A 72,089-nucleotide genomic window follows, 5' to 3' on the forward strand; every position below is an offset into this window, starting at 1 on the left:
GTTGGCGATCCAACTAAATCACGAGACATTGACAGTTATACGTTGCGTGTTCACGAGTTGGGAAACCATCCGCTTTGTTTGTGTTAACGTCAGACCAAAAAACAAAAAATGTGGTTTACCAAAGAGCACTACAATGAAACGGATAATTTGCGGACACGTATAACGCTTCGATTCAGTATTTACTTTGGATTTGTAGCGATATCAAAGAGTAACTTTCATTTACTTAGGGAAGTTCAACTAAATAACACTTCATTTTAGTAGGTAATCGAAATGTATTTATTACTGTTGTGAAATGAAATAAATATTTTCCTTTTCAAATATATAATAAAAATTTTTTTTTTCTTTATCTTTTAATCACCAAACGAAATGTTACATAAAACGAATCTGGTGGCGAAACGGAGTTCGCCGGGTCTGCTAGTTTCCAATAATATTATCTTTAGCCGTTTTCTCTAATATTGACAAATTTTTGTATACTAAAGAGAATTTTAATTCTACAAAACAAGTAATAGTTTTAAAACAAACTAAAAAGTAGAAAATAAATAATAGTTTAAAAAAAACTAAAAAACACGCTTTTTATAGAAAACCGAACTAAAAAAAGGAAAATAAATTTTAATGAATTTAAATTAAGAAAATAATGTTAAAAATTTCAATGAATATAAATTAATAATAGTGTGAATACAAAAAAAAATATTTAAAAAAAGCGTGGGGTGCTTTTTAAGATATTATCGAAATGAAAATCACTCTACTCATATCTGTCAATAAAATATTTATAACTATTGACACCATGCACCCCACGCTTTTTTAAATATTTTTTTTTGTATTCACACTATTATTAATTTATATTCATTGAAATTTTTAACATTATTTTCTTAATTTAAATTCATTAAAATTTATTTTCCTTTTTTTAATTCGGTTTTCTATAAAAAGCGTGTTTTTTAGTTTTTTTTAAACTATTATTTTGCCGTGGAATTGAAGGTAGTGCCCATAGTAACAATTTTAGTACAAACAAAAACCTTCACAACGGCATATGCTATAACTCTGTTGGACAATGAGCCCAATTTGTCTCATGGTCCTTTATACCTAAAAAACAGCATAATACAAGTACAAACCAGACACTATACTAGAAAATAATCACTACCGTATATGTATACAACATGTAACGTAATTAACGCACACCCTCAAACACCCTAATTAGAATATTATGTTACAATCATAATACATATACTGAATTTTTAATTTAACATGTATATGCATTGTTATTTACTAAATTAGTTATACCAATTCTTGGAGAACTTTTTGGTCATACTACTACGCACGCAAATATCGCGCCGCGCGCCGCTCGACTCGACACAACATAACGAAACTACGGAAAAAGCCGACAATACACGAAGTCTTATTACTTTGAGTTACGGTCTATTTGAATTTGTTTTGACTGTACAGGGACAATAAGACAATAATTTCCGTAGTTTTAATTATTTTTGGGATAAAAAATTAACTATATTAAAAATGATATAAATCAATTCAGTAAACGATTCTGAACAAACTAATTTCAGGATGTGCGTTAATTAAGTTACATGTTGTATTGGGACAGAACTATTATTACTGATAAAACCATCCACTTTAATAGACCGGACATCACATTTTTTGATAAAGACAACAGAACTGCTTACCTAATCGACATAGCTGTACCAAATACACACAACATTCAATCCACAATAGCCGACAAACTAAATAAATACCAGGACTTAGCCATTGAGCTTAAACGCCAACGCAAGCACAAACCATCCATATAGTCCCAATAGTCATATCTGCAACTGGAGTTATCCCCAAGAGCCTGACATGCAGCCTTGATATCCTACAAGTCCCACAGCATACACTCCACACAGTCCAGAAAGCCGTGATATTAAACACATGCCGCATAACTAGGAAATTCTTAACAACATCGTCCGTTTCAAAAACATATTCCATTAGGTAACCCCCTAACCACGCTTGGCCACGACCCGTGTGGTTAGATTTACAATACCCCTTCAAAGGGAGACAAAAAAGAACACTAACGAAATAATAATAATAATACTAGCCGTATAACTTATATAATTACTAAGTGAGCGACTGACTGTAAGTGACGAAAAATCAACAGAATAGTATCTTACAAACATTAATTTGAGTTACTTAAAATACAAAATGAGCAGCTTCATAATATTTGAGCGACTTAATATTTGTTTGAGTGTCAACGTTACGTCCTGCATTTTTTTCAATATTTGGCAAATGTATTTTTTATACTGAGCGGCATTTTATCTTAAATGAAGTGTTTCGAATACAAAATGTGTGAAATAAATTACATTAGACACATTTCCTAGGAAATCTCTACATTTCCTAAATAGTAATCGGAAATGTATAATTAAGATATCAAGGGGTAAGCGGGGGATAGCGGAGCGAGGGAAGGGGATTGAAACGAAGCATGCAAGCAGGCATGCAGCATGGAAGCACGTAGCACAGCGGTCCGGATTTTCAAAAAGGTGGACATAGGATCGAAAATGCATATTTAACTCAACAAATGTATAGGAAATTTAACACTGATTAATACTTATTATTACAACTTTTCAAAAAAACTGCTCCTTCACCTAAAAAAAAAATATCGAAAATAAAAATGTATGGGAGAAAATCTATTTTATTTTTTTTCTCCGTTCAGTATCAAAGTATAGCAACCAAATCTTATATTCTGGTAAGTACCTATTGTTCTTAATATGACAAAATATAAATTGCTTGCGTATCCCTGCGGCCTTGGCGCCTACGATGCTTCAAAGTTTACAATTTTAAAGTTGAATTATCTTAACATTATTAAAGAGATTTTCTGAGTTTTTCTATTGAAATTAATACAGAATCTCATTTTTAATAAAAAAAAGCCCCCCGCGCGCACCAACCATGTATTAGGTTCGCCCCCTACTACTTGGGACTTAAATATACTACTGGCGAAATGACAGTATACTTTTGTGTAGTATACAACTTTGCCGAACCCTTCGGGGAATACCTATAAAGCGTGATGTTATGACAAAATAAGCATATTTGTTATATTACAAGAAATATATTACATTTTTTATATAACAATCATCATTTTCCGAGCCTTTTCCCAACTATGTTGGGGTCGGCTTCCAGTCTTAACGAATGTAGCACAGTACCAGTATCTAGACACACGGCAGTGTGTCCGCCAAGTTCGAGCAAAAAAAGCGACACACCGGCCGTGGGTTATATTACACGAACCATTTCGGGCCAAATTCGACCCCCCTGTAACTCAAAATCTATTTTATTTACGCATATCAAATTTCTAGTATCTGTTGAGACCCCCTCACTCATCTAAAATACAAAATTTCATTAATATACCTATTGTAGGTCTTGAGATATTGACGTCAGAAAATCGCTATTTTTACTATACACTCACTGACTGATTCACTTATTCACTGATTCACTGACTCACTCATCAAAAACCTAGACCACTTCCAATGGTCGTATTGACTTGAAATTTGCCATGGAGGTAGGTCTTTGTGTCAAGGTAAAGGAAAAAATCTGAAAATGGCCAAGTGTGAGTCGGTTTCAAAATAATGAAGGTGTAAAATACCCAGTGTAAATTTATACCCCTAAGGAACTAAAACGAACTAAATTTATCTATATTTATATAATATATCTTTGAATGGTCGTACCGATCTGAAATTCGTTACAAAGGTTTGTATTTAGTCAAAGTAAAAATCTGAAAACGGCCAAGTGTGAGTCACTTTCGAAAATAACGAATGTGTAACTTTGATCCACGAACATAATATATGATAACATGTCATGTCAGTCAGTTGGTAAATCTAGTCCATTTAGTTAATCTAGTTCATTTCTTTGTAAGAAGCATAGTGCATATTTAAAAATCTGAAAGATAGTATAAATGAGACATTTACTTAACTAACTTAATCATAAGAAAAAAATAAAATAAACAGCCTTACAAAAATAAATGAAATCCCACCCAAAACAAAAATGTGAAAGACTGCCAAGTTCGATAATATGGGAATGCTTCGCCTATAAAAGAATTGAGATCTGAATAAGTACCAAGTTCCATACACATACCTCAGTTAAAAATAGTTACTTTTTAATGATGATTACTTGGCAAGTTTTAATAGAAAATTAAATACTTGATTCATTGCGTTTAGTAGGTTTATAACAAGGTGTATGAAAACTTGCCAAGTAACATCATTAAAAAGTAACTATTTTTTCAGATCTCAATTCTTTTATAGGCGAAGCATTCCCATATTATCGAACTTGGCAGTCTTTCACATTTTTGTTTTGGGTGGGATTTGTTTTACAAGGAGCGACTGCCCTAATTGACCTCCTCAATCCAGTTACTCGGACAACACAATACCCCTTGGTAAGACTGGTGTCAGACTTACTGGCTTCTGACTACCCGTAACGACTGCCAAAGATGTTCAATAACAGCTGGGACCTACAGTTTAACGTGCTTGCATGATTGATATTGCTTGTATGATATTCACGAACTCTTCGAAACTCTTTATTTCTTGCTTCGCCCGCTTCTTCGGAAAGAATGCTAATTGGTAGGAGGCCAAAGTGATGACAAATGTCTGCACCGTGTATGAGTAGCTTGTGTAAATGCACAAAGATCTCAGCTGTTTCTCTGCAATAAGTCCTGAATCTTTCAATATCTATAGCACATCCTGATGAAATCGTTTGAAGAATAACCGCAAATGCTTTAGTAGGCCTTTGTCAATTTTAGTTATTTCGGCAGATTTATCATAATCTCTAAAAAACCTTCTGGCTGTGTTTCCGTCGTTTGTGGTTCTAAAGCCTTGCTTCACAAAATCCAAAAGTATTATCATTTGCTGTACGAATTCTTCTTGAGTCAAATGTTTCTTCGCAGCTTTTAGTTGCTTGTTAGCACCTCGTGCAGTCCACAACTCAAAGTCCATGTTGTAAGATATGTGTAGAAAATACTCCATACAACGAATCCACATATGAAGAGTAGAAAGTCCATATTTATAAACATCTTCTCGAACAGGTCTTAAAATACTTCTGACAGCTTGTTCATCTCGGTCGGCCTTGCTAAAGGCAAATATTGCAGGCAGATGCACGAAGTATCCGTTATAATAGTGGCCACTTTTCCGTCGATCATTGTCATATGAAGCTCGTGACTAATCTCAAGCTCTGCCCATTTTGTAGAATCGATGTTATTAGGGTTCCTTAGTTCCGTACCTAAAGGGTAAAACGGGACCCTATTGTTTTCGCTCCTCTATCCGTCCGTCCGTCTGTCACCAGGCTGTATCTCATGAAACGTGATAGTTAGAGAGTTGAAATTTTCACAGATGATGTTCTCGCTGTTGCCGCTATAACAACAAATGAAACCTAGAATCAAATAAATATTTTGGGGGACTCCCATACAACAAACGTGATTGTTTTGCTAATTTTTGCTCGATTTCGATAAATACATATACAGTCATGGTCAACTATGACTCGAAGTGAAACAAATAGTTATGGTACTGACATGAGCTTAAGAACGGTATAAAATGTAATGTAATTATTATTAAAACAAACATTACATTATGTTCTTTAAATTAAGGACAAAAAATAATTACTTTCTTTAATACTTTAGATATACCGCTCTATGGGAACTGAACACTAACTTTTGTAGCGGATACTTGGCTGGTCAGCTAATTAAAGACAGTAGAAGCTAAGTTAAGGAAAAAAAACGAAAGATAAAAATAGTCGCCATTCTTTTTTCTTAAAGTGAGTAAAATATTTATGAGAACTCAAATTAGGTAATAATTTAGGTTTCCTTCATTCAAATTTTTCATTTTAGTCCAATCAATACGACTAAAACAAAAATTCTGGTAAGTAAAATGTTTTAGGCTTTTTTAAATAAAGTGTTGTCATGCGGATTCATTCATACCACTTGAAATGTAATAAGGGCATGGTAATAAGTTTATCATTAAAGATGCCTTGTTAATGGCACTAAAAAAGTCAAGGTTTGAGAGCAACTGAAAACCGACGCCAAGGAAAACTTGTCCGCAAACAGACTTTACAGTGGTGTTATAAGAAGATAGTGAACCATTTACATGATTCGGTACTGGTTCTTTTGGGAGTCTTCTGATGCTAAAAGGACAACAAATGTGTCTGCAGAACTTTTAGACTTTAACCGGGTCGGGAAAAGTTGTAGGGCATGGGTATCTGAAGGTGTTACTTTTGCGAAAGCACCGCGAGTCCATACTGTAGTTGGCGTTTTCTATCAAAGGTGAAAGTTGCTCTGAACAAGTATTGAAAAATGATTTTTTTATGTCATAAAACAAAGGAATTTGATGAATTCTAAAAACATAAATTGATTTTACTCACCTCCAAAACATATGATGGAACCAAAGTACACCAAGAAAGTTTTCAAAAGTAGGAGGCGAAAATGTTATAGTGTGGGGCTGCTCGCCACTGTTTAGTGTAAGACCCTTCAGAAAGGTATTATTAAAAACAGGCGAATTCAAGAACTATAATATTTCAGAAACAAGCATATTATTATAAGCTAAGCATAAATTACCGGCCATTAGGACTTTCCAAATTAGAAAAGTTCTGAAAAACACTGCAAGAGTAGTAAAAATAACTCTTTGATTGGGCAACTTATGACGGTTTTGGTTTGGCCTATCGCAAATCCAATGAAACAAAAACTAGTAATGGGCGACAAATCCCATGGCAATAAGTCGTACATGGAATGCCGATCAATTTTTCACAGATTTTAATTAAGCATGGAAGAAAATTTCCTTAGCGACTTCTACAAAACTGACCGCTTGCTCGTTCAGGGATGTCGTACTGTTATTGAGGTAAAAGGAAATAAACCAAATATTATTACTTATTCGAATGTTTAATTTTAGAGTAGGGAATGTTGTTGTGGAAAGGTAACTCCAATAATATTAATAATTTGTATTTCTTCCTCTGAGCAAATGGAGTGTCTTTAATTAGATGGCCAGTCCTTGTTATGGATCATACCGCCCGAGATTCGGATAAAGCGAAAAAAAACTAGCTGCGGGGGATTATTGAATATAGTCATTAGTTTTAACATTTCACAATGCCCAATTTACACAATCGACAACAAACGAAATAAACAAACAAAATGGCGAAAGCCGGAGCGGCGCGGGGGCACATTACGTTCTACCAATCAGCGCGCAAGATGCATTCCGTTCTGCGCCAGTTGACAATTTGACAATTTCTCATCGATAGACTAAAATATAGCGAAAAATAATGCGTTAAATTGCAATCAGTTGTTACGGTTCACAATAATTCGACCGTTTACAATTTCTCGAGATAGATTGTAATCTAACGATGTTTGTAATCTTACGGTGACATATATACATGAATGGAATATTATTTTGAATGGTACGGGACCCTTCGTGCGCGGGTCCGACACGCACTTGGCTTTTAATTATTTCTTCCTTCAATGCAGCTTCTTCTTGCTTGATGTATTCTGCTGTCTCTTTACAAAACTCGAACTTAATGGGCCTGCTATAATGTGTTAAAGAAGGTGCTGGGTTTTCCCATATGCTGCTATTATTTGAAACTAATTTAAGAGGGACAAGACTTGACATGAAAACCAATGAATCACTGAAGTCTACATCTTCACTTCTTTGTGAACTTCGTTACGGGTAGTCAGAAGCCAGTAAGTCTGACACCAGTCTAACCAAGGGGTATTGTGTTGTCCGAGTAACTGGGTTGAGGAGGTCAATTATGGCAGTCACGCATTAAAGGTAATCCCCGAAGGGTTCGGCAAAGTTGTATACTACACAAAAGTATACTGTCATTTCGCCAGTAGTATATTTAAGTCCCAAATAGTAGGGGCGAGTCTAAAACACGGTTGGTGCGCGCGGGGGGCTTTTTTTTATTAAAAATGATATTCTGTATTAATTTCAATAGAAAAACTTAGAAAACCTCGTTAATAATGTTAAGATAATTCAACTTTAAAATTGTAAACTTTGAAGCATCGTAGGCGCCAAGGCCGCAGGGATACGCAAGCAATTTATATTTTGTCATATTAAGGACAATAGGTACTTACCAGAATATAAGATTTGGTTGCTATACTTTGATACCGAACGGAGAAAAAAAAATAGATTTTCTCCCATATATTTTTAGGGTTCCGTACCTCGAAAGGAAAAAACGGAACCCTTATAGGATCACTTTGTTGTCCGTCTGTCTCTCTTAAGAACGCGTGGACGTATTAAGCTGAAATTCAACATGAAATACTCGAATCTATTGCCCCCATAAGCTGTGAAAATATCAAACTTCTAAGCCAAGCCAATAAAAAGATACAACCGATTATGTCGATATTTTCAACAAATTTTCGACACTCGCAAAGGAATCAAAACCTACAGGGTACTTCCCGTAAACTCAGAATCTTGAAATTTGGCATGAAGCATTGCTATATAAAATTGCGAAAATCACATTTATTAGTCATTTAATGTACTTACTACCTTATTTCTCACGAACGAATAAAGGTACCAAATTGAAATTTATACCAAATACCTAGGTCTATTGTCCCTTTAAGCAATGAAAAAATCAAACTTCTAAGTTAAAGCGATCAAAAGATACAGCAGTTTTACCGACACCTTAGATAATTTCCGTCACACGCTAGGGAATCAAAACATAATCAAAACATATGTTTAATATTTTAATGTATGTATCCTAAAATACACCAATCCTTAGGTGGCAGGAGAGTGACCACCAACAATTGCATTCCCAAAGAGGGTTGACGTCAGGCAGGCGGCCGGTCGTAAAAACACAATGCCAAATCATATAGCAATATGTCGAATGTTGAAGAGATGAGCGATAGGGCTAGGGCGCACCCCTCAGGCGACGCGCAGGGGCAGCACCCGGCCCCTGTGGGAAGTGGACAAGGGTTTTTGCACCAACCTGGGCGGGTGCAATGTAAGAAGCGAGTCCGGGAAGTAAGATTGAGGTATGCAAGTTGGAATGTAGGAACGATGACTGGAAGAGCCAGAGAGTTAGCGGATGTATTAAAGAGAAGACGAATAAATGTGGCATGTTTGCAAGAGACTAAATGGAAGGGCACGAAAGCTAGAGAAATTGGGGAAGGATACAAGTTTTATTATTGTGGAAGTGATGGGAAAAGGAATGGGGTAGGCATTGTGTTAGATAAGAACTTGAAAGAAAGTGTGATAGATGTAAAGAGAGTGAATGATAGAATAATAGTTGTTAAAATAATGTATGAAAGTTTGATAATAAATGTTATAAGTGTGTATGCTCCTCAAGTCGGTTGTGATGACAGGGTGAAAGAACAATTTTGGACGGATTTCGATGCAGTAATGATGAATGTGCCGACGAATGAACAGGTATTTGTGGGAGGAGACTTTAATGGCCATGTTGGCAGAATGAGAGGGAATTATGAAAGAGTGCATGGAGGGTGGGGGTTCGGTTGCCAGAACGACGAGGGTGAAGCCCTGCTACAGGCTGCTACTGCGTTTGACCTAGCAGTGGTAAATACGTGGTTTCAAAAGAACATCGAACATCTGATCACCTATAAAAGCGGTCACCACGTGACACAAATAGATTACTTTTTGGTCAGACGCAGTAGTTTAAAGAACATCAAAGACTGCAAGGTAATACCAGGCGAAGCCGTAGTCTCGCAGCACCGACCCCTAATTATGGATGTGATTTTAACTTCCCGGCCAAAAGCCAAAGAGAGACGGCCCCCCAAAATCAAATGGCATCTGTTGGGGAAGGCTGAGTTGGCCCAGGAATTAAGAAGAGTAGTGGTTGATAAGATGATTGAAATGGGAGAAATGAATGAAAAGAATGTGAATGAATGCTGGAGTGGAATGGCGACGTGTATAAGGAAAGCGGCAAGAAGCATTCTAGGAGAATCAAAAGGGAATGGAGTGATAGAGAAGGAAACTTGGTGGTGGGTGGAAGAAGTGCAGAGTGTATTAAAGGAAAAGAAGACGAAATTCAAGGAATGGCAGCGGACGGAAGACAATGATGATAGTGAAAAAGCACGAAAAAAGGCTGAATATGATGAATGTAAGAAGAAAGCAAAGAAGATTGTGGCTGTTTCAAGGGCAAAAGCGCACGAGAGGATGTATGACTCCCTAGATAGCCCAGCTGGTCAAAATGACTTTTACCGATTGGTTAAATCTAGGGAGAAAATGACAAGAGATGTATGCCAGATAAGGTGTGTAAAGAATGGAGACGGAACGGTCCTTTCGAATGATGTGATTCAAGGTAGGTGGAAGGAATATTTTGAAAGACTGATGAATGAAGAAAATGAGTGGAGCGGTGTGCTCCATCATAAAGCGGTGAACGAGGGCCTTGTAAGAAATGTATGTGAGGATGAGGTCAGATTAGCAGTGAATGGAATGAAAAATGGAAAAGCGATAGGGCCAGATGGAATACCAGTGGAAGTGTGGAAATTATTAAAGATGGATGGATGGAAATGGCTGGCTTTATTCTTCAATAAGTTGTTGCAAGAGGAAACTATACCAGACGAGTGGTGCAATAGTTTCCTGGTGCCCATTTTTAAGAACAAGGGTGATGTGTTGAATTGCAACAACTATAGAGGAATAAAGCTAATGTCACATACTATGAAAGTGTGGGAGAAAGTTATTGAAAGGAGGCTGAGAGAAGAGAGTGATATCGCACGAAATCAATTCGGTTTTATGCCTGGTCGGAGTACAACGGACGCTATATTCTGTATTCGCCAATTGTGCGAAAAGTACAGGGGTGCACACAAAAACTTGCATATGGTGTTCGTTGACCTCGAGAAGGCATATGACCGGGTGCCTCGTGAGGTTTTGTGGTGGGCCCTTGAGGAGAAAGGTATACCAGGGAAGTATGTGCAGTTGATCCGAGCGATGTACGGCAGATGCCGTACAGAAGTCCGGTCCGCAGCGGGCACTACCGCCAGCTTCAGTGTAGGTGTTGGCTTACACCAGGGATCGGCCCTCAGCCCGTATCTCTTCCTGCTTGTAATGGACGCGCTTACGGCAGATATACGGGAGGAGGCACCCTGGTGTATGCTTTTCGCCGATGACATTGTTCTGGTGGGGGAGAGTGGGCCAGAGGTCCAGAGTAGATTGGAGGCATGGCGGCTGAGACTGGAGACAGTGGGTTTAAAGGTGAGCAGGAGTAAAACCGAATACCTTCATTGTGATTTTGGCGGTATTTCGGGACTAACTTTAGCCGGCATGCCCCTACCAGTTTGCTCCGACTTCCGGTACCTTGGTTCACTCGTCCAAAGTGACGGTGAGGTGAACAGGGACGTTACGCATCGGATCAATACTGGATGGATGAAGTGGCGACAGGTAACTAGCGCTATTTGTGACCCGCGGATGCCCCTCAAACTGAAGGGCAAAATTTACAAATCCGTCATTAGACCTGTCGTCCTGTATGGATCGGAGTGTTGGGCATTGAAAAAGAGGGACGAGAAGAGAGTGCATGTAACAGAAATGAGAATGCTGAGATGGATGTGTGGTGTTACAAGAATGGATAAAGTGAGGAATGATTACATTAGAGGAAGTCTGAAAGTAGCGCCAGTTACAGAAAAGATGAGAAGTAGAAGATTGTCGTGGTATGGACATGTAATGAGGAGGGATGATACGCATGCAACAAAGTGTGTGCTAAGTATGAATGTAGATGGATGGAGAGGAAGAGGAAGACCTAAGAAAAGATGGATGGATTGCCTGAAAGATGATATGAATAGGAAGGGAGTACGTGTGACAGGGGAAAATGGAAGAAAATGACATATTGCGCCGACCCCAAGTAATATTTGGGAACAGGGCAGGAGAAAGAAAGAAAGAAAGAAAGCTAGGGAATCAAAACCTACAAGGTACTTCCCGTGAACTCAGAATCTTGAAATTCGGCACGAAGCAACGTTATATAGTACAGATAAAGGGAAAATTGCGAAAATGATAAATTTGAAGTTACATAAAATATTAAAATATTATTTTTGCTTACATGACATAAAATATTTTTTTAATAATTATGAACTTACTACCTACCCTTTTCCACATGAACGCGTAGAGATATTAAAGTTTTGAATAAAAAGTGAAATTCATATCTAACACTTCTTAAATATAATTGCCTCTAAACTGTGAAAAATTTTAAATCATTCAAAGGTCATTGGGCACCTTAGTATGAAAACCATACCCACGGCGAATACGAACGAAATATAGCACAGTATAATGATAAAGGCTCTGATTTACTATGGCATTAGTCGCATCAATGTGAACCATGGGAATCTAGAGCAAATCAGGTGTAAACATCAAATATTTTCCTCATTTCAATGGGGAATTTAAACGACCACGTTTGACGGATTTGAGAAATCATTTCTTTAAAAAACGGTGAGTATACTTTTTCACTACGAAAGAGTATACTCACAGTTTATTTCCATTGTCATCAGGTCAGGATCTGATGATGGAAATCCTGAGAAATCGAGGGCAACTATCAGAAATTGTAGGCATGCATAGGATTAAAACTTGATTCTCAGATGTATGTCTGGTGATACTATCAAACAGTGAAGGTTTAGAGCTTACTTGATGATGGAGACGTGAGAAAGTCGAGAGAACTCCTTAACGGTATGTTTTAGTTACGTCGTGTTGGCTTATAATTTTCGTATTGACGAGAATATGCATATAAACAGTTTTCTTGTTGTTTTTAGAAGTTGTTTTTTTTTTGTAAAAAGTTTTTATTTTTCACTTTTGTGAAAAGTTCTCTTCAATACGAATAATATAAGCCCAAACACGACGTAACTAAAACATACCGCTCAGGAGTTCCCTCGACTCTCTGTAGTCTCCATAATCAAATCAGCTCCAAGCCTTCAATGTTTACCAGTACTCTCAAAAATACACTCACATGTCTAGTTATGACTCGATGCGTGCCTACAATATTCAAGAGTTGCCCTCGATTTCTCAGGGTTTCCAGATTCTCATCAGATTCTGGTCATCCGAATTGGCATTTTCCTTCTTTATGAAGTCTTTAATATTTTTCAAACGATCCTGGACATTCGTCTCCATGGAATTTTAATAAAATATTTATATTCAAAGAAACGTCATACCATTCTCCACGATTTAAAACTACTTTGATTCATGTCCGCCACTTTTTACAAAGCGGGTCAGATATGCCCAATGACCTTTAAGACATAATTAGTTATTTTCAATCAAATTTCTGAATGATTACTATAAAATGCTGTATATAAATAACTTTAATAAAATAACTTTTACAAGTTACTGGTCAACTATTTTAGTTATATTATAAAATAAAAAATATTAACTATTTTGACTCTCACGAAATTACCATAACTATGATTGTTCTAAACTGAACGGTTGGCGCGAGATTCACTTTTTATCTGGGGGCACGGCAGTGCCCCAGCCAAGTCTCGAGCAAAACGGGCACGGCCGTACCATCTTTTCTCGAAGCGATTCGCGGCTGTTTCGCCCCCCCTATATCTTCGACGTGGACAGGGCTAGGAGTTTAGGTTTTCGGTGAATCATAGTAGGCATTAGAACAAGCTTAAGTTCGAAATTACATGCCAATTGAATTAATAGTTTAGGAGTTACGGTCGATCAAAGTTACACCATTTTGTCACTCACTGACTCACTGACAGATCATCAAAAATCTAAGGTACTTCTAGCAGACGTAGAAACTTCAAATTTTGCACCAAGATAGGTCATTAGCCACATATAAAGGAAAAATTATAAAAACATTAAAAAATAATATGCCATAGAAAACAATTTTATATTTGCGGTTTGGCAAGAACATTATGTATGGATTTTGACTGCATTGTTAACTTTGTTCGTTGTTTAAGTACCTATTCAATTGGATGAATACATACATAGGATAGAAAAGAATAATATAAATGTAATACATAGACTATCATTAATACAAATTAATACATAAAGTTCATAATTCATTAAATTAATAAAGCTGAAACTCCATTGTATTGCGATAAATATTGTATGCGCGCTCGATAGATGGCGTTGTACTTGTCTGAATCGCGCTATGGTTTCGTTACAAAGCGCAGTCTAAGTAGTACTTCAAAATAATTCAATAATTTTCATTTGATAGCGCCATCTGTCTATGAAAAACCATTTCGAAACTAAAAAATATTGTAGTGATAATTGATATTCGGAGAACTTTACTTACGTGTTATTTAGTTTAGTTTAGTTATAGTTTGTAAGTTAGTAGATATATATTTATTTAGTTAGTTATTTGTTAGTTGGTTTAGTTTGTTAGTTATTTATTATACATATACATATGCATATATATATACGTTTAAGCCCTATTAATATATTGTTATAGTAGTAATTGTAAATTGGACGTAGTTATGCAGAAACGTTCCAACCCACTGTACGCGTAAATGCTTATATCTCAAATTCAACTTGAATTTGAGATATAAGCATTTACGCGTTTCAGTTGTATTCTTTTTTATTCTAACTAGTAAACGTACTAGAGGTTTTATTGTTGAATTATATTGAGTTTAGATAACCATATGCTAAATTTTAGGCTGTTCAGTCACAATAACTCGATTTCGGGTGACTTGTGGGTTGGAACGTTTCTGCATAACTACGTCCATAATATAGTGTAATGGAACGTGAAATATTGTACATAAATGGCGACCTTTGTCCACACAGAGGCATCTCTATTCCTGGAGATGGGTCGTGTTTATTTCATTCGTTGTCATACTGCATGTATGGGAGTTTTCACTCGTCAAACGATATTAGTCGTGCTGTCGTCCATTATGTAGTGGAGAATTGGGATGATATTATGCAAGTCTATGCATATAATGACTTGTAATGACATAGTTAGAATGACTTGTCTACCTTAGAAGTAACGAAGCCTCAGAGAAGAAACAAAAGAGATAGAGATAGAGAATGGGTTCTAAGCAAAGCAGTAGCTGAAGTCCAAGAAATTATGAGGTCACCTAAAAAAAAAGAAAGAAATACACTTACAAGAAATAAATGAGATCCTACCAAAAACATTAAGTGTAAAAAAATGCCAAGTCTCTCGACGCAGTCTTTCCATCGTAAAAAGTTTTGAGATCTCATAGAAGCCAAGTCCTAGTCAAAATATTTTGTAGTTATAAATCAACATTTAGTAATTGTATCAATAGTTTTCTTTATATTATAATTATAGTGACTTGGCAATGAGCACAAGAAGAAACAAATAAAACGGCATATTTGGAGGAGTTGAAAGTTACACACACCGCATGCGTAAACATTAATATCACAAAATTAATTTTCTTTTGGTTTATCCGTGTCGTCCCAACCGAATTTCGGCAACGGCAGTCAGTCTTAGTGTACTCTCGATTCATTTACTTTCATAAAGCGATGGCCCGTAAGGTATTCTTAATTATTGTATTGGAGCATGTAGTCGGTAGTGACCATCATGATTCACACATAACAAATAATCTGATCACTGGTCTCGTCAGTAACATTTGCACATAATTCCAGGCAGCAAGCAGCTTTTAATTTGTGCTCATTGCCAAGTCACTATAATTATAATATAAAGAAAACTATTGATACAATTACTAAATGTTGATTTATAACTACAAAATATTTTGACTAGGACTTGGCTTCTATGAGATCTCAAAACTTTTTACGATGGAAAGACTGCGTCGAGAGACTTGGCATTTTTTTACACTTAATGTTTTTGGTGGGTCTAGATATACAGGATTTGTACGGAACCCTCGGTGCGCGAGTCCGACTCGCACTTGGCCGGTTTTTTATTTTCGATATTTATTTTTTTTTAGGTGAAGGAGCAGTTTTTTTGAAAAGTTGCAGTAATAAGTATTAATCAGTGTTAAATTTCCTATACATTTGTTGAGTTAAATATGCATTTTCGATCCTATGTCCACCTTTTTGAAAATCCGGACCAATGTGGCGGCGGTCCCATGCGAGCTTATCGTCGTAGATGGTTTTCACGCTCACCACCGCAGCTTCGGCTTGCTGGCCGTCACAGCCGGCCAGCCTCAGCCGCGTCGGCGGGCGTTAAAACTACCTGCGCCTCAGCTCGCAGGCCGCCTCGCCCCTCCGCGCCTACGCGGTTTTGAATTGCACTCTAGGGGTAGGGCAGACAAGACTACGTGGAGTCGGTTTTGCAGTGATTCGTTTTCGTCACTAACTTAAATTTTTAATACAATGTTTTTTAATTGAAGATTATAAATGGCAATATGCTAAATAAAATTAATCCAAATGAAATTCTACCATCAAAAAAAAAACGAGCCAAGAAAAACGAGATCAACGTTTTTCTTGGCTCGTTTTTTGGTTCGTGGTGAAGCGTCGATGTCCTTTTTCAATGCAAATATTCATTCAATAATAAATTAAATACATAAGTTATTTTTTCCCGCAACTTAAAACTTTATTTCGATCATTTTCATATTTATAATAACCCAATTGAGTTTCTGGTGATGATATCCGAACGACAATACTAGCTACCGCAGCGCCCATTGGTTCGTATCTAGACACACGGCAGTGTGTCCGCCAAGTTCGAGCAAAAAAGGCGACACACCGGCCGTGGGTTATATTACACGAACCATTTCGGGCCAAATTCGACCCCCCTGTAACTCAAAATCTATTTTATTTACGCATATCAAATTTCTAGTATCTGTTGAGACCCCCTCACTTATCTAAAATACAAAATTTCATTAATATACCTATTGTAGGTCTTGAGATATTGACGTCAGAAAATCGCTATTTTTACTATACACTGATTCACTTATTCACTTATTCTCTTATTCACTTATTCACTGATTCACTGACTCACTCATCAAAAACCTAGACCACTTCCAATGGTCGTATTGACTTGAAATTTGGCATGGAGGTAGGTCTTTATGTCAAGGTAAAGGGAAAAATCTGAAAATGGCCAAGTGTGAGTCGGTTTCAAAATAATGAAGGTGTTTTATACCCGGTGTAAATTTATACCCCTAAGGAACTAAAACGAACTAAATTTATCTATATTTATATAATATATCTTCGAATGGTACAAAGGTTTGTATTTAGTCAAAGTAAAGTAAAAATCTGAAAACGGCCAAGTGTGAATCACTTTCGAAAATAACGAATGTGTAACTTTGATCCACGAACATAATATAATATATTGTAGGATATTAGTTAGGAGGGAAGGGGGTTGTCTATAAAAGGCCGTGCTTTGACAGCACAGCTCTCTTTCTGCTGCCAACTGTTGTCGAGGTAGGGTGTTACTCTGTCCGATTACTGTGTGACTATTTTGTAATTAATGCATTTTCATTGTAATTAGTGTAGTCTGGTGTTCTATTTTTGTGTATTGTGTACAAATTGTTGTATCGCTTGTGAATTTCTTTTGTTAAGATTTATTGATTAGTAGGTAGTATTAAAAATTGTTTTTAAAAAATCACTTCTGGTCTTATTTTCCTAGATCAGAAGTGGGATAGTTCTTACTTAGCCCACTTATTTTTTTTAGCTTAGAGAGTTATTGGTTTACAGTTCGCGTGATTTTATTTTAAAGCAGGGTAGTTTGCATATAGGTTAGCATTGTTGGATTGTTTTACAGCCGTTCTTTGTTCTCGTACCTTGGTTTTGGTTAGTGGTATATTTGTGTTAGTTCTATTCATTTGATTTTGGTAGTGTTTCTTTCATTATGTCGAATCGTGAACGTGAGCTTAGTGTAAATCGCTGCGGCAGCCGTAGCCCTAGTCGTGGTCATCGGAACAGTAGGCTTCGTGAGGGGTCGCCTGATGAAAATCTACGGTTGAGACTCGAGATGGAAGTGATGTTGTCACGTCTTAGGGCATTGGAGGAAAGGTATCGGTCTTCACCTAAGCCAGGACGTTCGGGCGATTGTGATACGAGGGTGTCGGAGATTGCTGATCATCACAGGTCACCATCGCGGCGTGACCGAGTGTCACCGTCGTCCAAACGAGTTCTGTCACAATCACCTGAGCGTAGGGAATCACGTGTGCATCGCAGGTCACCGCGTGCGCCGCCGTCGAGCCGTAGTCGTAGATTAGCGTCGCCTACTTTTTGTGAAAGTCGACACCAACGTGCTTATTCCAGATCACCGCTACGTAACTCGGAACCTATTTCTAGCAGAGCACCGGAGCATTCTACGGTTACTGATCGTATTGTTGACGCGATCCGTTCAATTAATTACGCAGAGAGATCGAATCAACATTTTTATATTTCAAGTTTTGATCCGAATCTACATAATATCGATGATTGGTGTGCGGAGGTAGACCGTGCGAAATCTATTAATAACTGGAGTGATTATGAGTGTCTTTCTCGTATCGGTAATTGCCTGAAAGGGGAAGCTCGATCATGGCTAAACGAGTGGGTATCTAACGATCGCACGTGGAGCAATTTTAAAAAGGAATTTAGGCCGTTATGTCCAAAGACACCCGATATTGCGAATATACTGGCTGATGTTATAAATACGAACTGTGATAAGTACCCTACATATGCGGATTATGCACGTCGTTCTTTACTTCGTTTGCGTATAGTGCGGGGACTTAGTGACGAATTGATTGTGGCGATTATTATACGCGGTATTACTGATCCTAATATCAGAGCGGCTGCAACAAATGCCAAATTGTTGCCTGATAATTTAATCGAATTTTTCTCTATTTACACTAAACCGCCTAGTACTAAGAATCATTTTTCACGTCCAATTCAGAACAACAGTGTTAAAGGTAACTTTGCTACAGATTCTTTACGAAAGCGGAGCAGTAGTGATGTTAAGTGTTTTTCATGTGGTCAGTTAGGTCATAGGCAGGCTTTTTGTAATAAACGACCTAAAGTTGATCAGGGTACGAGAAGTACGTCGGGTGCTTCGTCTACAAAGACTGTTTTCACTCCGAATAGGCCTGAACCTTGTTCTTTTTGCAAGAAACTGGGTCACAGAGTTGACACTTGTTTTGCCAAACAAAGATCCGAACCAACAAACAAGAACACGGTTAATTGTTGTAATATTTTAGTAACTTCAACTAATAGTGATGTAGTAGCAGCTATTATACAAGACGTACCGGTAGATGTCTTAATCGATAGTGGTTCCAGTATCTCTTTAATGTCGTCATCTTTACTAAAACATTTTAAGTGCTCAGTAAAACCCGCTTTTAGGATTTTAAAAGGATTAGGTAGTCAAGAAGTCGAAAGTACCTCCTATGTTACATTGCCTGTTGAGTTTGATGGATTGACTCTTGATGTAGACTTATTCATAGTATCGTCCCAGTACATGAACATTCCTGTAATTGTAGGTACAGACATTTTGAATAGAGAAGGTGTTAAATATGTGCGAACTAAGGATTATCAATCGCTAACAAGGGATGATAGTTGTTTGAATAGGGTAATGACGATTGAAACTCAGGCTTCAATTCCAATTAATACACCCCTTGTTGACAGTCGTTTACAAGAGTTGCTCAAAATTATTAATGACTTTTCACATTTTTTTATTTCCGGTACTGCAACTTCAACTGTCAATACAGGGTGTATGTCAATCAAACTTAATTCCAACACACCCGTTAACTATCGCCCTTACCGACTTTCATACGCTGAGACTCTCCGTGTTCGTGATATAATCAAAGACCTTTTGGATAAGGGCATAATCGAGGAATCAGATTCCGAGTATGCGAGTCCTATCCTACTCGTCAAAAAGAAAGACGGGTCGGATAGGATGTGTGTAGACTTTCGTAAGCTCAATGATGTTACAATTAAGGATCGGTTTCCACTACCTCGAATAGATGATCACATAGATCGTTTGGGGCGCAATAAATACTTCAGTAGCCTTGATATGGCCACTGGATTTCACCAGATACCTTTGGACCAGGAGTCGGTACCGCTTACGGGATTCGTCACGCCTGAGGGCCATTATCAATATTTGAAAATGCCTTATGGTTTGGCGAATGCCCCGGTTGTTTATCAGCGAATTATCACGAAAACACTTCGCGAGTTCATCGAATCTGGTGACATCCTAGTGTACATCGACGACGTCCTAATATTAAGTAAAACGATAGATCAGGGTCTCATTTTATTGCGCAAGGTTCTTGATACTTTGACAAAAGCTGGCTTTTCTATTAATTTGAAGAAATGCTCGTTTTTGGCGACTGAGATCGAGTATTTGGGTCGGACAATTAGTGAAAATCAGGTTAGGCCGAGTCATGATAAGGTGAGAGCTTTGATTGACTCAGCCCAACCGCAAAACATTAAACAAGTCCGGCAGTTCATGGGCTTAGCCAGCTATTTTAGACGGTATATAGCTGACTTTGCCCAGAAAACTGCATGTATTGCTGCATTAACTAAAAAGGGTGTTCCTTTTAATTGGGGTTTAGAACAACAGGCAGCTCGAAAGTAGTAGAATGTCTGACGAGCGAGCCAGTATTGGCGATCTATGACCCTTCGTTACCAATAGAGGTCCACACAGACGCGAGCTCTATTGGTTATGGAGCTGTTCTGATCCAGGTACATGAGGGTAATCGCAAGCGAGTGGTATCATACTTCAGCAAGCTTACCCAAGGGGCTGAAAGTAAATACCACTCGTATGAGCTGGAGACACTTGCCGTCGTTAAAGCTCTCCAAAATTTTAGGCATTATCTTGTGGGGTGCCACTTCACTGTAGTCACTGATTGCAACGCGCTAAAACTTACTCAGCGCAAGAAGGATTTGTTGCCTAGAGTGGCTCGGTGGTGGATGTACCTCCAAGATTTTGACTTCTGCCTTGACTACCGTAAGGGTTCTCTTTTGTCCCATGCCGATTATCTTAGTCGGAACCCGGTAAATGTGATTTCCATTCCGAAACCTTTGAACTGGGCTCAAGTTGCTCAGGCTTCGGATGAAGAGACGCGGTCTCTCATACAGAGCTTGTCAGATGGCCAGTTAGACTCTTCGCGTTACATTCTTAAGAATGACATCCTTTATTATAAGTCCACACCTACTGGTGAAAACCCAAAGCTCCTCTGCTTTATCCCCAAAGGTCACAGGCTTAGCCTTCTCCGCATCTTTCATGATGAACATGACCATCCATGTGTAGATAAAACTGTCGACCTTATCACAAAACATTTCTGGTTCCCAGGGTTAAGAGCTTTTGTAGTGAAGTACATAACACATTGTTTGGTGTGCCTTTCCCACAAGAAAGTTGCCCGTGCTCCTCTTCAACCCATTCACTCCTGGGAAAAACCAGACGTCCCGTTTGAAACGATCCATATGGATGCACTAGGCCCCTTACCCGAAGCCGATGGCTATCGTTATGTTCTAATCGCCGTTGATGCGTTTTCCAAATTCACCTTATTATACCCAATGTATCGCCAAGATGCTGGCGAATTAAAACATCATTTCACGAACTTAATTTCACTGTTTGGTACACCTAAATTGTTAGTAGCAGATAGGGGTAGAATGTTCCAGAGTGTTGAATTCCTCAATTGGGTTAGGGATATGGGGTGCGATACACATCTGATAACACCAGAGATGCATCAATCCAACGGACAGGTGGAACGATACTGTCGGACTGTACTTAACATGGTACGTATCGAGTGCAATTACAGGCAACAGAGGTGGCCAACCGTCCTGTGGAAGTTGCAGTTGGTTCTCAATATGACCAAACACAGAACCACTCAGCTGTCGGCGCTTAATCTGCTGGTAGGTATCGATGCGGCAACTCCACTCATTCGAAGTTTGGTACGGGATGTAGCTATAGAAGGTTCCAGTCCAAACAGAGAGGCTCTTCGCGAGATGAGTCGGCAAAGGGCGTCTGAACGCCTCCGTTCAAATCAAGAGGGTCAAGATAGCTACGTCAACCAAGGTCGTAAGTTGCCTCGTACTTTCGAACTAAATTCATTAGTTTTTGTTAGAAAACAGGCGCAGTCAACTGGGAAGCTGGACTCCTGCATGCGAGGGCCATATCGTGTGGTGAAAGTACTCCCACATGGTCGTTATGAGCTTCGACTCTTGGCTGGATCGTATGGGAAGTCGACACAAGCGGCTGCGGAGTATATGATTCCGTGGCAAGGAGAGTGGACTCCCGATTTGTGCGCTGATTTTTTTTGTGGTGAGTTATCCGAATTATTTCAATACTTGATATTTGTTCAAACTGTTTTTATTATATTTTTGTAAACTTTAAGTAAGTGAGAATGATAATTTACCTAGGGGTGAAATATTTTCTGAGAGAGTAAACATGCCAAGGGAAGTCTTATCTTGCAGTTGGTATAGCTTGCCGAGTGAGATATGCTATCCTGACTGACGGATACGCTTCAAGTGGAGTAGGGTTTCATATTATTGGATGCTGTCCTGGAGTGTGCTCGGATATGCGATCCTAGTATATGAGACATGCTTTGGGTGTTTTTGTTTTATTTTTGTGGTTCGGACTTATGGTCCTGGAGCTATGTATAGTACTTACACGCTTGATCATGTCACAGGGTTGACTGACGAGTCGTGGTGTGAAACTTGTTTCAGTGGTAAACATTGTATGTGTGTTATTGATAGTTTGGGTAAAGACACGCTCATATGTGGAACCAAATCACATACGCAAAGTTATGTCTCACGCAAGTACGCGTAGATCTCTAACGAGTCGTGAGGTGGCACTCCCCCGACGGGTTTTGCCCCAGGTGATTGGTACGGATATTAGTTTGTTTTATACCATTGTTTGAGTAGTTAACATTGTTTGTGAGTCATTGATAGTTTGGGTAAAAACACGCTTATATGTGGAACCAAATCACACACGCAAAGTTATGTCTCACGCAAGTACGCGTAGATCTCTAGCGAGTCGTGAGGTGGCACTCCCCCGACGGGTGATGCCCCAGGTGATTGGTACGGATATTAGTTTGTTTTATACCGTTGTGCTAGTGTTGAGCTAGGCGAGTTTAGTTTACATAACGCCGAATGTGCACTTAGGTACACTTATATGATATGTGTCGTAAAGTAGCGTTATGTGGGCACATAGTTGTCCTGTTGTGTTTATTATTGAAAATAGTACTGTGCCGTTGTTTTCGTTTTTACAGAAGCAGACGATGAGAATGAGAAGTCCACCACTCCGAGTGTCGGCCAGCCTCCTGGAGTTGAGGTGCCTGGTGACATGATGGAGCCACAGCCCAGCACGTCCGGGAAACAGAGAAGCGAAGACAGGCCTGCTCTGCTGGCGTCGCTCAGCGTTTCCTCGGATCAAGAATCAGGAGCATCAATGCCAACTCTAGAGACTGATCTCCAGAGTTAGAAGATGGAGCCCGAGGACGGCCTCCCGTCAGGAAAGGCCGTGTAGGATATTAGTTAGGAGGGAAGGGGGTTGTCTATAAAAGGCCGTGCTTTGACAGCACAGCTCTCTTTCTGCTGCCAACTGTTGTCGAGGTAGGGTGTTACTCTGTCCGATTACTGTGTGACTATTTTGTAATTAATGCATTTTCATTGTAATTAGTGTAGTCTGGTGTTCTATTTTTGTGTATTGTGTACAAATTGTTGTATCGCTTGTGAATTTCTTTTGTTAAGATTTATTGATTAGTAGGTAGTATTAAAAATTGTTTTTAAAAAATCACTTCTGGTCTTATTTTCCTAGAATATGATAACATGTCATGTCAGTCAGTTGGTAAATCTAGTCATAGTTAATCTAGTTCATTTCTTTGTAAGAAACATAGTGCATATTAAAAAATCTAAAAGATAGTATAAATGAGACATTTCTTTAACTAACTTCATCATAAGAAAAAAATAAAATAAACAACCTTACAAAAATAAATGAAATCCCACCCAAAAAAAAAAAATGTGAAAGACTGCCAAGTTCGATAATATGGGAATGCTTCGCCTATAAAAGAAGTGAAATCTGAATAAGTACCAAGTTCCATACACATACCTCAGTTAAAAATAGTTACTTTTTAATGATGATTACTTGGCAAGTTTTAATAGAAAATTAAATACTTGATTCATTGCGTTTAGTAGGTTTAAAACAAGGTGTATGAAAACTTGCCAAGTAACATCATTAAAAAGTAACTATTTTAACTGAGGTATGTGTATGGAACTTGGTACTTATTCAGATCTCACTTCTTTTATAGGCGAAGCATTCCCATATTATCGAACTTGGCAGTCTTTCACATTTTTGTTTTGGGTGGGATCGAGTGTTCTAGAAGATACTCGCATCAAGCCTGCAGTTGCGTCTGGCCACCGCCAAGGACGGACGTAGTACTTCTCCCGCCGCCATTCGCATTGTGTCGAATACATACCGCTCCGCGTCATTATTTCCCTATATGTGATTTCCTGAAGATTCTCGTGTAATAATTGAACCTATGCTAGAAGACATTGCGGACTTATAGTGCAGTGCTTATTTCACGAGTTTTAACCAGTCCACCGGTGGATGAACCTAGATTTAGCTCGCCGGCCGGCAGCAATTACCGCGACCATGCGCCCTGGAACGAGGCATCTTCACATCTCGCTGGTTGTAAGTGAGGTCCCTGGATTCACAAGGTACGTGGGCTTTATTGCTGCAAATAGTTGTAGTGGGTATTGGTGTCTAACGGAATATCATCAGCAGGGATTTAATTGAATTACGATTTGAGCTTCACCGCCATATTGTTTTGTCCCGCATTCGATTTTCAACATTTGAAATCACCGCCCCCGCATTTCTCTTTCTTTCTTCCTTCAACCCTTTAAATTTCTCCCAATTACATTAATTAATTTTTATTATTTTCCCCTGATGAGGCTATTTACACGCCTCACCAGCTCGTTTTTGGAAAAATGAGGCCGAATTAGTAAATTAGATGACAATGTATAAATATAAGAAGGACAAGTTACAATAATTGATGATCTTTTATTGAAGCTTTCTAGTAGATGGCGTTGTAAAAAAGACGAATTAGTTTATTAGAGGCTATGTCATTTCCTCGTTGCTTAGTTATAAAATTAGAAGTTTAATGATGTGTCCAATAAATAATTTTGTGGCTACACTTATTATTTCCCCTTCTTAAATGCCTACTATTAAGTGACATCAAAAAAATTAGTAATTTATTAGTAGTAATTTATTTAGAACTGTCAACTGTCAACACGCGCGAAAGTGCTGTTGGAGATTTTAGTGAAAACTAGTATAAAACTGTACAAATCTTTATAGAATAGTGATAAAAACATTATTTAGTCAGTGTTTTCGATGTGACATTGTTAGTGAAAGAAAAGTGATAGTGATTAAAGCAGAAAACTTTATCTAAAAACCCAGAGTGACAATCAAATTTCCAAATTTTTCTTTAACCACCCTCATATTTTTTAATAATTTTAATTATTTGTCTTTGACATTTGAAATAAATATTTCATCTGACATATGGAAAAGGATTCTTGCCGCAGGTTGTTATTGGTTAGCACGTGTGCCTAGAATTTTCAGTTTTTTCAAGTGTTTTAGTGACCTTTTGTGACTTATTGTTGTGTTTGTGTGTTGTCCTTGTGTTCGTTACCAGTGTTGTACTGTTGTTTCGGTAAATAACTAGTTTTAATTAGCGATGGATCGCAATAAACCTCCCGATCCCGATCCTCCCGACATCTCTGCATACGCTCCTCTTTCCCCTAACTACCCATTATCCCAATTCGCCGATGTTGCTTGCAGCATCGCGGATTCCCAGAACTTATCTGCCTCGAATGCCAGGAAACGCTCCGGAGATGATGCAAACATTGTCGTGTCAACCCCACCACCGAAACAACAAAGGAATTTAGTTGGCCGCAGCAGGTACTCTGCTACAGATAAGGCACCGTTCATTGTCCACGTGTCTCGTTTGGAACCCCAGCCTAATGCCGGTACTTCTCTGCATCCGGTTACCTTTGGAATATTTCTCCAAAAACAGAGCATAGTTAACATTGTCCGTGATGGAGTTAAAAAAGTTGGCAGGAACCGTGTTTCTGTGGAATTTAAATCCCCTCAGGATGCAAATGCATTCCTTATTAATAACATTCTTCCCAAGAACAGCTTTGTGGCCTCCATCCCTACGTTTAATATAACCCGCATGGGTGTTGTTACCGGTGTTCCTACTGATTTAACTGAAGAGGAAGCCCAAAGATACCTACAAGTCCCCTCAGGTTGCGGTGAAATTCTCAAAGTTCGTCGTATAAATAGGAAAGTGGTAATTGATGGAGTGACCGAATTTAAATCCACAGAAACATGTGTCCTTACCTTTGACGGTCAGGTGTTACCGCCAAGGGTGTTTTGCTGCTACACTTCCCTCCCAGTCCAACAATACGTTTATCCCACCATCCAGTGCCGTAAGTGCTGCAGGTTTGGTCATGTGGAACTAGTGTGCCGGTCTAAACCCCGCTGCAGTAAATGCGGCCATGATCACCCTGGTGATGGTTGCAGCATTTCTGAGGCGGAGGCATTCTGTGTGCTTTGCTCGGGGAATCATTTTGCAAATAGCAAATCATGCCCGGAGCTGGGCAGACAGAAGGCCATTAAGACTGTTATGGCTGAGAAGTCCCTCTCTTATGCTGAGGCCAGCAAGACTGTCCCACTCGCTTCTCGCAACTATGCGAATGCTACAAAAGCAGTTCCCACCTCCACTCAGTCATACCGCAAAACCGTTTTCCTCAAGCCGAAGACCCATGCCCCTCTATCTCCCTCTTATGATAAAGCTGCTCATCAGCAAATTATTAACTCCCCTGCACCTTCACAGCCTGACGGCTGCGCTCTAAATAATCCATTCACCGGCAATAATGCTTCATCAATTATAGAAATTCTTATTAAACTCTTAACTACTATTGTATCCACTAATAATGCTGAAATACCGTCCAACGTTGCCTATCAACTAGTAAATCTCCTTTCAAAAATTAAAAATGGCGTCCCGTCAAATATTCCTGCAATGGAATGTGAGGAGCGTGTGGCATAAGAAACACGACCTCATATTCCTTCTTAATAAATTCAAGCCTTTGGCTTGCTCAATTGCTGAGACTTGGCTCACCCCGAGTCTCAGTTTTAATATACCACATTTTAATGTTCTCAGATGTGACAGATCTGATGGCTATGGAGGGTCGGCTCTCCTCGTTAATAATCGTGTTCCACTGTCGACCTTGGCACTTTCTGCTCTGGATGGTGATATGAATATAGTCGCAGGTAGAGTAGAAGGTATCACAGTTTTATCTGTCTATATCTCCCACCCACAGCACAGGTTCTTAGCTACTATTAGAGATATTCTGAACAACATTGTAGGACCCGTGCTTGTCATGGGTGATTTTAACTGTCACCATTTTAGATGGGGTTCCAATCGCTGTGATTCCTTTGGGGAAGGTTTGGTAGAAATCTTAGATGACCTTGACCTTTGCATCCTAAATGATGGTAGTCCTACTCGTAGATCCCTTCCCGGACAGCAAAAGAGTTGTGTAGATCTCACATTCTGTTCCGTAGAGTTGGCGGCATCAATTCATTGGCAATGTACTACCCTTACGCATGGTAGCGACCATTACCCCATTGTTATAACTTTTCTTAATAAAACTTATTTAGAGAAAACTTCTCCTCCACTATTGAAGTACAACTTGTCCAAACCCGATTGGTCGAGGTTTGCATCTTTACTGGAGGAGAAAATTAGTATGCTTCCAAATTTAACTTCAAGTTTCCAAGATTTTAATGGTCACTGCCATGCTAAGAACTGCTACGATGGCTTTATCTCGGCCATAATTTCAAGCGCAGACTCTATCTTTCCGTTGCGCAACTGTGCCAGAAACAAGATCCCATCACCCCCGTGGTGGGATCAAGAATGCACATCGGCTGTTAAAGAAAGGAAAGAGGCCGAAAAACAGTACAATGATGCGATGAATAGCGACAATCTTATACGGTACAGACGAGTGTTGGCTCAGTCTCGGCGGCTTCTTCACAAGAAGAAACGTCGAGGTTGGGTTAAGTTCTGCACTTCTCTGTCCCCTTCCACTCCCATATCAGCAGTATGGAAGAGCATTCATCGTTTTAGGCGAGGCTGCTCCCCATCTATCTCTTCCCCCATCACGCGAGAAACTGCTGAATCCTTTTTCGACAAAATTGCTCCAGCCTATGTTCCTTCTTCCTCAGAACTTCTGCTCCCGCCTGTTAATATTTTGAATGACCCCCTGGATGAACCTTTTTCATTGGAGGAACTTGATGCGGTATTACATCATGTTAGGGATACCGCCCCTGGCATGGACGGCATACCGTATTCATTTGCAGTTCACTTCGGTTCTGATGCTAAACAATATTTTTTAGGAATTATAAATTATTGTTACCAATTTGGTTGGGTTCCTGACCAGTGGAAAATTCAGATAGTCATTCCTCTTTTGAAGCCCGGCAAGACTGCTGATGATCCGAACGGCCTTAGACCAATTGCGTTGTCCTCAGTTTTGGCCAAGTTACTTGAACATTTAATTAAAAACAGACTTGAGTGGTTGGTAGAATCGAGGGATTTACTGCCGAGTAATCAGTTTGGCTTCAGAAAGGGGCTGAGTACCATGGACAGTGTGGCAATTCTGGTTACCGATATCCGTACAGCCTTTTCCAAAAATGAATCCGCTGTAGCCACATTCCTTGACATATCTTCCGCATACGACAGCGTCCTTCTTCCAGTTCTCAGGCAAAAATTGCTACAGCTGAGGATTCCGGGTAAGATGGTACAATGTATATGCGCACTCCTCATGTCTCGCTTTTTGATGCTCAGAGTGCAGGGAGAGGTATTTGAGGTGAGACAGACGTGGAAGGGCCTTCCTCAAGGTTCAGTTTTAAGCCCTCTACTGTACAACCTGTACACAGCAGACATCGGCTCCTGCCTCAATTCTGACTGTCAACTTCTACAATACGCCGACGATCTAGTGTTGTATGTAATCAATCCTTCAATTGCGGACGCTGCCTCATCTCTCTGTCTCTCCCTGGACTCTCTGCACACATGGCTTTTGGACCATGGCCTCCAATTATCTGCCCCAAAAAGCTCGGTAGTGATTTTCTCCCGAAAACTGCTGATCCCTCAGGTTTCCGTTAACATCCAAGGACAAGGCATCCCCATAGCGAAAAAAGCTAAATTTTTAGGCGTTTACTTAGACTCCAAACTATCCGGCATTCATCACATAAATTATTTAATTAAGAGATGCGAAAGAGCAATTTCCATTCTAAAAGCTCTCGCAGGTGTCTGGTGGGGGGCCCATCCCTTCACCATGAAATTAGTCTATAATGCTTTAGTCCGCAGTATCCTGGACTATGGGTCACACCTGGTGATTCCAGGTAACAAAGGTGCCTTGGCCGGTTTAGATAGGATCCAGTCTCAATGCCTTCGAATCATCTCAGGTTGCATGAAGTCGTCGCCTATTAACGCCTTACAGGTCGAATGCGCTGAACCCCCCCTAGCCCTAAGACGGCAGTATCTCGCTTCCCGATTCCTATCCAGGGTTATTCCCAAGTCATCCCACCCTCTCATCCCAAAACTCAGAGAACTTGACACCCTATGTCACAGTTCAAAATATTGGGAACATAAAGAACTCCCCCTTTTCCTAAAAGCATTCCGATTTTTCCAAAATTTAGAATCCCCTATTACATCACATCCCAGACTTCCCTTATTTAATTACTCATATGAAGTTCTTTGCTTTACTCCTAAAATATTTTATAACATTGGGATATCTAAAAACTCCCCATCGGCAAATTCGGCCTTTAATGCGGTTTTGGGTGAACGATGGACTGGGTTTCAAAGGTTCTTCACGGATGCTTCCAAATTTAATAGTGGTTATACTGGGGCCGCGGTTTATTATCAGAACTCGAAAATCATTCTTAAATTTAGATGTCCAAAGGAGTCTTCTATATTTACAGGCGAGTGCGTGGCATTATTGGAAGCTTGTCGCTTTATAGAGTCCCATGAGATCAACTTTGGAGTTATCTTTACTGATTCCCTTAGTTGTCTCCAAGCCCTATCCCAGAATTCCTTTCGAACTAAACTCCATTGTCCTATTGTCCTGGAAATTAAAAATTCCCTTTACTCCTGCGCTAGGCAAGAAAAAGTAGTCCACCTAGTTTGGATTCCCAGTCACTGCGGTATAAAGGGAAATGAATGTGCCGACGCCTTGGCCAAAGACGCATGCACATCTGAGTCAGCTGACCTTGCACACTTCTCCCTTCAAGGGCATGACCTACTAAACCTCCCTAAATTGAGTCTTGACACCTCGTGGCAGGAATGGTGGAATATCTCCAGCAAAAAGAAAGGCAGCTCCTATTACGCTATCCAACCGGTTGTAAAACCAAAACCGTGGTTCTCCCGTTTTAAAAAATACCCCAAACAGGTTATTTCAGTCCTGTGCAGAATACGGATAGGTCATTGTTGCACTCCGGTCTTTTTGCGCAAAATTCGGGTGCAGGATTCGTCCCTCTGCGAGTGCGGACTAGATGAGGGTACCCTGGACCATATATTTTTTAACTGCCCTAATAACTCCTCTTTCGATTTATATGGTCGTCTCCAAAAACTCAAAATTCCTCTCCCTATTAATTTCCGTTCCCTCTTATCACACTCCTGTCCAGAACTGCTCCAGTTGCTGTTAATGTCTATTCATCGAAACAACATTAAACTATAAACTGTGGCCTATTTTAGGCTACAGTTAGGTTGTGGTATATTTTATATGTTATATGTGACTAACATTTTGTTGTTATTTTTATGTATGTAAATGTATTTCTGTTTGTTTCAGTGTCGTCCTACTAACAAGTTAAAGTTACACAAGATCGGCTACAACAGCATCTTAAATTCCTTTTGTTTTTTTTTTGTTTTTTAAATCACAAGCACGACTTGCTTCTCATTTCACTTGTCATTGGCAGAATCGTCGACATTGACATCGACACGGATTGCCATAAATAAAAATAGAATAGAATAGACATATGGAAAAGTGTTGCAATAGTGATAATAAATAAAATTCTACTATGAGCTCGGAAAATGTTGGAAATTTAGTGGAAGCTGGGAATCACGCACCAAATGAAACAAGCGCCGACTGCGTAGTTGGGTGAATTTCAACAGGTCCAATAAAATCTTCATTTCCGTGGATTTTTTATACTTCAACTTTAGAACAAGAAAAATTAGTGTTTACTAAAGTTTTTGATAAGATATGTATTCTTACTTAATATCTAGTAGATAGCTTAAAAAACTAACGAGATATACAAGACTAAAATTTTCATACCACGGCGGTGAAACTTGCATGCACGGCAATGAAACATGCGTCCATGGCAATGAAAACTATTCCTGCAGCCATCGTTTTGACATATCTTTCTCTTTCTTTTCTTAAATACTCCTCTAGTAAAACAACCTAAGTGAACCTGAACCTGAAGTGGTGTGTAAGTTTATCATTTTGTGAGGTGAACGTGGAAATATCTTTTTGTAGTTGACTATATAGTACAAAATGTTTTTTTTCTTAATCATGCCGTGGCGATGAAAACATAAGTCACGGTAATGAAACATGCGGCCACGGCAATGAAACGAAATTGTTTTACAAGGCATGGCAATGAAAATTGTTTCATTGCTGTGTATTTTTTTTCATTTCCATAGCAAATTTTGACCACGGAAACCACGGGAATGAGAGCACGGCAATGAATATCAAGGCAAAAACATCAAAAAACTAAAAATCTGTTAATAATTCACAGTAATTAACACGTCACAAATAAACATAAGATAGATGGCATTGTACCGAATGATCAATTAAGAGGACAAACTTATTCAAACAGAAGTAAGACCTATCCACGGCGATGAAAGAAAAAATGACCAGTGATAAAAAAATTGCATACTTGCATTTATGGCGCGAAAACGCAGGCACGTGCACACGTCATTCCACGTCGAACACTTGACGTCTACTAATATGCAACATTTAGCGCACAGCGGGAGGGACGCAAACCGTTAGAAAAGGCAATATTCTCAAATATGTTTAGGACATGGTGATGAATGGTAGTTCTGGGACAAACTATTTTTTATTTACCATTTGTTGTATTGTTTAAATATTTGAACAAATGTAGTCCGTAACAATACTTTAACTATTCACGAATCAAATAAAAGTAGGTTTTAATTTAAATAACTAATACATTTTTATCAATAAGGTCTAGTACACATCAAGGTGACGTGTGGACAAACACGGCAATGAAAGATTTTGAGGTTTAATTTTTTTTTTTGGAGAACCAATTAATCCTATTAACAAAATATTTAGTGCTACACATAGATTACTATTTCATCTACTTAGAAAAAAATATTAGAATATTATAACAATGATTTTTAGTACCGATTTCATCGACGCCACGCAATTTTTGGTCCCGGGAAATTCACCCAGTTATGAGTAACCAGCCACCTATAATAGCGAATGCTACTGGAAAACGATATGTCCAGCAAGCTTTTCACCCTAGCTTATTTATGAATAGACCAAGGAGTCCTTCCCTTAGAAGATCAGCTAGTAACAACTAACGCTACTCCCCTGACAGAGGAACACAATATGCAAACATCAAGCAATAGCACACCCTGCCCACCGGAATGGCGAAGAGTACCAACAACTAGAGGCAACAAGCGGAAAAAGTTGTCACAAACCCCATCTCCTGAAGCAATTGAAACTAACAATAGGAATAACCTTAGGAATAGCCTTCAGATTGATCAGGTAGATAATGAGCCTGAAAACAAAGAGAAACGCCCAAACAAACCTCCACCCATTATAACGGGTGATTTTTAAGAGGTATAGGATTTGATTTACAAAAAAAAAACACAAAAAATCTGAAAAAATTATTAGACTTACATAATCTAATAACTCTTTTCTACTTACTGCCAAGCTATCACCATAAATTAATATAACAGTTGAACCTGGGATAAGCTTAGACAACTTAATGTTTTGAACTAAGTGACTAAAACTGGCACCAGGTACTCAGTGATTTAAAACATATCGCAGTCGAACGTGAATCGTATGTTGCTTAAGTAAAATTAAAAAAAAACCCCAACCCAAAAAAAGTACGCAATAATTATGACAAAAGGTTAAAAACGCTAAACGCTATAAAAAGCAAAAAATAACTTTTAACACTACGTAAACTAAATTTTGTCGTGTCGGGGGACCGCTCTAATTCAAAAAGTCGTGGTGGCCTAGTGGGCAAAGAACCAACCTCTCGAGTATGAGGGCGCGGGTTCGATTCCAGGTCAGGCAAGTACCAATGCAACTTTTCTATAAAGCACTGGTACTCAGCTGAATCCGGTTAGACTGGAAGCCGACCCCAACATAGTTTGGGAAAAGGCTCGGAGGATGATGGGGGACCGCTCTAATTCATTACTTTAGATACGTGATACTTTTTTAAACGAATGTTGTAATTAGGTAGGTATCATTTGATTTATGTAAGTATTTATGAAGGTAAAAAGCGGTCCCCCGACACGTCAAAATTTAGTTTACGTAGTGTTAAAAGTTATTTTTTGCTTTTTATAGGGTTTAGCGTTTTTATTAACCTTTTGTCATAATTATTGCGTACTTTTTTTGGGTCGGGGTTTTTTTTTTTAATTTATAATTTAATTTTATTTCATGCTTTTTAAAGGAGCTCCTTAATTTTTCCTTCTTTCATTTAATTTATTTTATCTTAAGATGGGGTCGCTGTATGCGATCTCCGCCAATGGAAGCTGTTTAACAATCCTCATGACAAACTGGCTCTGGGAGAATTGCACAGATTGAGAAACAATAAAGATTCACCTTTGGACATTCTAGATTTTCAGCAAAAATATAAATCGGTTTATCCGTTTAATTCCGGCATTCCAGGGTTTCATCCGCCACATCCCATTTCCAGCATCAGGTTCTCGTCAATCAGAAACATGAAGAGAACTCGTCAAGACAAATTCAACGAGCCCAAACTCGATGGGTTTACTAAAAGGCAGTTCAGGGTTACGTCTCCTACCTTCGTGCCCTAACAGCAGACCAGCTCAGTGGTTCCAAAAGACATTTGTGTTTCAAATTTCAGATCCCACATATACTTGCAAGTAAACTGAGCGTGTAACATTCCTATCACATCTAGCAAACGAGCTGATGACCTTGAAGACCTGAACCGATTTCCACCAAACATAGCTAAGAACACTCCCGAATGACATACCTTTTAAACAAAAAAAAAACCGCATTACAATCGGATCATCCGTTTGGGAGCTACGATGCCACATACACACACACACACACACACACACACACACACACACACACAGACACGTCAAACTTATAACACCCCGTCGTTTTTGCGTCGGGGGTTAAAAATTAGGAGAATCGGGCCCCAGGCCTTGTCCCGCGTGCGCGAGTGCGACGCCGCCTAGTGCGGTCTCGCTCGCGCGCCGCTGTGTCTATGCTGGGACGTAGCTGTCGAAGGTCGGTCGATCGCTAGTTGCTAATGAGATTCACTACTAATAAAATAAATGTGTTTGACCACATGTGTGTCGACGTCAGCCGATCGCACGCCGGCTCCGGATTGTTTGTTTATAATTTGGTAAATAATGACTGTGCAGTGTTAAAAATATGGTTAATGTGTTTATTGAACAATTATAAACTCGCACAAATGGAGTACAGTGTTAATTCAATGGATTTCTTTAGTTATTAAACATTATAAATTGCTAGCGAACATTGAGTGACAATAATTGTAGTGGTCAGTGGCGCGCGAGCCGCGAGCGCGCACCGTTCTCTTTCACTCCTTAAGCGAGTACGTCTATCCATCTCGGTCGCGCGGTGATTTAGCGAATTTGAAGAATGAATTGTTTTGTGTGCAACAACAAAGTTGAACTCGGGCAGCTGCTTAAATGCACAAAATGTAAGGTGGGATACCACTACTCTTGTGTAAATATTACCTCGGCCCAGTACTCGGATAAACAGTCTCAATTAAAGAGCAAGTATAAGTGCGATTCATGCTTAAATATAACACAACGCGTCCGGGTAACAGATGATACGCCGGTACGAGGCATGAACACTAGATCAAGTTCAATGGAAAAGCAACAATTTAGTCAATCTATGGAGAATAATAGCAACATGGAGGGAATCTCGTTAGTCATACAAAAGACAATTCAAGATAATATGTCAGGTTTTCTAGAAATGGTTAAGGAAATTATTGCCACTAATATAAATGCTTTGGAAACTAAACTTATTCACGAGATCAAGACTACGGTTTCGGATTTAGTACATGAAAACAGTCAACTGAGACGAGACCTGTAGCCCAAGCACGAATATTTGCGAAAAGTTATTCGTATCGAAATCGAGTAACATTTGTATGAGAATTGTACAGCGCCCCTATCGGGCGTAAAAGGAAACAAAACATGGCAGCACGAACATTCTTTTGACGTACGGTAACGTAAACTCTCGAAGGCTGGCTATCGAGTATGGTCGAAACATTATTCACTTGAAAATAGTCGGTGAGAAAGGTTTCGAGAAGTGTAAAAATAAAGTTTTAACCATGTTTATGTTTGTTTAGAGTTAGTTTTGTGAATAAAATTATTGTTAAGTTATTGGAACAATTAGTAATAGCTTCAATATAATTTAAAATGCAAAGACCGCCACTGTATGAACGTAGTACCGCATATTATTTTTTAGCGGCTTTACTAGAATATTATGGATATCAATCACGAGAAACAGGGTAAGTAATTAAATCATATTTTATTTATTTGCGAACCTATAGAATTAATGTGTTTGAAAAAAAAAATGTTATTTATATGTTTATTTTTAATCATTGTAGAGAAATTACGCGCAGAGCAAAACTTAGGAATAGAATTTACCCACTGGACATAAATGAAACCGAATTTAAAAATATAGAAATAGCATTGCACTTAAAATACTTCACACTAAAGTTTATGCCACTCAAACTTATTAAAACTGTTTACTCACGCTTCCATGAATTCAACCATCATTTCATATTGCGTGCGTCTGACTGGTTCTCATAATATTTATTATATTGAAAGCACTTAATTATTTGTAGCAAAAAAAAAAACAGAAATACTTTTGTTGTGGACGTGTAGCAAAACATAAACAAATTTGGCGCCCTTACGCGCGTCGGATGTCAAGTGGGTGCGTTCGGTACCCGTCATTTTTAAAAAATAAAATCTCTGTAACTATGTTATATTGCTAGAGATAATGCCATTTTATAATGTCTAATAATTAACTTTGGGTCTCTTTTTTATATTACATTCAGTTTTTATTATAATTTAATAATAATAAAACGTTTAATCAAAGGTAAAAAAAATATTAACAACTAGAGTTAGTTTTCGAACGCACCATTCATTCAACAATCGTTCATTTTGCTCACTGTGGCGCGTCCCTATTTACATTTGCATGACGTCACCTTGGAATTCGAATCGAGTGTTCGATAGTGCTTCGAATGTGGTTCGTGCTGCCTACTATCGACAAACTCCGTTTTCGAATCGAGGCCTCGATACATTGTCGATTCGAATACGTTAGATATTCGTGCTTGGCCCACTGAATACTGCCAGTAAGAAATGTGTCACTTTAGAAGATGAAATTAAAGTTCTTAAATCGGAAAGGAGAAATAACACGCACCAGGAGGTAAATACTAGTAGTTCCGAAATAAAGTTGCCCGCGAAATCTGTGCCTAAGAGTCAAAATATACCGCAAGAGATTATAAAAGTTGTCAACATGAACTCATCGCCGGCGCTGCTGTCGCAGCCATTCCAGAGCGCGGCTCGCGCACGCGCAGACGACGGCAACGCTGTGTTGGTCGCGGCGGCCGCGGCACCCGTGCGCCCCGCGCCCCTGCAGTCGCAGCCGTTGGAAGCTACCTATGCGAGTGTGGCCAAGAGCGCAGCGGGAGCGGAAACTTACAGTAGTTGGACGGAAGTAAAAAGAAAAAATCCGATTAAGAGAGGAGGAAACAGTATGGTTGTATCTATAAAAGCAATAGAACGTAAGAAATACTTGCACGTCTGGAGGTTAGACAAAGCAACAACTGAGGAGAATTTATTAGAGTATATTAAGAAACTAATAGGAGAGGACTCGGAAATAACTATCGAGAAACTAAAACCGAAAACTGAAAGAGATTATGCCTCATTTAAAATAGGCTTAATAGAAAGTAAATTTAATAAACTATGTGATTCGGAGGTATGGCCATTAAACACGGAATTCAGTGAATGGATCTTTTTTCGACGCCCAACCTCAAATTCAGGCCAAGCACAAGCAAATATCTAGAAGAACTTTGAACATCTTTTACCAAAATGTGAGGGGACTTAGAACAAAGACCTCAAAATTTTTATCACTATTGGAATCTTCAGCTTCAGATTTATTTGCGATCACTGAAACTGGCTGTAATGAGTCCATTTACGACGCCGAATTAATATTACCAGGATACCGAATATTGCGATGTGACAGAACAGATGGACGCAAACAAGGCGGAGTGCTCCTCGTGGCCACACCGAGGTTTGAACTGCGACAGGTACCTACACCACATAGTATTGATATAGGCAAATGTCAATTCGAATTAATTTGTGCTACTGTTTATAAGCAAAATAGGTTTCTTTTTACTTGTTGTGTAGTGTATATTCCACCGCAAACTAATGAGGACGAGTACATGTTAATGTTTAGGATATTAGAAACAATATGTAATAAATACAATAATAATGTGATAATATTAGGAGATTTTAATTTGTTTTCGTGCAATAATAATATAAGTAACTGTTATGAATATTTTATAGCTTATTGTGAAGTGGTTCAATGTAACGTGTGCGTTCGCGCAGCGGAATGTTGTTGAATTTAAAGATTTTAATTATGCAGATAATTAGTGTAAGACGTCCTATAATTGTGTATGGTAAATAAAAATTTGTGTATGCAGCCATTGTGGAGAAATTCACCAAAAACAGATTCCGCTGGGCGAACGTTGGCGAACGTTGTCCTGGCGGAACTTTTTTTAATCCATAGACTTTAGAAGAAAAGAGATGTGTCCGAAAATTAGTGTGTATTTGTGTATAATTGATTATGTATGAATGAAATCAGTGCATGCATAAACTTCGGAGAAATTCAAGTTTCCGCTACGCGAACGTTTAGCCATTAGCTAGTTTTCATATAAAGCGCTTACATAGAGAGCTGTAGATTTTTACATACGTTGTTTTTAATTTGTTTATATTTGTTTAAAAAACAGATTCAGAAAAAGTCGTAGGTTTTAAAAGATAAAAATATAAACGTAAAATACACTTATTAGGTCTTAGTTCTTAAAGTATGCAGTTTGGGGTCTAGATTTTCACGTTTACACAAACCTTGTAAGTGTGTCCAACATGTTGCCAAGTATCAATGATGTTCCGTTAGTAATTAAAAAGTTATAGGATATTTTACCATGAACAGATCACTGTTTACAAAGCAGTCGAATATCACGACGTTCTAAAGGAATTGCATGGTAAAATGTATGCCAATAATTAGTTTAATCGTTCAACTATTCACTTGCAAAATTTCATGTCATTAAATTCAGTAATTAAAGAAAGACAATTATAATACTGACGGAGCATCGAAACCAAAGACTATAAAACCACTTGACTGCGCATACAGTGCCCCGACGCTCGCCAAAAGTTAGCGATTTTGCGCGTACTATAAGGCTACGATCAGTACGATCCTTTAGTAGCGACCAAGTCTATGACCTCCGAACACGCTAAATTATTGAGGATTTTATTTAGTAAAAAACAAAAAAAATGCCTACATGCGCGATGAAATGGTGCGGGAAACAATCCAGGACATCTAGTTACAAAAAGGATGGCATCGGCAAGTATCAATACCAAAATTTGGCTTTGATTTAATTTTATTACGAAATACCACAGGGGTCTATTTAAATTGGTGGTTGGTGAACCGCGCTCACGCTCGTTGATGTCTTTTGGAAAAGTCCCTTTCTTTCATTAAGAAATTCCAATAAGTCCATCTCTTTCTTGCCCTTTGTATTCTTATCGATGAAATTTGGGCTGTTACCTTTAAGGATGAAGTGGATATCGATAATAGTAAAATTTACATTGATTAAAAATGTTTTATTTTGGCTAATGATTTAATTAACTGACCATGGACCAAATTACTTTTAATGTAATAAAAAAATATATTTTCATTTTAGATTTTTTAAGATTCCAGAAATATGGAAAATTGGTCCCCAACAATAACAAAGTGCTGTTTGCTCGAGGCACTTCACTCTCAATTGTTTTGAATATTTAAAACAATGCCGACGTTTATTTAGTTCAGCGATTCCAAGAATGTTTTTGCCTATCTTAGTTTTTATAAACCTCATAATTTTGGAATAATTACATCGTGTACCTATTTAAAATATATCAAGAAATATGTAGACGTTCGATTATCGTTTTTTACCAAAAACAATCAGGGCCCTAAAACGTTAATTCGAAAAAGTTATACTAAATTTATTAATTTAGTATAACATTTTAAGAATCAATAATTTTCTTGTACGGAGGTCTTTTTTGTAATAGACTGATTTTTATTAATTATTTTTATACGATTTTTATTGAGTATTTATTACTACGATGAAATACATTTTATCGATATTTTTTAATTGAAAGAGAGCAATCCCTTGCTGAGCGTACTCATGCAACTCGACCTTGAACTGACCAATAGTAGCCGCGGATTATGTCGCTTCCCCCCGCCCGCAGCGGTGAGTCGTGTTCTTAGAAGAAATTGGCGAGTGCGCTCTCTAGTGGTTATTTACTTTATGATCGAAACCCTACATAATCCGACCAAGTTCGGATAGCTACAAAAAAGCGGCCGTGCCATATGTCTAAGCAACGTTCTTAACTTGGAAGGTTAGTATATTTATTAATATGGTACAGTTGCGTAAACAACCGTTAGGAAAAAATAAAACAATTGCATTTCTTGAATGAAAAATATTTTTTTAATAATAATGCCACTATCTACGACATTTTAGTTAAAATACATAACGTTTATTAACGTTATTTTTAATCACGTAGTCAAGTAATTTATGTAAGTAATAATAATAAAAATATTTTTGTACACGGATATTTAAATAGAAAAGTACTTGTTAATTGAAGATTTATTTTTATCGTAGATAGTGGCATTATTATTAAAAAATATTTTTCAATCACGAAATACAATTGTTTTATTTTTTTCTAACGCTTGTGTACGCAACTGTACCATATTAATAAATACTAACCTACCAAGTTAAGAACGTTGCTTAGACATATGGCACGGCCGCTTTTTTGTAGCAATCCGAACTTGGTCGGATTATGTAGGGTTTCGATATTTTTATTGTCTTTCTTTAATTACTGAATTTAATGACATGAAATTTTGCAAGTGAATAGTTGAATGATTAAACTAATTATTGGCATACATTTTACCATGCAATTCCTTTAGAACGTCGTGATATTCGACTGCTTTGTAAACAGTGATCTGTTCATGGTAAAATATCCTATAACTTTTTAATTACTAACGGAACATCATTGATACTTGGCAACATGTTGGAGACACTTACAAGGTTTGTGTAAACGTGAAAATCTAGACCCCAAACTGCATACTTTAAGAACTAAGACCTAATAAGTGTATTTTACGTTTATATTTTTATCTTTTAAACCCTGCGACTTTTTCTAAATCTGTTTTTTAAACAAATATAAACAAATTCAAAACAACGTATGTAAAAATCTACAGCTCTCTATGTAAGCGCTTTATATGAAAACTAGCTAATGGCTAAACGTTCGCGTAGCGGAAACTTGAATTTCTCCGAAGTTTATGCATGCACTGATTTCATTCATACATAATTAATTATACACAAATACACACTAATTTTCGGACACATCTCTTTTCTTCTAAAGTCTATGGATTAAAAAAAGTTCCGCCAGGACAACGTTCGCCAACGTTCGCCCAGCGGAATCTGTTTTAGGTGAATTTCTCCACAATGGCTGCATACACAAATTTTTATTTACCATACACAATTATAGGACGTCTTACACTAATTATCTGCATAATTAAAATCTTTAAATTCAACAACATTCCGCTGCGCGAACGCACACCAATGTAACGGGGTACCTAATTGTAATAACAGGCAGTTAGATTTGGTTTTGAGCGGGCGTAGTGGTGTGACGGTCTGTGCAGAGCAAGCAGGTTTGCAACCAGTGGATGCGTATCACCCGCCGCTCGCGGTCGCCGTCGAAGTCTCCGCGACTCCCTCGCCCTTGCCGCTAAGTCCCTCTCCAACTAACACTCATCAACAACGTGTATTATTTAAACAGTGGAACTTTGCCAAAGCTGATTTTGTTCAGTTATATTATTTATTATCTACAATAGATTGGAAGGATATTTACAATATTGAAGATCCTGATTTAGCTTTAAATTTTTTTTATGATAGGATCATGGAGACTATTGACACATGTGTACCTCTTAAAAAGCAGAATTTTAAAGCTAGCAATCGTAATTATCCAGTGTGGTATACATCCGATATTATTAAAGATATTGTAGCTAAATACAATTTACACAAAAAGTATAAAATTAGCAAGTCACCCACTGATTACGAGGCGTTTGCAGCGTGTAGGGCGAGAGTCAAAGCGGAAACTAAGGCAGCGCATGATGGTTATCGTGACCGCGTACAGCAACATCTGGCTTCGGACCCAAAAGCTTTTTGGGGCTATGTAAGGTCAAAAAAAGGTAACACCAGACAATATAAACTATTTAGAAACGGAAATGTAATACCAGATCACGAATGTGCAGATGAGTTTGCACAGTTCTTTCAGTCCGTGTACAGCACGGAGCCGGCTTCTCTGGACGTAGCCGCAGCGAGTGCGTCGGGGAGTCACAGCGGCGCCGGTGCATGGACGCACCTCGGCCGCCTCGAGCGGTCCGAGGTGCGGCGCGCGCTCGCGCACCTACCTGCCAAACGTTCAGTGGGCCCGGATGGCATACCTCCTTTTATATTTAAGGACTGTGGAACTACATTAGTCGAACCATTGTTACATTTGTTTAACACATGCATTGTAACAGCGAAGTTTCCCGACCGTTGGAAGTTGACGCGAGTGGTACCGGTACCTAAGGGTAAAGTATGTAAGGAAGCTAGTGATTATCGACCTGTAGCTATTCTTTCAACACCAGCCAAAGTATTTGAGGCGGCTATCCACAACAACTTGTACGCACAGTTGAGCGGACATTTATCTGAAGCACAGCATGGCTTCCACCCGGGAAGGAGTACGACGGGCAATCTCCTACATCAAATGGCGACTATGATTCCAGCAGTCGATGCTGGGCTGCAGGTAGATGTCGTATACTTGGACTTCCGGAAGGCCTTTGACACAGTCGACAATGACGTCTTACTCTTTAAGCTGGCTGACATGGGTTTTACACCTCACACATTGAAGTTCTTCGCCAGTTACCTGCGCGAGAGACGTCAATTTGTTGACTGTTGTGGATACCATTCCGAGCCTTATTACACAAGATCTGGCGTCAGTCAAGGGAGTAATTTAGGACCGTTACTTTTTGTTCTTATGATTGATGATTTGCCAAAAGTAGTTGAATATTCCACGTGCCTTCTGTTTGCAGATGACCTCAAACTAAGCATGATAGTTAAAGACAAAGCTGTGGATCATAGTCTGTTGCAGCAGGACTTAAATAATGCTATTAAGTGGAGTAAGGAGAATAAGTTATATTTCAATGTCAAAAAATGCTCGGTACTGTCCTTCACCCGTACACGTAACCCTAGTCACTGCCCGTATCAAATGGAAGGGGAACCCATACAACGTGTTACAGAGGTCAGAGATTTGGGAATTCACTTTACTGCAGATCTAACTTTCAGGAAGCATATTGTTGAAGTTTGTAAGAAAGCCTACCGTAATCTTGGATTCGTTTTACGTCAGGCCACTGATTTCACTAATGTCAGAGCTTTAAAAGCTTTGTACGAGGCATTAGTGAAAAGTCATTTGGAATGCAATGCGGCCATTTGGAGTCCAAGTGAAGCCAAGTACAAAACAATGTTGGAAAGAATTCAGAACAAGTTCGTAAGATTCCTTTACTTTAAATTACATAGTGTTTACCCAGGTTATCCGCTACTATATCCAACATTGTTTTTGCTTGGTATGGTGGGCTATTATAAACTAGGAGCTAGACGTGAAGTATCGCTGGCTACTTATTTATTTCAACTTTTACGTGGTAAAAATTGTAATCCAGCAATACTGGGAGAACTTCGTTTGTGCGTGCCAGATGAGTATGTGGGACGGCGGCGGCGGCCGCGGCTGCTGGTGGTGCCAACAGCACGCACTAACCTCTTGCAGCAAGCGCCGATGTCGCGCGCGCTGCGCACGCTCAACGCGATCGCTGAGCATGTTGATTTGTTTTCCTGTTCGTTGAACGACTTCACAAGGATTGCATATAGGGTAGTATGTTACGAACTAGAACTTTAATTGTTAATTATATATATTTTTAGGGTTATGTTTCAATTTAGTTGATATGTTTAGAATTTTTATTTACTTCTCTATCGCATTAGGTTAAGATCCTGTAAAGATAGATGTAAGTGTGGAAATATATAAATAAAAAAAAAAAAAAATAAAAAAAAATATATAAAATTTAAATTAAATAATAAAAGTAAACATAATTTAGAAATAGAATTTAGATTTAAGATTGAGTGGACAAATTAGAATATATAAAATAGATACATATTATATACCTATGTAGGTCACTACATAACTATTTTGCTGTGCCCATCAGGGTCCATAATTGTGACAATCTCTATTATTTTATATTTTCCACCTTAAGTGCATAATGGAATGCAATAAACGTGATATTTTGACGGTTTAAGCGGGTTAAGGTGCAGGAAACAGTTAAGATGAGCTACTCACGTTTGCCCCTGTCTTGGTTGACGGGTTGCCAGTATACCATTTCCTGTCGAACACATACTGCAGTGCACCACATCCGATGTGCGTCATATGCCCTTGCGCGCTTATTAAATATCGATCAAATCTGTAAGCAAACACTTATTTCAATTTAAAGCGTACGTTAATAAATAAAAAAAGACGTGTGGCACTCGGGGACTTCCGCGGTAAAGCTATTGCATAGCATTTTGTATCAACTTATAAATCCTACTAATATTATAATTGTGAAAGTTTGTGAGAATGTATGGATGTATGTTTGTTATTCAATCACGCAAAAACGGCAGAACCGATTTCGTTTGGTATATGTAGGTGATACCCTGGATTAACACATAGGTTACTTTTTATGCACACACCATGCGGGCGAAGACGCTGGCGGAAGCTAGTGCAATTCGACGAATCCTACGTACATAAGGTCAAATGAAAAACCGAGGTTTACAGGAGAGCGTAATTTGTGTTCAAAACGCTCTAGAAATAATTCTATGACCAATAATGTAGGATTATGTTACCATTTTCAGAAACGCATAAAACATTATTTCTGGACTTCGCAATATCCACCAATAACTTTGATCTGCTATTATTCATGTTTTATAATATTGTTGGAGATAATATATTATGAGTATAAGTACTTAAAACTAAATATCATACCACTAAATCTAAACTGTATCAAAACATAAATATTATTTCATCACACGAACAAGAATCGACCTGTCTCGTTCGAGGAACTCCCGTAAATGGCGATAAGTCTTACAAGACCGTGTTCGCACCGATTGGCGCGCATTTTAAAACACCGCACAAAAAAACCCCCGACCCAAAAAAAGTACGCAATTATTATGACATAAGGTTACAAACGCTAAACCCTATAAAAAGCAAAAAAATAGGTAACTTTTAACACTACGTAAGTACCAACTAAAGCATGTCAGACTAAACTAAATTTTGTCGTGTCGGGGGATAGCCTAACATTAGTAGTAATTATATACCACTAAATTATACAGGGTTATTGGTAAAACACCAACGACCTTGCAGGTAGGGCTGCCACTTTTCAAAAACAGTAGACCCGGAGATTTTAAAAATGTCGTTTTTTTATTATAAAATAAAACATTTTTTTAAAGATTTAAGTATTTAATGAAATAAGTACAAAGTAATGGTAAATTAATATAGGTAGGTATGTAACGTTTTTTTTTTTAATATAAATTACCTAGCTAGTGCTAGGCTGACTTGAACTAGCTTGACACTTAAAATTATATTTTTTATTCTGCAGGGATTGTTTCAGCATTTCTTCTTGCTCAGGTTTCTTCAAAAATTTTAAAAATTCTTGGCAATTCATATTGTAATTAATCTTTACAATTAACTCAGCTTTCACCATGTCCACTGATAAGCAGTTTCGCTCGTCTGTCCACAAATTTCCCATTAAAGAAAAGACGCGTTCTACGAAAGCATTGCTTATAGGGACTGAAAAGATTTTACCAACTATTTTTGGCAGTTCGGTGAAAGTTGAGGTGACTTTGAAAAGCTGAACCCATCGTAAATCAACAGATAATGTTGAATCAATAGATTGTTCGAACTGAGGAAATACTTGGTTTAATTTTCGCACTCCGCGCCGTGCGCCCGGTGCGTGATGACGTGTTGTCGCTTCCCGTTCCATCGGACCCGGAGATATCGATGTTAAACCCGTAGCCCGGACATGAACCATGCAAACCCGTAAACTCCGGGTCAAACCCGGAGAGGTGGCAGCTCTACTTGCAGGACTGTATTACTAACATCATAAACTACAACTTTTGTTCTATGACTTTTTATAAAACATGATACATTTGCCAAAAACAAACATACAAGATTTCATTGTTCTATCTACCACATTTCAACTCTATTTTACTGTAGACATAAAAGGACAATGCCAGGGTCTGGGCTCATAGTTTGCCCAGCAGTGGGAGTAGTTCCAGGGGGTTCCTTGGTACACTCTGAACACGTAATGCAAATATTTTTGAAATCGCTCCCTGGGGTCCCTAGGAAAACCGGTTCAAATATTCTCGATGAACAGTCACTATACAAAGCTTGAGCCATTTGCCCAGCAGTGGGAGTGGTTGGAATAGGTTGTTTACTTCACTCTTAACATGAAATTAAAATATTTTTGAAATCGGTCCCTGGGGTCCCGAGGAAAACCAGTTCAAATGTTCACCTTAGATAGTCACTTACCAAAGTCTTAGGCATTTGCCCAGTAGTGGGAGTGGTCAAAATAGGTTCTTTACTTCACTCTTAACATGAAATTAAAATATTTTTGAAATCGGTCCCTGAGGTCCCGAGGAAAACCGGTTCAAATGTTCACCTTAGATAGTCACTTTACAAAGTCTTAAGTATTTGCCCAGTAGTGGGAGTGGTTAAAATAGGTTATTTACTTCACTCTTAACATGAAATTAAATTATTTTTGAAATCGGTCCCTGGGATCCCAAGGAAAACCGGTTCAAATGTTCACCTTAGATAGTCACTTAACAAAGTCTTAGGCATTTGCCCAGTAGTCGGAATGGTCAAAATAGGTTATTTACTTCACTGTTAACACGAAATTCAAATATTTTTGAAATCGGTCAAAGGGGTCCCGAGAAATTGGTCTGATAAGACTTTTCGGCCAAATAAGTCTTATTCAAATTGTCAATCTCAATGCTCAGGATCTGGCTGTCAGGATCCAGTACCGGGAAATGTGGGAAAGGGTTATTTTTTTTTACTGTCATTTTATAATGAAATCTAAAAGCGTTGGATTCTAATAAGAACTGACCCTGATTTCCTGAAAAAAAGGCAATTGCCGCAATATTTTGGAATTTACGGTTTAAGTCTACAAGGCGCCTGCGCTATGAGCTATCTTCTAGAAAAATCTTATCAAGACGAATCAAATAAGCTCGAACACGAGGTAGTTAGTAGATACCGTTGAGGAGTTCCCTCGTCTCTCTGTCGTCTCCATTGTCAGGTCAGATCTTAACCTTTACTGTTTTGTGGTGTCTGAGACATATACCCGAATGACAAGGTTTTGCTCGATATGTGCCTACAATTTTCGAGAGTCGCTCCCGGTTTTTTTAGAGATTCCATCACCAGACCCTGGGCCGGATGACAGAGGAACCATTGAGGAAGTAAGCCCTTTCAAACAATAAAATAATTGTTGAAATATGTTGGTAAACGACGGAGTTATGCATGTACAAACGTAAAAAGAATACAAATGAACTAAGAACCTCCTCCATTTTTGGAAGTCGGTTAAAAACGTTGTCGTTTACAATACCTCGTTTTTGTTAATGAATATAATTGATTTCAATTAAGGTAATAAAAGTGGAATAGTTAAGAGTTCGTAAGCTTATTTTATGTAATATTAAATAAGAGTTAAACCAGTTTTTCTCAGGACTCCTGGGATAGATTTCGAAATAAATTGGTCTGGGATCTAATATAAGCCGATGGAACCTAATACACTATGCAGTTACTGTGGGCAACACTTGAGCCCAACTTCCATACAAAGAATAGCATTGTCCTTTGCACGCCCCTACCATTTCTTTACCAACTAAAGGCCCGATCGAGACCAGTCGAGCGATTAGTCGACCTTAGAGGATGCGGACGAGTCGAGATTATCACACATTACAAAAAATTCGTTTGGTGGTTTGCATTTTTAGAATGAATGCAAGATCTTTATCTACCCACGCCTCCCGCGCACTGTGTGGCGGCTAGCATTGTAACGGCTAGGTGTAGGGATGTTTGGGAATCGTATGGCCCATTGTCATCACATCTAGCAAGCATTCGCACCATTTCCGTGTACTCGACATTTGAATACGCCATACTGTAAAGATAATTACGTTCTCACCATCCAATTTCGCTACAAGGACACGTATGACGCGACGCGGGCGCATAAAACCGACTGACAGCAGCTCGTAAATAGGTCAAGTTCAAACGCTCCTCCGCCGTCACCCGAGCCCCGCTCCCCTCCCTTGTCTTTTGTACTACTGATTACCTAACTAGCGCTTTCTTTTGCTTCGCATAGACTTCGTAAATTTTAGAGCGTACAATTGAAATATTTTAATTTTTGTGTGAGATGACTCTAAAATCTGAGAATTATTAAAAGTCCTAGAACAAAAGTTTTAGTTTATGATATTAGTAATTTGGTGCTGAGAGGTTGTTAGTGTTTTACCAATAACCCTGTATATCATCATCATCATCATCTCAGCCATAGGACGTCCACTGCTGGACATAGGCCTCCCCCTTAGATCTCCGCAGATACTTGTTGGAGGCAACCTGCATCCAGCGTCTTCCGGCGACCTTTATAAGGTCGTCTGTCCACCTTGTTGGTGGACAGACCTAGTCCGTGGTCTCCACTCCAGCACTTTTCGGCCCCATCGGCCATCTGCTCTGCGAGCAATATGGCCTGCCCATTGCCACTTCAACTTGCTAATCCTGTGGGCTATATAGGTGACTTTGTTTCGTCTACGGATCTCCTCGTTTTGGATTCGATCACGTAGAGAAACACCGAGCATAGCCCTCTCCATAGCTCGTTGAGCGACTTTGAGCTTTGAGCTGAGGCCGATAGTGAGAGACCACGTTTCGGTGCCGTAAGTCATCACTGGTAACACACATTGGTTGTAGACTTTCGTCTTGAGGCACTGGGGTATGTCGGACGAAAAGACATTGCGTAGTCTCCCGAACGCTGCCCAGCCGAGTTGGATTCGACGGTTAACCTCTTTCTCGAATTTGGACCTGCCTAATTGGACTACTTGTCCTAGGTAGATATATGAGTCAACAACTTCGAGTACCGAGCTTCCAGCAGAGACTGGGGTGGGTTCAACATGGACATTTGACATAATTTTCGTCTTGTCCATGTTCATTTTTAGGCCCACCCGTTGTGAAACTCGGTCGAGGCCCTCGAGCGTCATACTGAGTTCCTCCATCGACTTTGCCATGACTACGATGTCATCGGTAAGCCGAAGGTGAGTGATGTATTCGCCGTTGATGTTGATGCCAAGTCCTTGCCATTCCAGGAGCTTGAAGGCGTCTTCCATTGCGGCGGTAAACAGTTTCGGGGAGATAACGACCCCTGTCTTACGCCTCTTCTCAATGGAATGAATCGGCTTCGTGCTATGCTCCTGTACTCGGACCGACATGGTGGCGTTTTTATACAAACACTTCAACACCTCGATGTACCGATAGTCAATATGGCATCGCTGGAGTGACTCAAGTACCGCCCATGTTTCCACCGAATCGAAGGCTTTCTCATAGTCCACAAACGTTAAGCATAATGGCAAGTTATACTCCTCGGTCTTCTGTATAACTTGCCGCAGCGTATGGATGTGGTCTATGGTACTATAGCCTCTTCGGAAACCGGCTTGTTCGGGAGGCTGGAAGTCATCAAGTCTGTGTTCGAGACGGTTCGTGATAACCCTTGAAAACAGCTTATAAACATGGCTTAGAAGTGTGATGGGTCTGTAGTTCTTCAATAGGCTGTTGTCACCTTTTTTGAAGAACAACACCACCCCACCCCTGCTCCATGCTTCAGGCGTTTTGCCCTCGGACAGGACGGAATTAAAGAGCTTCTGGAGGACTTTAAGTGCCGGTGTTCCACCCGCTCTCAGAAGCTCCGAAGTGATTCCGTCCTCACCCGGCGCCTTGTTTTTCTTAAGCTGCTTCAGGGCCATCCTAATCTCGTACAGACTGATGTCCGGAATATCTTCAGTATAATGTCGGGACAGCTTGGCTCTTGGATCTCCTGCCACGCTGTTAACGGACTTTGCAACCGACGTGTATAACTGCCCATAGAACCTCTCGATCTCGCCTACAACCTCTGCTTTGGTCAACGCTATGCTGGATGGCAGCATCCAGCATAGAGTTCCATTCATCCCGTTTCAGCTTAGTCATCTGGCTTTGTTCAATAGACTTGTCCTTTGCGAACACTTTGGAGCCTTGGTTTCGCTGTATGGTCTCTTTAACACGATCCGTATTAAAGAGTCGCAGATCTCGTCGCAAGGACTTGGATATTCGTCTATTGAGCTGCCTATATGACTTCGCGTCGTTGGAAGACTGCAACTGTAGTAAGCGTCGTTCAGCCATGAGGTTTAAGGTTTGCTCAGTCAGTTTTTGAGGTCTATCTTTACGGCAGGGTCTAAAAAACTTAGACCCTACCGTGCGGACAGTTTCCACTAGTCCGTCGTTGATCTCGTCCACTGACACTAAGTTCTCAAGGCAAGCAAAGCGATTAGAGAGCTCGAGTTGAAAGCTTTCCGGGTTTTGAATATGGGACCGAGTAGGTCGGAGCGTAGACTGCATCAGACTGGACCTTTCAAGTTTAACATTGATATTCAGCGAAGCTCTTACAATTCGGTGATCGCCACCGGTTTTTACCCACGACGGAACGGAGCAGGTATATGCGTTTATTACCCACGACGGAACGGAGCAGGTATATGCGTTTAGGGTGTGTTAACGCGCACACTGTGCAGGCGCGCCAAACCGATCCACCGTGCAGTACGAGAAGGGGATGCGGGACGCGCGGGAGGAGGGCCACTGGCCGCGTAAAGGATAGGAAATAATAGGAATCGAGCAAGTGTTTCAAAAACTGAACATCAAAAGCATGAGTCAGAATATGGTAGTGTAAATAATAGTCAATGTAGTCATAGGTTTAGTTCAGTAAAATTGCCCACAATAAAATTGCCATCTTTTGATGGAAATTACCTTAAATGGCTGGAATTTAGAGACACTTTTGACAGTTTAATTAATAGTAATGAAAATATTCCTAACATAAACAAGTTTCATTATTTAAGGTCATCCTTGGAAGGAGGAGCACTAGTAGTTATCAAATCAATAGAATTCACATCTAACAATTATAAAGTAGCATGGGATTTAGTTTGTCAAAGATATAATAATAAAAATTTACTTATAAATAATCATTTAAAAGCATTATTTAATATAGAAGCCTTAACAAGAGAATCTCACAAAGCTTTAAGATTCTTAATTGATTTAGTTTCAAAAAACTTAAGAGCACTAAATACTTTAGGGCAGCCAACAGATAAATGGGATGCTTTAATTATTTATATGGTGTCCACAAAGCTAGATAGCACCACTAGTAGAAAGTGGGAAGAATTAAAAAATGGGTTACCAGAATTACCTACTTTAGAGCAATTCAATGATTTCTTGCGTAACAGGGCAGATGTTTTAGAAACAACACAAGTTCAAAATATAAGTAGGAATGATAATTATAAATCACAAGGTCCTAGGGAGCAAAAGTATTCTAATTCTAAGTCTTTTGTTAGTTCAATGAGTAACAACAATTCTTACAAAAAGTCATGTGATATTTGTCATGAAAGTCATCATTTGCATGCATGTTCAAAGTTTAATGATATGTCAACTGAAGCTAGGTTAGATACAGCCTTAAAGTTGAAATTATGTCTCAACTGTTTGCGAAGTGGACATACTGCAAAACATTGCTTCCTAAAAGGTTCCTGTAAATATTGTAATAAGAAACATAACTCTTTGTTGCATAAAGATTCTACTGTAGGATGTAGTAGTAGTAGTTCAAATACAAATAATAATAACTTACCTTCAAATACTTTAAACAAACCCAATACGTATCGCTGGCATTGGTAATGTGCAGTGTGACATTACAGAGAGTTGTAGTTTGAAATTATTTTCATGTATTGATAAATCATTTAACTTAGAAATGATGTGTTTAGTAGTACCACAAATAACTAGTAGTTTACCAACACTAAAAGTTGATGTTAAAAGTTTAGGGCTGCCGGCTAACATAATCCTTGCAGACCCTGAGTTCCATTGTCCCTCCGATATTGATATGTTATTGGGGGCAGACGTTTTTTGGGAAATAGTAGGTACCCAACAAATAGGATTGGGTAGACATCGGCCTATATTACAAAGCTCTAAGTTAGGCTGGCTAGTAACTGGCCCTATAGGAATAGGACAGTCTAATTTGTCACATAAAAATTCATATATTAATGTTTTAAATTGTAGTATTATAAAGGATGATATTCATGATTCATTACAAAGATTTTGGGAGGTAGAAGAATTGCCTTCAAATAAAATATCTTACACGCTTGAAGAACAAGCATGTGAAAACAGTTTTAAACAAAATACAAGTCGCTTGCCAAGTGGTAGGTTTTTAGTTAAAATGCCACTGAAAGAATCACCAGAGGAAGCATTAGGTGATTCATATAATATTGCCAAAAGGCGTTTTTTTAGTTTAGAAAACAAGTTAGATAAGAATCCTAATATTAAGAAACAATATGTAGATTTTATTAAAGAATATTTAGATTTAGGTCATTTGGAAGATACATCTCTACCACTTAAAGTTTTACAATTAAACACTGTAACATATGGTACAGCTTCAGCACCTTTCCTAAGTACTAGATGTCTATTGCAATTAGCTGAAGAATGTACAGATATGTCTATTGCTAATATAATTAAGAATGATTTTTATTATGATGACCTAAGTACTGGAGCATCTACAGAAGATGAACTATTGAAAATCTATAACTCTGTGACTGAAATATTAAGTTCAGCATCATTCCCATTACGCAAAATACGCACTAATTGTCCAAAAATATTTGAAAATGATGTAAATAATAATACATTACATCTAACTAAACAGTCATGTGTACTAGGGTTGAATTGGTCACCTACAGTAGATTTGTTTACATTTCCTATAGACATAAATATAGATTCATTAAATATTACTAAGAGAACAATAATATCTACAACTTGTAAAATCTTTGACCCTTTAGGTGTCTTGTGTGCATGTATCATTACTGCCAAAATAATATTACAACAATTATGGAGCGCTAAGATAGACTGGGATGATTCAGTACCTGATGATATTAAGAATTCTTGGATTAAATTTACAAAAAACCTTTCAGATCTATCAAACATAAAATTGGAAAGAAAGGTTATCTGTGACTTGCCAATATCAGTAGAGCTGCATTGTTTTGTAGATGCATCACAGAATGCATATAGTGCTTGTGTTTATTTAAGGACAACTAATAATAATAATCAAATTACAGTTAAGCTGTTATGTGCCAAGGCTCGAGTGGCTCCATTGAAGCCAACCACCATACCTCGCTTGGAGCTGTGTGGTGCCTTACTCGGAGCAAGGTTATGTGCAAAAGTTTTAGAGTCACTACGTTGTAATATTATCAGTAAAACTATTTGGACCGATTCAATGGTAGTACTTGGTTGGCTAAAGGTTCAATATAAGCATCTAAAACCTTTTGTTCGTAATAGAGTAAATGAGATCAATGAAATTACAGCAGACTATTCATGGCGACATGTGCCTACTGACTGTAACCCTGCTGACCTAGCCTCAAGAGGTGTAACTCCACAACAGTTGCAGTCCTCATCCTTGTGGTGGGAGGGACCTTCATTTCTTAGAAGGGACCCAAGTGAGTGGCCTCAGCAAGGTGTACCAAATTTAGAATTACCAGAACTTAAAGTAATGGTTACTAGTATAGACACTAATTTCTTAGATTTTACTAGATATTCAAATTTTACTAAACTTAAAAGAATTATGGCCTATGTTCATAGATTTGTTAATAATTTTATTTGCAAATGTAGTAAAAATAAAAACTTTAATACGCTAACAGGTTGTCTTAGCACAGATGAACTTTGTAATTCCCTAAAAACATTAATTAGGTGTTGCCAAGTGCAATCATTTTCTTGCGAATTAAACACAATTAAAACGAATAAAGAACTGCATCACAAATCCAAAATGCTACCACTAAAACCATTCATAGATGAAGATGGTATACTTAGAGTGGGTGGTCGTATACAAAATACAAATTACAATTTTGAAAAAAGACATCCAATTATACTTGATGCCAAACATAGTTTTACTAAATTACTTATGAGACATGAGCATTTAAGGTTATTTCATGCCGGACCACAACTACTTTTATCTTCTATAAGAGAAGAATATTGGCCTATAGGTGGTAGGAACTTAGCTCGTAGTATTTTAAGAAAATGTGTAGTATGTATACGATTTAAAGGTAAAACACTTCAACCTATAATGGGTAACCTTCCTAATGTAAGGACAAATCCTAGTTTTCCTTTTTATTCATGTGGAACAGATTTTGCAGGTCCGTTCATGATTTCAAGTAGAAAAGGTAGAGGTAGTCGAGTATCAAAATGTTACCTTTGTCTATTTGTTTGTCTTACAACTAAAGCTGTTCACTTGGAGCTCGTTAGTGACCTTACTACTCCAGGTTTTTTAATGTGCCTTAGGAGATTTGTTTCGAGAAGGGGAAAACCTTACGAAATTTATTCAGATAATGGAAAAACATTTGTAGGGGCTAACAATGAATTGGGTAGAGTGCTTAAGTCTAGTCGCGAGGCTGTGACAGAGTATGGCAGTACTGAAGGCATTAGATTTAAATTTAGCCCTGCATATTCACCTCATTTTGGGGGTATTTGGGAAGCTGGGGTTAAATCATCCAAACATCATCTTAAGAGAATAGCTGGCAACGCAGCCTTAACATTTGAGGAACTTGCAACGTTGTTCACACAAATAGAGGCTATCCTAAATTCCCGTCCCCTATCTCCTCTCTCATCCGACCCAACCGATCTCCTACCCTTAACCCCTGGGCACTTCCTAATCGGGCGGCCACTCAAGTCGGTGCCGTCCTTGCTAATTGAAAAGTCTAGAGCTAACAGATACGAGCGTATAGAGCAGCTGCGGCAACAGTTTTGGGAGCGATGGCGCCGAGAGTACCTCGCCGAACTCCAACAGAGGACCAAGTGGCGGAGACCAGACCGGGAACTCAAAGTAGGCGACTTGGTCATCCTCAAAGAAGACAACCTACCTCCATTATGCTGGCGACTAGGCCGCATAACCAAACTTTACCAAGGACCAGATGGCGTCAGCAGAGTCGCCGACGTCCTCACATCGAGAGGGACTGTCAAGAGGGCAGTCCACAAGTTTTGCATCATACCTGGAGATGACATCGACCCAAATTCAACTGCTTGATAGCTGTGCTATCAAGGCCCGGGAGGATGTTAACGCGCACACTGTGCAGGCGCGCCAAACCGATCCACCGTGCAGTACGAGAAGGGGATGCGGGACGCGCGGGAGGAGGGCCGCTGGCCGCGTCGCTTCGCCGGGGCCGCGCGCCGGTCTCTTTCGCCATCGGCACCGGACGAGTGCACACGTCGTGATTAACCTAATATTTTTGTATAACGCCAATCGCCACACGTCGTAACTATGAAACCTATGTAACTAATTACTTTCTTAAGAATATAAGCAGTTTGTACCAGAGGCACGCGTCGTTTCATTCAGGGTGAGAGATGTGCGTTTGTGTGTTTGTGTGTGCGTTTGTGCAAAGTAATGTTCCCTCCTATCTTCTAAACTAATGATCTGATTTTGATGCGGTTTTCAATAACGTATTTGAGTTCGATGAGTTCATGTTCTTAGACCAGTGTCATGACTGTAACTCACTAGGGGGCGCCACAATATTAGGGCAAAACAGCAAAGTAATGTTCCCTCCTATCTTCTAAACTAATGATCTGATTTTGATGCGGTTTTCAATAACGTATTTGTGTTGGATGAGTTCATGTTCTTAGATAGGTGTCATGACTGTAACACACTAGAGGGCGCCACAATATTAGGGCAAAACAGCAAAGTAATGTTCCCTCCTATCTTCTAAACTAATGATCTGATTTTGATGCGGTTTTCAATAACGTATTTGTGTTGTATGAGTTCATGTTCTTAGATAGGTGTCATGACTGTAACACACTAGAGGGCGCCACAATATTAGGGCAAAACAGCAAAGTAATGTTCCCTCCTATCTTCTAAACTAATGATCTGATTTTGATGCGGTTTTCAATAACGTATTTGTGTTGTATGAGTTCATGTTCTTAGATAGGTGTCATGACTGTAACACACTAGAGGGCGCCACAATATTAGGGCAAAACAGCAAAGTAATGTTCCCTCCTATCTTCTAAACTAATGATCTGATTTTGATGCGGTTTTCAATAACGTATTTGTGTTGGATGAGTTCATGTTCTTAGACAGGTGTCATGACTGTAACTCACTAGAGGGCGCCACAATATTAGAGCAAAACAGCAAAGTAATGTTCCCTCCTATCTTCTAAACTAATGATCTGATTTTGAGACAGTTTTCAATAACGGATTTGTGTTCCACGAGTTCACGTTCTTAAACAGGTGTCATGGCTGTAGCTCACTAGGGGGCGCCACAATTTTAGTGCAAAACAGTAATGTTCCCACCTACCTTCTAAACTAATGATCCGATTTTGATGCGGATTTCAATAACGGTTTTGTGTTCGATGAGTTCATGTTCTTAGATAGGTGTCATGGCTATAACTCACTAGGGGGCACCACAATATTAGTGCCAAACAATGTTGCAATATAATCAAAACGTCTGATTACAATTCTGTTTTCATCAGCAATGTGTACGTGCTTAATGCATGTTCCCAAATAATAAAAATTACGCCAGTAACTCACTAGAGGGCGCTACAATATCAGTGCAAAATAATATTGCAATAACATATTATGTAGACTATAATTCGTATATGCTGTCTAAAAAGTCTGAAATAAAATTAAGCAAAATTAAAAATTTTGAAAAACCCCCGACGGTAAAAATCTTATTGAAAAATAATAAAATAACTCAATACCCCCGACTTAACCCAATTATATAGGAATAACCGTCGGGGGCTGCCTTTTCTATATGAAAATTCAATAATTAATTGAGTGTATTTTATGTCATCGTTAAACATCTACAATTCTTCAAAAATTGTATTCACGACACTAGGAATCCTTTAGCTGGTTTAATGGCAGCCCCCGACGGATATTCCTATATAATTGGGTTAAGTCGGGGGTTTTGAGTTATTTTATTATTTTTCAATAATTACAATGTTGATCACAGAGACATCACTGAATACCCGTTTCTTGTCGGTCATGGAGAAGTCTGTCTCATTTCTCGTGAAACCATCGGGACTCAACCAGGTCCATTTCCTGTGAGGCGGCTTCTGGAAGAAAGAGTTCATCATGAAGAGTTCCTCTTTCTCCAGAAAGTCGGCCAGCCTCTGTCCCCTAGGGTTCCGTTGCCCATACCCAAATTGCCCCACTCTCAACTCATCACCGCTTTTCTTGCCCAACTTAGCGTTAAAGTCCCCCATAACAACAGTGAAGTTTGTTTTGGAACTATGTATGGCCCTACTTACGTCCTCATACATAGTCTCCACCTCCTCATCGGAGTGTGACGAGGTCGGTGCGTATACCTGAATGACCTTCAGCGAAAAGAATATCTTTCGGATATTCTGAGTATTAGGTATACCACCCTGTTCGACACACTGTCGATGGATATTATGTTGTTTACGAGGGACTTGTGAACGAGGAAACCGACACCACCTTGGGACTGTTGGTCGACCTCCCGGTAGTAGAACAATTTACCAGACTTCAGGGTTACGGTGTCCTCTCCCTCTCTACGGACTTCGCATAACCCTATAATGTCCCAATGTAACTTGCTCAACTCCTCTTCCAGCTCGCAGATCGTTTCGTCAGTCCTCAATGTGTGTATGTTGTGTGTTACCAGGGCCAGTCGTCGTGGGGGTGGGTAGCCGGATCTCTTCCGGAGATTCTTAGCACCCCCTGCTCCGCCGTTACCTTGACCGCTACCCGCGCCAGGGTTAGCGGTGCTGCCGGGGACTAGGGGCCTGATCTCTGTGCTTATCATTACGAGGGTATTTGCCTTTAATCGCCACGCTTGGCAGGCGAGTTGGCGATCGCAGTGAGGATGTACAGTACACGGAGGGCGCTGCTGCCCGACCTCCGGTTTGTCCCTTAGTCGCCTCTTACGACACCCACGGGATGATTTGGGGGAACGCAATTCTAAGCCGGCGTTCCACGGCATTTCAATTTATATTCAAATAAAAGTTTTTTGTCGGGAATACGTGATTTGGAAACTTTTGCCAACGTTTAGCTGGAGTTTGTTATGTACGCAATATTCTTCGAACCTTGTTAAATCGTTCTGAAGTTGCTTAGCATCTGATATATTTTTAATAACTTAGTGTATCTTCATATCATCTGCGTAAAGTAGGATGTAACTATGTTCGAACAACTTTTTTATGTCAGAGATAAACAATGTAAATAACAGAGGTCTTAACATTGAGCCTTGAGGTACACCAAAAGGAAATAATTCCAGCCAGATACGTACCCTTTTAATACTACCGCCTGTGTGCGATTCTCAATATATGACGAAACCCACCGGTAAAGGTCTCCATGAATCGACAATAATTTATCCAGGAGCACTGAATGATTTATTCGGTCAAAACATTTAGAATAATCTGTATGTATAATATATAAGATCCACTTGCGCTCCATGGTCCATGCCTTCAGATACAAATTCATGGGAGAGTATGAGATTCGAAGTTGTTGATCGGATCCTTAGGAAACCATGTTGTTCTTCACCGAAATCACTTCTCACTGCTTCATAAACTTGTTTATATATTATTCTTTCCAAAATTTTAGAAATACAGGAGTAATAAATGCAGATTTCCATATCCTTGGTACAGTCCCCTCTGAAACTGATCTCTTAAAAATAAGATACAAACGGGATCTAGCAGGCCAGCTGCACATTTTACTAAAATTAACAGCCCCCGACGGATATTCCTCGGTTATGTAGAAAGTATTTTTACGTCTATTATAATATTTAGTTACATAATAATTGGGTTAAGTCGGGGGTTTTGAGTTATTTTATTATTTTTCAACAAGATTTTTACCGTCGGGGGTGTTTCCAAAATTTTTAATTTTGCTTGATTTTATTTCTGATTTTTTAGAGAGCATATACGAATTATCTACTATATAAAAATAAGTCCGGTTTTCCTCCCTGACGCTATAACTCCAGAACGCACGAACCGATTTCCACGGTTTTGCATTCGTTGGAAAGGTCTCGGGCTCCGTGAGGTTTATAGTAAAGAAAATTCAGGAATAATCAGGAATAATTCAACAGAAAAGTGGGTAAATCGTTTTTCACATACAGCGCCATCTCTGATACATAGCATGTACTACAAACCAATATCCAACACTTCAAGTAGATGGCGCCGAGTGTTTGACAGCTACTCATTGTCTCTGCTCAGTTAATTTCATTCAAGCTCAGTGTAAATTATGTGGATCGTGCATTTGAGGTTAAATTCAACACTCTGTCCATTGTCCAAAATGCCTAGACAACGACGTGCGAGCATCGGCCGCCGCACAAGACATGCAAGCCAGCAACAAGTGTATTCAAGGAACTTAAGCGAAGAAAGACAAAATATAATAAGAGAAAATGACCGATTGAGACATCGCGTGAGCACACGAAGATCATTGGCATCATACAATCGCTTGGCATTCCAATATGATCCCACTGCAAACTACAGTGATGATGAAAATTTAGATATTGGACGAATGACGACTATATGCCGATATTGCAATGCGTTAAAGTTCAAAAGAGAAACGGCTGGATTGTGCTGCGCAAGTGGAAAAGTCAAACTGGATCCATTACTTACACCACCACAGCCACTGAAAACATTGTTCGATGGAAGTGATCCCGATTCCAGCCATTTTCTTCAACACATCCTTGAATACAATAACTGCTTTCGCATGACTTCCTTTGGAGCTAATATCATTCGAGAAGGCGGCTTCATGCCGACTTGCAAGGTAAAAGATACAACACACATAACCAATCACTCACACCAACACAATGAATTGCAACACATAACAACTGCATATACACCACACACTACACCATCAAACGATTTACAACGTATTCTTCAACAAATTTTAATGATTATTTGCAATTACAGATACAAGGACAAATATATCATTTGCATGGTTCAATGGTGCCAACACCAGATGAACCGCATCAATTTCTGCAAATATATTTCATTTCGTCAATGGTGGATCAGTTGAATGTGCGGTGCAATATACAGGGAGCACAACAGTTAAAGAGACGAATTATTGAACAGTTTCAAGCATTTTTTCACGCTAATAATGCTGTGGTTAATATGTTCAAAACAGCATTGGAACGAATGCCATCGGATACGCACAAATTTGTCATAAGAGCGGATTGTACCCCAACAGGTGAACATGTGCGAAGATTCAATGCACCCACCGTTAATGATGTTGCTGCAATTATTGTTGGCGATCCAACTAAATCACGAGACATTGACAGTTATACGTTGCGTGTTCACGAGTTGGGAAACCATCCGCTTTGTTTGTGTTAACGTCAGACCAAAAAACAAAAAATGTGGTTTACCAAAGAGCACTACAATGAAACGGATAATTTGCGGACACGTATAACGCTTCGATTCAGTATTTACTTTGGATTTGTAGCGATATCAAAGAGTAACTTTCATTTACTTAGGGAAGTTCAACTAAATAACACTTCATTTTAGTAGGTAATCGAAATGTATTTATTACTGTTGTGAAATGAAATAAATATTTTCCTTTTCAAATATATAATAAAAATTTTTTTTTTCTTTATCTTTTAATCACCAAACGAAATGTTACATAAAACGAATCTGGTGGCGAAACGGAGTTCGCCGGGTCTGCTAGTAGTCTATATAATATGTTATTGCAATATTATTTTGCACTAATATTGTAGCGCCCTCTAGTGAGTTACAGGCGTAATTTTTATTATTCGGAAACATGCATTATGCACGTACACATTGCTGATGAAAACAGAATTGTAATCAGACGTTTTGATTATATTGCAACATTGTTTTGTACTAGTGAGTTATAGCCATTACACCTATCTAAGAACATGAACTCATCGAGCACGAAACCGTTATTGAAAACCGCATCAAACTCGGATCATTAGTTTAGAAGGTAGGTGGGAACATTACTTTGCTGTTTTGCACTAATATTGTGGCGCCCCCTAGTGAGTTACAGCCATGACACCTATCTAAGAACATGAACACATTGAACACGAATCCGTTATTGAAAACCACATCAAAATCGGATCATTAGTTTAGAAGATAGATGGGAACATTACTTTGCACAAACGCACACACAAACGCACATCTCTCACCCTAAACGCATATACCTGCTCCGTTCCTTCGTGGGTAATAAAAATGGGTGGTATAGAATCAGGACCACAGTCCTTGGTCAAATCTAGAGATTTCATTAACTTTGTCAGCGACGCCACTTTGTCTGCGTACCTGCTGGAAGGCGACTCGTCCATATAGTCTGCAGAAACTCCTCGGGAACACCTGGACCCGCGAGGTTGAGGAGGTGCCGGTAAAATTGGGAAGGCTTCCGATCCCCGATCTCCTCGTGCATGAGGAGCTGCTTCACCTTCTCCTCGCGCGAAGCTGACTGCCTCTTGATGAGCTCGGCCTTGAGCTTCTCATACTTATCACAGGTGGGCGGGCTGGCTAGCATCTTCTACTACGTCAGTCTTCTAGTACGTCGTCTGTCTTGATGTTCGCGAGTGCGAACTGTGCGTCCATCTGCGCGAACCGAAGCGCCGGCTTCTCCGGGTAAAACGGCGGATCTCGCACGCCCACGCGGCATGCCTCCGCAGCGTCGATGTCGACTTTGCTGGTCGACATTTTTGAGCTCGTTCGGGTTCATCAATTTTGGAAGACACAATTTTTTGTATTTATTGCTTTACATAGTTTATCTTAACTGTACACGTCTGTAAACTTTAACTAAAACAAACAAATAATACACTCCTACTACGAACGAAAACCGACTGGTTTGACAAGCCTTGCCTTCTAGAACGTAGCTGTCAAACCAGCTGGCCGATACCAATGAGTATTCACAAAAGAGCATTCAAAAAGGTAGGTCACTACATCTCTATATTGATATACTGCCTCGTTGGTCTAGTGGTCGCAAGCGCGGCTGCTGTGCTCGAGGTCTCGGGTTCGATTCCCGGGTCGGGCCGAAATCGCTTTGTGGGTTTCCTTAAACTTTCACAAAGCAGCTCGTAGTCTGGAAGTTGGTGATTGATTCACCCGTGCATCGGAGAGCACGTAAATGTCGGTCCTGCGCCTGATCTCTTTCTGGTCGTGTCGGATTGCCGTCCCATCGGGCCATGAGAGTGAAGGAATAGGGAGTGCACCTGTGTCTGCGCAAATGCTCGTGCACTATAATATGTCCTGCGCAGCTGGCTGATCTCCTTAAATGGAAACAGACGCCGTGGCTGAAATCGGCCGTGGACGCCATTATTATTATATTTGTCAGCGCGTTGATAACATTAAAATTATGAGCGGGTAACCCCGAATAGAGTAGTAAGTGTCACGACGAGTGATGGCAGCAGTCATTCTGGTGACAGGTGCCAACTGAATTGTGCACATACTAACCTATTGGCTCGAAATCTAATTCCATCTTACTGATTGGGTGTGATTGTGAATAAAATGGTGAAGAAACCAAATAATGGAACGGTGGACTACACAAGCGTGCCTTTATTTTCGAATTCCGGTCGTTGCAACGCCCACGATGCAACGTGACAGCCATGACCGCCGCGAGGCTCCTTCTGACGCTCCCACATCAGAAGTGGGATGCAATCCGAATGCCCACATGTGTTAAGGATTGCGCTGCTACGTGTTCAAAAAAAGTGAAAACGCTAGTAGCGAAAAATAAAAATGATGTCTGATACGATACGGCTATCACAAGGAAGAATCCTGTGTGGAAACATCTCGTACTGCAACATGATGTTCATGGAGCTGTCTATGTAGAACAAGAAGGTTGTGAACAGATTGGTTTCGGGAGAATTTGCCACGTGAAGATAAACTTCATGTTTTGCAATCCTTATAGTGCCAACAATAAAAAAAAATGGAACGTCAATTATTTACAATGGAGTTTTTAGAAGAAGATTTATTAAGAATTTCAGCGAAGGCACAAATATGGTAACCACGGTTATAGTATTGGTATCGGTTTCAATTTTGACGAGTCAAGCTATTTATCGAAGGTATGCTCGAAAATTAACCGAATTTATCTAATTTTCATGTTTCAACAATGACGGTGATTATTGTGCAATATGGCGACAAAATTACGGTCGTGAATGGAGCTTCCCAGCTGCCTGCGGAGCTTGACGTGTCATCGTGAGTTTAGAGAGTCGGTGCTCGTGCATCTCCGTGGTGGCTGCGAACGTGAAGCCGCTGTACTGCGCACCATAGCGATGTGCGCATCATCATGCGCTTAGAGTGGAAACCCGGTGAGACCGAACCATTTTTGCTTTATGTTGAGGTTATTTGTCATACGACATTTATAAACTTGAGAGGCAGTTTCAGTCGCGTTAAAAATTAAAACCTCAAGTTAGAATATTTCAGTTTTTGCGTCATTGATTGATTGAATGTGCATCAGACTATAGATTTTTAGTAACATTTGGCGCTAAGTTGAACCAATGACGGATACCGGGGTGACTTGAAAAAGACCCGTTGGCCTCGTGATGGCATCGGGGTGACCAAGAAGAGACCTGTATAAAGTCTGCGGTACTGTTGTTTTTATTGTGTTAAGCTGTACCTATGATGCGTATCGGTGTGACCTGGAAGAGACTTGTTAGCCTGTGTGACAGCAGCCTGTGTGGCAATGACTAGTCTGTGTGGCATGACAAGCCTGTGTGGCATGACTAGCCTGTGTGGCATGACTAGCCTGTGTGGCAGCTACTAGCCTGTGTGGCAACGACTAGCCTATGTGGCAATGACTAGCCTGTGTGGCAAAGACTAGCCTGTGTGGCAACGACTAGCCTGTGTGGCAACGACTAGCCTGTGTGGCAACGACTAGCCTGTGTGGCAACGACTAGCCTGTGTGGCAAAAAGTAGCCTGTGTGGAAATGACTAGCCTGCGTGGCAATGAGTATCTTGCATGACAATGATTCGCCTCTGTGGCAATGACTAACCTGTGTGGCAGCAAATGGCCCGTGTGGCATTGACTTACGGAAATGTGTGACTTTAGGGAAACATTTTGTTGCGTTTGGATTTCAAATTGGTAACCACTGTAATTTGAGGGGTCAGGGTGACCGAACGGAGTAGACTGTAAGATGAAACGGTACACACGAGGACGTGTGATAATGCAGGACGGCCGTGTCAGCGCGTTGATAACATTAAAATTATGAACGGGTAACCCCGAATAGAGTAGTAAGTGTCACGACGAGTGATGGCAGCAGTCATTCTGGTGACAGGTGCCAACTGAATTGTGCACATACTAACCTATTGGCTCGAAATCTAATTCCATCTTACTGATTGGGTGTGATTGTGAATAAAATGGTGAAGAAACCAAATAATGGAACGGTGGACTACACAAGCGTGCCTTTATTTTCGAATTCCGGTCGTTGCAACGCCCACGATGCAACGTGACAGCCATGACCGCCGCGAGGCTCCTTCTGACGCTCCCACATATTGATATTTCGGCGTATTTAACTAAAACATTTAGAACAACGGAACAACCTTTTCTAGCACACAATAATCTATCTACGTTCAGTTTTTAAAGAGCAATCGATGAAAACTCGTTTTTAGGGTTCCGTGCCCAAAGGGTAAAACGGGACCCTATTGTTTTCGCTCCTCTGTACGTCCGTCCGCCCATCCGTCTGTCACCAGGCTGTATCTCATGAACCGTGATAGTTAGAGAGTTGAAATTTTCACAGATGATGTATTTCTGTTACCGCTATAACAAAAATTACTGAAAACTAGAATAAAATAAATATTTTGGGGGCTCCTATACAATAAACGTGATTTATTTGCTAATTTTTGCTCGATTTCGATATGCTTGAAATATTCACAGAATATGGAATGTATTATAATTATGGAACGTTTTATAAATAATAGTACTGAACCCTTCGTGCGCGAGTCCGATTCGCACTTGGCCGGTTTTTATTTTTCAGGGAAAATTACATTGTGTAGTTATCATTTTAATCTCCGAGGACGACGATAATAAGCTTTACTTACGTGCGGCGAGCTTTGTAGAAAACGTCTTTATTTATGAACGCCGGCTTCTTCTTGAAGTTATTCTTTATAAAGTACGTCAGTGGGCTATTGATAGTCTTTTTGGTCGTTGTTTCTCTGAACTCGAGTCGGTCAGGATTCATATGTTTTGCTGAAAATATTATTTCATGTAGGCAGCTACTTTCCGTCTGTTACGTTTTCAGTTTCCCGCCTTCTAGAGTAATTGGAACCGCGAAAATATTTTTTTGAATATTTTTTCATATCAAAACGTGAAATTTCACAGTTTCTTACTTTCAACCATGCTCTGCTGATACTTTAGTGAGAGTTCTGGGTTTGAATCTGCTGTTATATTATGGTGCTGGTATTCTTCTATCAGAAACGCGATAGTTCCCGCCTCCTAGAGTAATTGGAACCGCGAAAATATTTTTTTGAATATTTATTCATATTAAAATGTGAAATTTCACAGTTTCTTACTTTCAGCCATGCTCTGCTGATACTTTAATGATAGTTCTAGATTTGAATTGAAGTCTAGATTACAGTTTCATGAAGCATCTATCGAAAACAAATGAGTTTTCGCCCTTTTATCTGGATTGAACTTTGAAATTAACACTTTAATCTTTATTCATGCTCTGTTAACACTCACACGTGAATTGGGAAAAAAAATATTTTTCAGCTGAAATACGCCAGAACTATTCCTGAAAAGTATGAGGAACTATAGAACTCATCTTTATGTGACAATATCTCAGTTTTTTTTTTATTTTCTGAAAAATGCTCTGCTACCGGAAGTTAGCAGATCATTTTGTGAACTATCGTTTTTCAGCTGAAAATGGCAGAACTATTCCTGAAAACTATCAGGAACTATAGAACTCATCTGCATGCGATAAGAACTCAAAAAAAAAGTTGATCTGCTAGACAATGATCTGCCAGGTTCACTGACACAGTGAAATGCGAGTTGTTGTTCGAATTTTATAGAATCGCAGTACTGGACTATAAAGTCTGAAATCACCAACCCGCATTGAGCAAGCGTGGTGATTAATGCTCAAACCTTCTCCATGTGAGAGGAGGCCTGTGCCCAGCAGTGGGACGATAAAAAAAAAGGCTGTAACTGTAACTACCGAATATTCCTCATTCTATCTAGTTCATTTAGTGCATCATTATTACACGGTAGAGACCGTGTACCTGATAATTTATTACAATCTAATTAAAAAAAAAAGTCAATTTTTTTTAACGACGCCAAAAATCATCAAGTGGCCCCTCCCTGGGTCAGCAGCGGTAAGGAAGTGCCAGACTTTACTGACTAAAAACAGTTATGTTTCATCATAGGCCTTTTATGTACCAGGGCCACGGTAACTCTTTCGAACGCCTACAGAAAAGATTTCTACGTCATCTTTCTTATTACTGCAACATGGGGAACAAACTCAAATCGTACCAAGAAAGATTAAAATACTTCAGAATGGTCTCACTGGAGAAGCGTAGAGAAATGTTTGACCTAATTTTCCTTAAAAAACTTGTAACCGGATCTTTAAACTGTCCGGAACTGCTTAGTAAGGTGTCCTATCATGTGCCACGAAGACTACCTAGAAAGTCTAACAGAAAACTGTTCAGCCCTCCAAAAAGTAACACCAATTTAAGGCAGCACTCCTCATTATCCAGAATGTATGCTGTGTACGAGCAATGCAGTGGGGACATTGATTTGTTTCACACCCCTCTAACCTCGCTTAAGAGGATTCTAAATCATGATAATTAATTAATTTAGTCACAAATATTTGTCTGACAGCATGTTATGTATTAAGTTTGTAAAAAATGTTTTGTTTTGTTTTTTTTTTCTCACTGTTTCATTTTCTTTTCTTTTTTGGCTTAGTTAAGTAGGTTTATGTGCAAATTATAGTGCATGCAGTGCTCTTCTTTAAGTGATGAGGCACTTAGATATAAGTTTAAATGTATAGTTATAGATGTAACCGTGTACTCATTGTTGAAGAGCCAAACTAAATAAATAAATAAAAAAAAAAAAAATAAATAAATAAATAAATAAATAAATAAATAAAAAACAATCCCGCAGCCCAGACTGCCTATCTGACATTCTCAACCCAGTTACCCGGGCAACCCAATACCCCCTTTTTTAAGGGATAGCAAAAATTATCAAATTACCCCTCCCGCTGTGGGTTAGCAGCGGTGAGGGAGTGTCAGACTTTTACCGCCAAAAAATCCATCGTGTTCCCTCGTAAGCCTTTAATGTACCAGGGCCGCGGTTAGTCTTTCGAACAACCCCGCAGCCCCGTACGCCTAGGCCCTGCTGGGCCCCGCTGGGGCTGCTGACATCTCTTTGAAGAGCGGAGCGACACGGGTCTGTTGTCTATACAGACGGAGGAACGATGAGCCAGCCGAGCTCACCGCCCAAAGACCCACGTCTACGGCGGCCGGGAGTCACTTCGCGACACCCGGCGCCCGTGGTGTCTACCTGATCCAGAGCGGTGGCTGCGATGAGAGGTGCGAACTCTTTGTCGTTCCGCCATCTCCTTCTCGAGCATGACTGCTTCGCAGAAAGAGGCGACATCCCACTCCCTCTCGCCCCGGACCATGAGCTGAACAAGGCCCGGACACGAGAGGTCGCCACCGCCTAAAGCCTCGACGAGGACCCGGCGGTGTCCTTGCCATGCAGGGTACTCCTGGACTGTGTGATCCACCGTGTCCTCGGGGCTGTCCGCACAGTGGTGACACCCGGGCACCACCTCACGACTGATTCGATGCAGGTACCTCCCGAAACAACCGTGTCCGGTGAGGACCTGCGTCGTGACTCTTCCCGAGCCACTCCTCAAAGAGGGGACTTACCGCCCCACTCTGGTGGCGTGCCCTAACCCAATAGTTAGATTTGACCCCTTGGTTAGAGTGCAAACTCCTCTTCGACCCTTGCAGAGCCAGACTGCGTAGCTGAATCTCCCTAAAATATCTTCCAGCTAAAATATAATCCAGTCGTCAGCTATTTTAAGGTTATTTTTGCCCCTGGCAGGAGGCCTTAAACTCTAGGCATCCACAAAGACTTAACCGGTTACGTAGAAACAGCATCCTAGGCAAAACACTTAGGGCAATCGTATTAAATGAAACTAATTAGTCCGGTCAATTTAGAGATAAACATTGTGATCAAATAACAAAAACCCCCGAAAAGACAAATATTGGTGGAGAGCTAGGGTTTACCATTACAAATAAAGTTTCTATATTGACCGGCCTATATCTATAGAGGTTACCAGTGGCGGCGCAGTCAAATTGAATTCCACGGCACTGATTGACGACCACTTGCGCGAATTCAGCCAGCTCGGCGTCCCACTGCTGCAACAAACAAACAAACACTTTATTCATATCATTCTAATTGCATACTTTTTAAATGAGTGAAATGAAAAAAAAGTGAAAGAGAACAGTGAAAGAGAGTGCGGACTTCCTAGACGATCCTTCATCTTTTCGTGTACTTTGGATTACATAGGTACTAATATATCGGGTCATACTTAATTACATTAAATTCTATCACATTGGTTACGGGGTTTTACTCCCACCGTTCTATGGTAATAATTAACTAGTATTTAAACTAGTAGGGAACTGTTAGAAGGGAAAGCTCCATGAATCTTTGACGTAACACACTATATTAAGCACTTGAATTAAAATAATTACACTGAAATAGAACTAGAATTAGATACAGAGGTTGGAAGTGGAACTAGCACACTTAGGGTGTGCTCACGACGGGATCTAGGAGATGACTGAGGCAAGATAGAGCCAGCGTGACCGAATCACAAAAGTGCTGATGAAGCACGAAGAGGGGTGAACTGCTGATTGTTAAGGGATTTAGGTAATTTCAGCATGAAAGAGTACATTCGGCAATCGCAACAGAACCATTATCCAGAATTAAATAATTATTTAATGTTTTAATGTTCACACACAATGTAATTGTTCCTGAATAAATAAATTTAATTGAACATACACACAGTACAGGGCTGACCGCCCCAGACCACTGTGTCTCGGGTTCCACATTGGCCTGTTTTTTTTTTTTATCGACGTTAAAATCATCAAATGACCCCCCACATCAAATGAATCCCGCTGTGGGTTAGCAGCGGTGAGGGAGTGTCAGACTCTTACTGACTAAAAATCGTCGTGTTCCGTCGTAGGCCTGTTATGTACCAGGGCCGCGGTATCTCTTTCGAACAAACCGTAGCCCCAGGCAGGCCCTACTGGGCCCCGCTGGGGTCAAAGTCAAAGTCAAAGTCAAATCATTTATTTCATTTAGGCCTTTACAAGCACTTATGAACGTCAAAATTATAACTAAGTTTGATTCTAGTTGCCCATTCCAAAAGTAGCTTCCTATGGAGAAGAACGGGCAAGAAACTCCATGGTTACTCTTTTTAAAAATAATATAGTATTACAATTTGTATGTATTGATACATACAGTAAAAGCATGCGAAGATCATGTAGAATCGCAAAGACAAATGAGGATAAAGTGACAATTAAAATGCTACATGGTGTTCACATTTACAAATTGGTTTATATTTTGGTACAAAGTTACAAACAAATAATCAAAAGATGAATACAATTTTATTTGCTGGTGTAATTTTAATTTGTTAATTAATTAGATATTGTCAGTATGTCCTATGGAGCAGGACCAGCATGTTTCCAAGCATTTTTATCTTGAATGTAATCTTCTAATTTATAATATGCTTGCTTACAAAGTGTGGCTTTTATATGAGTTTTAAACCGCATGTCATTTAGTTCCAGAATGTTGTCTGGTATTTTATTATAACATTTGACACAATATCCCATGAAAGATGTATGTACTTTAGATAATCTAAACTGCGGGATAGCTATCTTATTTTTATTTCTAGTGTTATAATTATGTCTATCACATATTTTTTCAACCAAATGTAAATCCTAACATACATGATATTTTCATAAATAAATTGGCAAGGTACGGTCATGATATTAATTTTTTTAAACAGTTCCCTAAGAGATTCACGACTACGTAAGTTGTACATAGCTCTGACAGCTCGCTTTTGCAAGATAAATATGCATTCAATGTCAGCAGCTCGTCCCCACAGCAGAATGCCGTACGACATGATGCTGTGGAAGTAACTAAAATATACCAGTCTAGCTGTTTCTACGTCCGCTAGCTGCCTCATCTTTCTAATAGCATAGGCGGCCGAGCTAAGACGACCCGCAAGAGATGTAATGTGGGGTCCCCACTGTAGTTTTTTGTCAAGAGTGATTCCCAGGAAAACTGTTTGATTTATAAATTCTAGTTTTTCACTATTAAGTATAATGTCACATTCAGTACTTTTTACATTTGGCAATGAAAATCGAATGCATTTTGTTTTTTTTTCATTAAGAGCCAAGTTATTTGCGTTGAACCAATTTTGAACCTGGAGAATGGAATTGTTTACGTCGTCTAAGGTACGTCTACGTCGATCAATATTAAAAATAAGAGAAGTGTCATCGGCAAACAACACCATTTTAGGTTGATTATCAAATAAGTAAGGCAAATCATTTATGTAAACTAAAAAGAGGAACGGACCTAATATAGAACCTTGTGGTACGCCCATTGCCATAACTGAACCTCGTGAATCTACGCCGTTTACTTGAACTTTAAGTTGCCGACCATTTAGATATGATTTTAACAGCTGGAGAGAAGTATCTCTTATTCCGTAATGCTCTAGCTTTCGCAAAAGCGTTTCGTGATCTACACAGTCAAACGCTTTTGAGAGATCGCAGAAGATTCCAATAGAGTCTTCAGCTTCCTCCCAAGCCTTAAAGATGTGCTTGATCAAAGTTACACCAGCATCGGTTGTACAGCGACCTTTAGTGAAACCGTATTGTTCTTTGTGAAAGATGGAGTTTTTATTGAAATGGCGCAACATCTGTTCAAGCATCAACTTTTCAAATACCTTGCTGAGAACCGGTAAGACAGAAACGGGTCTGTAGTTATTCGATTCCTTACTATTTCCCGATTTGAATAAAGGAACTACTTTGCTGTGTTTCATTAAGTCAGGAAACACGCCTTGGTCTACGCTAACATTAAATATGTAAGTTAAATAAGGTGCAATTGTTTCAATAATTGACCTACATACCTTGACAGACATACCCCACAGATCTTCTGTTGATTTTATTTTAAGATCTTTAAAGGCTTTAATAATAGCCTCGGGGCTGGTATGTTGAAATTTAAATAGTAAAGAGCGTGGTTTAACATGTTTTTTGAGTAGATCGATAGACACGGTGGTGGAAGAATTTAGTGCTTTTGTCGTCTCGAAAGGTATTTTAGTGAAGAATGCTTCAAACTCTTGAGCTACTTCAAGGTTACTGTTGATGGGACCTTTATCAGTTTCTAGACTTAAATCAGTTTTTCGAACTTTTCGTCTCCCTGTTTCGTTGTTAATTACTGTCCAAGTAGTTTTTATTTTATCATCAGCATATTTTATTTTATTTCTAATATGAATAGATTTTGCCTGTTTACAAACGGTTTTAAATATTTTTGAATATTTTGAGACGTGGTCACGGAAACTTGGATCGGCGTTATAAGGCTTTAAACCATAAAGTTCAAACAGCTTTTCTCTACTTTTACGAATACCCGGGGTTGCCCAGTCACTAAATAAGAACTTAGATTTAATAATTTTAGTTTTGACTGGAAAAGCTAAGTTGAATTGGTCGTTTAATACAGAGAAAAAATCGGCATAAATATCACTTGGATTTTTAAGATTGAAGCTATGTACACACAGTTTATCAGCTAGAGTCTGATTTAGTTTATCGATTTTTTTTAAGTATATTCTCTAAAATTTATTTTTGTTTTCTCTGGTGGAGAGTAAGTGTGGAAAGTGATCACTTGTCCACTGTGATCAGATGGCAAGTAATTCACTATGGACTTATGCAGGTACTCACAGCTGCAAAAAATATTGTCTATACAAGTAGCAGTAGTTGGTGTTACCCTAGTAGGTTCTTCAAAAACGTTATGCAAATTAAATGATTTGAAAAGATTTAAAAAACTCGAACTTATAATATTATTTTCTAAAATATTAATATTGAAATCACCACATATGATGACTGACTTACTACTGCTACTGACTTTTTTCAAGACAGCTTCCATGACAGAGTCAAATACACAAAGGGGTTGCTGACATCTCCTTGAGGAGCGCGTGGAACAACGCGCGCCGTCGATACGGGTCTGTCGTCTAAAGACAGAGGGTCGATGAGCCACCCGAACTCACCGCCCACAGACCCACGCCTACGGTGGCCGGGAGTCATCTCGCGACATTCGGCGCCCGTGTCGTCTACCTGGTCCAGCACGGCGGCCGGGATGAGAGGTGCGAACTCTCTGGCGTTCCGCCTCCTCCTTCTCGAGCATGACTGCTTCGCAGAAGGAGGCGACGGCATCCCCCCCTCTCGCCCCGGACCATGGCCTGGATCAGGGCCGGACGCGAGAGGTCGCCGCCGCCTAAAGC

The 72,089-nt window shown here is 39.4% G+C and overlaps 3 protein-coding genes across 4 annotated transcripts; all 3 read left to right on the top strand.

Annotated features, from left to right (window-relative positions):
* Window positions 1-25,422: 25,422 nt before the first annotated feature.
* LOC124639604 lies at window positions 25,423-27,829 on the top strand. The gene is made up of 3 exons (XM_047177045.1): window positions 25,423-25,671; window positions 26,936-27,348; window positions 27,786-27,829. Exons 1-3 carry the CDS (start codon window positions 25,448-25,450, stop codon window positions 27,827-27,829), a joined length of 681 nt encoding a protein of 226 aa, XP_047033001.1. The 5' UTR covers window positions 25,423-25,447.
* A 761-nt stretch (window positions 27,830-28,590) lies between these two features.
* On the top strand, window positions 28,591-30,795 carry LOC124639881. 2 transcript variants are annotated; one of them, XM_047177389.1, is made up of 2 exons: window positions 28,591-30,537; window positions 30,615-30,795. In XM_047177389.1, exon 1 carries the CDS (start codon window positions 28,605-28,607, stop codon window positions 30,501-30,503), a length of 1,899 nt encoding a protein of 632 aa, XP_047033345.1. In that variant the 5' UTR covers window positions 28,591-28,604; the 3' UTR covers window positions 30,504-30,537; window positions 30,615-30,795. The 2 variants fall into 2 exon arrangements, with proteins under 2 accessions (XP_047033345.1, XP_047033346.1); XM_047177390.1 differs by having other exon boundaries at window positions 28,591-30,531.
* Window positions 30,796-53,920: 23,125 nt separating this feature from the next.
* LOC124639490 lies at window positions 53,921-55,000 on the top strand. Its single transcript, XM_047176878.1, has one exon. It carries the CDS (start codon window positions 53,958-53,960, stop codon window positions 54,708-54,710), a length of 753 nt encoding a protein of 250 aa, XP_047032834.1. The 5' UTR covers window positions 53,921-53,957; the 3' UTR covers window positions 54,711-55,000.
* The last annotated feature ends 17,089 nt before the right edge of the window (window positions 55,001-72,089 follow it).

This window comes from Helicoverpa zea, chromosome 19 (genome assembly GCF_022581195.2).
Source record: "Helicoverpa zea isolate HzStark_Cry1AcR chromosome 19, ilHelZeax1.1, whole genome shotgun sequence".
NCBI lineage: Eukaryota > Metazoa > Arthropoda > Insecta > Lepidoptera > Noctuidae > Helicoverpa > Helicoverpa zea.

Excerpts from the sequence above, each read along its gene's own strand:
- LOC124639604 (XM_047177045.1), top strand. The coding sequence starts at position 25,448 with ATGGATCGCAATAAACCTCCCGATCCCGATCCTCCCGACATCTCTGCA. Across the intron at positions 25,672-26,935 it reads AATTTAGTTGGCCGCAGCAG|ATGTGACAGATCTGATGGCT; the intron begins GTACTCTGCTAC and ends TAATGTTCTCAG. Across the intron at positions 27,349-27,785 it reads TTCCGTAGAGTTGGCGGCAT|TCTCGGCGGCTTCTTCACAA; the intron begins CAATTCATTGGC and ends GTGTTGGCTCAG.
- LOC124639881 (XM_047177389.1), top strand. The coding sequence starts at position 28,605 with ATGCTCAGAGTGCAGGGAGAGGTATTTGAGGTGAGACAGACGTGGAAG.
- LOC124639490 (XM_047176878.1), top strand. The coding sequence starts at position 53,958 with ATGTGCCTTAGGAGATTTGTTTCGAGAAGGGGAAAACCTTACGAAATT.